The 72089-nt window shown below is 42.3% G+C and overlaps 1 long non-coding RNA gene and 1 other non-coding gene across 13 annotated transcripts; both read right to left on the reverse strand.

Moving 5' to 3' along the window:
* Positions 1-8420: 8420 nt before the first annotated feature.
* LOC119865789 lies at positions 8421-8524 on the reverse strand. Its single transcript, XR_005378148.1, has one exon. It is a non-coding gene; the product is annotated as a U6 spliceosomal RNA (small nuclear RNA).
* A 4745-nt stretch (positions 8525-13269) lies between these two features.
* LOC102152051 lies at positions 13270-59383 on the reverse strand. Of its 12 annotated transcripts, none has more exons than XR_005377486.1 (8): positions 59209-59380; positions 57955-58130; positions 54276-54404; positions 36638-36692; positions 32261-32351; positions 18877-19260; positions 17926-17992; positions 13270-17392 (listed from the first exon to the last, which is right to left on the reverse strand). It is a non-coding gene; the product is annotated as an uncharacterized LOC102152051 (long non-coding RNA). The 12 variants fall into 12 exon arrangements; XR_005377485.1 differs by having other exon boundaries at positions 18956-19260; positions 59209-59379; XR_005377483.1 differs by having other exon boundaries at positions 13270-17992; positions 18877-18928; positions 19207-19260; positions 59209-59376.
* Between the last annotated feature and the right edge of the window lie 12706 nt (positions 59384-72089).

Consider the following 72089-nt stretch of genomic DNA (forward strand, 5'->3'; position numbering starts at 1 on the left):
CTGCCTGGCCCAGCCCAGCTGAGCCCCCCTTGCACCTTGTACCCCACATAGGTCCTCATGGTTCCTAGAGGGCTTCAATTCAACCGGTCTTGGAAGTTTGTATCAGAATGGCAACCACGTAAAATTGGAAGTGCAGGAATTAAAACTCTCTTTTAGTTTAAGTCTCTAGAGGCAGAGTCTGAAGCAGGGATTCTGGTGCCTGTGAATTGTTGAGAGAGGGTTCTCAGTAAGGGAGGGGGCCAAGCAGAATAGGACAAGGGAAGAAGCCCAGCAAGGTTGTGGTCCTCACTGTGGTGTGATCCATGGGATGGGTATGGGGGCTTTAGAGCACTATCTAGGCTACTCTGTATTGTTCCCCTGGAGGCAAGAGGTCTGGCCTTTTGTGCCTCTATGGCAGTCAGTCATATAGGAGCTGCCTGGGGAGGAGGGCAGGGGCTCTAACTTCCCAGGTGAGGCAGATCCATCAGACGGGGGCAGTTCTTGGGAGAAGGTAGGAAGCTGTGAGTGGTCAGCAGCTCACACTCCCAACTGCATTGAGGGTGGGTGTGCTGGCCCAGTACTGGGATCTGGGTGAGACAATGGCACCATCTAGCACTGGAGCCTGTTTTGCTGACAAGCAAATCAAAAGTTTTACAACTGCCCTCTTCACAAAGCTAGTAACTTACAGAGTCAGAGGTAGAATATTCCAGATACGTATCGCCGCTTATGACTTTTCTCATAAGACCTCACTGACAGCACTGGGCTCTGGGCGTGTCAATTGGTTTCATCACTTTGAAATCACAGCCTTCCCCTTTTATAATATACATTGTCAAGCTATTTTGATATTTGTAATGTAAAATGTCACCCTCAATCCATAATTAATTGTAACCTGCATGTCCCTAGACCTCACAGGGCTGTAGGTATACATGAGGTCCTGTGGACATTAGTAGCCAATTAAGCTAGCAATTAGGTCCTCTCTCTTTAACTTTATCACTCTGCCAAGGTCAGTTAGTTCACAGGGTTCCCAGAGGAATGCCTCATATGTGCTTGTTAAAAACTCTGTCCTGCTGCTCTCAGCTGTTCCTGCTCATTCTGTGACTTCGGGTCAATGCCTGATCCTATTGCCATTGGTACCACTACCAATTGATTGCAGTTGATGGGAGAATGTGGAGACTTTCATTTAAAATGAAAGTGAAGCAATGGAGTTGTATATTGGAACTTTACTCATTCGTTAGTGACATGAGTGACTTCTCTCTGAATCAGATACTCGTTTTTGAATGATGAAAGCATACTTCCTCAATTTTTTTTTATTCTATCCAGTGCAATGGCTATAAGCAAAAGTTTAATCTGCATTATTCATTTACTCATCTATTTTTTAGACTTTAGGCCCTGATATGAGCCACAATACTTTTTCCCCTTAGACTTGATTTACTTTGTCATGCAGATGCTTCACATTATATTCATGTCCGTCTTTTCCTTTGTAACTTCTGGCTTCTGAGTCAGCATTAGAAAAGTGTCATCTCCTACAAAGTTATTTTAAAAAATCCTCCTGTGTTTTTTTGTTGTTGTTGTTTGTTTGTTTGTTTGTTTTTAAGTAGGTTCATGGGGCCCAAACTCATGTGGGGCTTGACCTCACGACTCCAAGACCAACACCTGACCTGAGATCAAGAGTTGGATGCTCAAACCACTGAAACACCCAGGTGCCCCTCCTCTTTGTGTTTTTTTTCTTGGTATTTCAAGTAAAAAAAAAAAAAAAAATTAAACATTTAAATATTTGACTCTTTTGAAATTATTTCTGTTCCATGTAAGGTAAGGATGGATCAAGCTTTATTTATTTTCAGATGGCTACTCAGTTGTCCCAACTATTCCCCATTGATTTGAAATGCCTCCCTTATTACATATTACTTTCTTTTATATTTGAGGGTCTATTGCTCGGTCTTCTTTTGTGTTCAATGGGTGTGCCAGTATCACACTATTTTAATTATTGAAGCTTCATAAAATATCACACCCTATGATCTAATCTCTAATATAATACTTTGTAAGATTCTTTCTCACTAGTTAAAATGTCTTTTTTTCCATATAAACTCAGAAATGAACTGGCCATCTAGTTTTTTAAAAAAACTTAATATTTTTATTTGCTTTGTGGTCAATTTCTAAATTAATTTGACCAGAAATGACATCTTTATAATATTGACATTTCTTGTCCAATGGTCTTTCCATTTGTTAAGTTTTCTCTGTATCCTCTAGTGATATTTTAATTTTCTTCATAGAGGCTGTGCACATTTCTTCTGAAAGTGCTTCACCTATACTAATGTTTTTACAAGCAGGGCCTTCTGTTATGTCTTTGATCTGGTCGTTATTTGTATTTATGAAGGTTGTTGGTTTCTATGTATTTATTTTGTATCTTTGCTGGATTTTTGTACTCTTTGTTGTAGTTTTTCATGTGTGTCTTTGAATCTAAAGTGTGTCTATTGTGGATAGCATTATATACTTGAATCATGTTTTTTTTTAATTAATTCAATTAACCTCTGACTTTTAATTGGAGAAACTAATCCATTTTCATTTAATGTAATCATTGATATAGGAGGATTTATATCTGCCAAGTTGCTATTTGTTTTCCATATCTTATGTGGGTTTTTTGTTCCTTAATTACTCTATTACTGCCTTCTTTTGTGTTTAGTAGATATTTTCTAGTGTACCATTTTGATTCCCTTGTTGTTTCTTTTACTTTATATTTCTAACTTATTTTCTTATTAATTCCCTGGAAATTACCATTAACATCTTAATTTATATCTATCTAGTTTGGATTAATAGCCACTTAATTTCAATAGTATATAAAAACTTTGCCCCTATAAAGTTCCTCTTTTTATATTATTGTCACAAATCACATCTTCACACATTGTCCAACAACTTACATTTATCATTATTGTGTTATACAGTTGTCTTTTAAGTCAGATAAGAGAAAAGGAGTTATAAACCAAAAATACATTTATACTGTCTTATATTTACATAATACCCCCCCCTTTTTTTTTTACTTGTAATTACCTTTACTCATGCTCTTTATTTTCTTCATGTGGACTTGTCCTTCCTTTCATTTCCAGTCTGAAGGTCTGCCTTTAGAATTTCTTGTAGGCAGATGTGCTAGCAATGAACTCTTTCAGTTTGTTTATCCAGGAAAATCTTAATTCCTTTTTATTTTTGAAGGATAATTTTCTCAGACATAGAATTCTTGATGGGCAATTTATTTTTTATTTCAGTACTTTGTGGGTTCTTTATGCCAATTTTTAAATTCAAGTATAGTTAACATACAGTGTTAGTTTCAGGTATAAAATAATGATTCAACCCTTCTATATGTTTTTCAGTCCTCGTCAAGATAAATACTCTTAGTTCCCTTTATCTATTTCACTCATTCCCCTCACCCACTTCCCCTTTAGCAAACACTAGTTTGCTCTTTGGTTTTAAGAGTCTGGCATTTTTATTGTTGTTTGTTTGTTTTGTCTTTAAAATTCTATATCTGACTAAAGTCATATGATATTTATCTTTCTTTGACTGACTTATTTCACTTGGCCTTACACCGTCTAGGTCTATCCACGTTATTGCAAATGACAAGATTTCATTATTTTTAATCACTGAGTAATATTCCATTGTGTACCACACCTGCTTTATCCATTCATCTATCAATGGACATTTGGGCTCCTTCCATTTCAGCACTTTGAATATATCTTCCCACAGCCATATGGTCTTCATGTTTTCTGATGAGAAATCAGCTGATCATTTTATTGAATGTCTTTTATACATGATGAGTTCTCTCTTGATAGATTTAGGATTTTTATCTTCATCTTTGGCTTTTGGTACTTTGATTTTGAGGTGTCAAGATGTGAATCGGTGAATTTGTCTTGCTTAGACTTCTTTGAGATCCTTGCATGGATAGATTAAAGTTTTCAAAATCAAATTTGGGTAACTTCCAGATATTGTTTCTTCAAATATCAGCTTATCTAGATTCTTCTCTCTCTTCTCTTTCTGGGACTTTCATTATGTGTATATTGGTATCTTGATGGTATCCTACAGGTCCCTAAGGTGCTCTTCATTTTTCTTTTTTCTTTCTACCCCTCAGACTGGATAATCTTGACTGACCTATCTTTAAGTTCACTAATTCTTTCTACTGTCTCCTGAAATCTGTGGTTGAATCCTTCTAGTTAATATTTCATTTTGGTTATCATACTTTTCAAATCCAGAATTTCTGTTTGGTTGCTTTTATAATTTCTACACCATTTATATTCTCTGTTTGTCGAGACATCATTTTCATACTTTCTTTTAGTTCTTGGACATATTTAAAATATCTGATATGTCTTTGTCTAATAAATCCTATGTCTGTGCTTCCTCTGGGACAGTTTCTATGAATTGCTTCCACCCCTTATGTATGGATCATACTTTGTTTATTTGCATGCCTTATAAAATTTATTGAAAACTGTACATTTCAAGTAATATAATGTCAAAACTCTGGGAACTAGATTCTCCCCTCTCCTCAGGATTTGTTTTGTTGTTCATTGTTGAAATTATTATTTGTTTATTTAATGAATTTTCTGAACAAATTCTATAACATCTCTATGTGTAGCTACTGAAGTCTATACTCAGTAAGCTTATGGTAGACTAACGATTGGACAAAGATTTTCTCAAATGCCTGGAGTCTATAAGTCTCCAAGTTTTCGCCTGGAGTCTCTGTTTGTGTTGCTACATAAATTCATCACTCAACTCTGGTTTAGTCTTAATTTCCTGCTAATGTAGAGCCTCCAGGAGGTCAGAGGTGAGAGCTTAGAGCCTTCTCAGGTCTTGCTGAGCATGCTCACAGCTACACCCAGCCCTAGGCAGACAGGTATCCTAGATTCCTAGAAATTCTTCAAGTGAGGCCAAATAAGAAGCAATTTGCATGAGGTCTTCCAGTGAACCACCATGACAAACAACCACAATTATTTGGAACTGAGCTTCATTCTACTTCCTCTGGAACTAGGAATATGGACTTACTTTTTAAGGCTATCACTGAGCTGAGGAGCAGGGAGTGAGGGGTCAAAGTGCTGCAAGCTTTCTGTTCTTACCTAGATTCACCATATTTCTATATGTTCCCAAGGATGCTGGAAGCCTTTGGTTAATTTCCAGAATTCTGAAAAAGTTGGTTCTGGCAACTTTTGCCATTTGATTTATTGTGTCTATGGAGGGTTGAACTTTTGGAGATCTGTACTCTGCCACTTCCCGCTGACACCATTCTTGTCACTACTTCTCTTTATACATCTGTTGTATGTGCCCTGTTACTTGCAGCAGAGTTAAACAACTTTATAGTTCTTGTGCTAGTCACTCCCTAACTGGAGTCTCTGGGTCTCTTAGTTCAAATTGCTGTGAGAGAAAATCTGATTAAAACATCTCAGGCAATGGAATGACTCACTCTGTACTACTAGTTATCTATCTATATTTGTGATGAGTTGTGTTGAGAGGTAGTGACAAAGAAAAGACAAGCAGTCTTACATTTCTAGTACAGACTTCACAGTTAATTTCTCCCTCTCTCATGCATATTCTGGAAACTTGTTTACAGAAATGCAACCCTCAGGGCACTCCCTCAGGTCTAGGCCAGCACTCTCTTCCCATATTTCTTTTTTTTTTTTTAAGGTATTTATTTATTAAGATTTTATTTATTTATTCATAAGAGACACACACAGAGAGAGGCAGAGACACAGGCAGAGGGAGAAGCAGGCTCCCTGTGGGGAGCCTGATGTGGGACTGAGTTGGAGAGACATCTTGAAGTTTGGGGAGAATTCATAGAACCAAGATTGAGTTCCGACTGCCTCATGAAGCCAAGAAGAGTTTTGATCAGAGCTTGCCAGGTGGTTTTCATAAAGCAGAAGCTACAGGTATGCCCACTTTATACCAGATAGCTGCTGCACAAATAGAACATCTTTACCAACTTTTAGACCAACATAAGGGGTATGATGTGGCCTCGCCAAAAGCCACATTATTATCACATTCAAGTCAACAGCCACTTAAGAGTCCTCATGTTTTTGTAAGAGCTTGTTGCAAAGTGATGATGAGAACAACTTGACTAAATATTGTTTACCACCATGGTGAGTTGTAAGACCAGCTGAAGGTGCCCTCTTGATCATAGTTCATTAGGTAGTGGAAGATAGAAGAGTCTCAAGCAGATCCATCCAGGTGGGGTTATAACAAATACCAGCTGCCTGAGAGGTTAGAGAAGCTTTGAAGAAAATTATCTGAGCCTTCAGATACACTACTGGTGAAGCAAGTTGAAAGTTACTGATTCCATTTTGTGTATCCAGCTCCATGATACTTTTTTCAAAGGAAAAGATATGCAAGCTCACGTTAATATTTCTAGGGGGAAAAAGCATGGGCAGGATTGAAAAGAAAAAAGACATTGCAATACTACTATTTGTGTTCAAGGAGCAGAGAAATACATGAGATTACAAAAGAAACTCATTTACAATCCAGATTTTGAAATCTCAACCATTTGCTGCCTTGTGTCAGGAATGAAAACGCACCTATCAGAAAAGACAGAGGATGATCTGTTATGCAGTTTCACATATGATTTCCTATAATATACTGAGAGTCAATAAGCTATCATCCCTCATTTTATTGGTAAGAGAATTGAGGTTCGGAAAGAAGGCATGACAACCAAGATGTAAGGAAATACCAAGTACTGGTTATTTCTAGCTCTATCCAGTCCTTAAGGTAGGCTACTATTCCCCAGGCTCTAGGATTACCTAATACAGTAAAGTGGCTGACCTCACAGGTGTGATAGTGGGGATGGAGGCCAGCCCTGCTCTGCTCCTCTCCAATGCTCCCTGCTCCTCTCAGCTGGGGACTCAGGTCTCCTTTCCAGCACCTGCCATTTTACATGGTCCTGGTTCTGCTTATGTGTTCTCACAAATGTAGATCATTTATGCTCCATGCCTTGTCTTGCTCCACCTCTTCTGTAAAGTGAAAAATTCTATTATTTTCTAAAAGGCATTTAGAACAAATGGTTTACATTCGTAAATATCAAAATGGAAAACTTGAATTCAACTTGGCTCTTCTTCCACCTCCAAGAGGAGAAAGAACTCCCCAGGGCCAAGATTTGTGACTTACATCTAATTCTATGTCCTACCTCCCACTCTACTGTGGAAGCTGGAAGTCGAAAAACCAAATCCTAGTCTTTCCAGGCTCCCTTGCAGCAAGGGTTCTGATTCAGTTTTTGCCAGTTATATTTGTTCATACAAAATTTGGATGGTGGAAGGGATGTGGAGGCCACCTTTCTGCAGAGATGGTGGCTGGTAGGCAGCTTGTGACCTCCATGTTTGCAGTGACATGTGTGAGGAGGACTGTGCTAGTGGCACTTGTGTGGGCAGGAGCAAACATAGTCTCATGACCTGCTGTGCAGTGGTGTGGTCCAGCAGAGGCCCCTGCTTTCCTTAGCTCCAACTTTTCCACAGATGTTGTGGAAGCACCGAGGTCCCTTATTAAATACTTTTTAGGAATATCTGCTTACCAGTCCTCTAGCTAGGCCTATGTTCTGGTTGCTGCAGCTGTATAGCAAACCATCCCCAAACTTAGTGGCACAAAATAACAATTTTATTTTGTTCACAAAGAAGGCATAATGGGTATGGTTTGACTCTGCTCCACCATGTGGGGGGAATGAAGCTGTAAAGACTTGACAGCTGAGGGTGACTTACCCATTGGGGGGCTGGAGTCATTTAGAGACCTCCTTATAGGTTTGGTAGTCGATGCTAGCTAGGCTGGAACATCAGCTGGGGCTGCCAATCAGAGCACCCACATGTGGCTTCCCCATAGAGCCAGGGCTTCCTCCTAGCACAGTAGCCCCAGGTTGATCAGACTCCTTATATGGCAACTAAAGCTCCCACAGTGAATGAACCAAGAGAAACAGGTGAAGCTTCCCTGGCTTCTCTGGCCTCATAGGTCACACCTTGCCACTCTCACTGCACTCATTAGGTTGAAGCAAATCACAAACTGGCCCAGATACAAAGGGGAGCAGACATGGTCTACATCTCTAGATGGGAGGAGCTTCAAAGAATGTATGGCCTTAATTTAAAAGCCCCTTAGCCCTCTTGGGACACCTGGGCAACTCAATCAGTTAAATGTCTGACTCTTGGCTTTGACTCAGGTCATGATCTCAGGGTCCAGCATGTTGGGCTTCTTGCTCAGTACAGAGTCTGCTTGTCCCTCTCCCTCTGTACACTCCTCTCTCCCTCTCAAATAAATAAATAAAATCTTAAAAAACCCAAACAAAATGCTAGCCCTCTTTCCACAGGGAATCTCAGTAATCACTCTCTTCCCAGTTTCACTGTGTAATTTGAAGGCATAAGGCATGATGGTTTGATTTACACATATTGTGAAATGGTTGCCACAAGAGGTACAGCCAACATCCATCTTCTACATAGACACAAAATATGGGATGCTTCCTGAATTTGGGTGTCATCCTTACACAGGACCATGCTAGTCTTCTCTGTGGCGTTTCAATTTTTTTTTAATTTTTATTTATTTATGATAGTCACAGAGAGAGAGAGAGAGAGAGAGAGGCAGAGACATAGGCAGAGGGAGAAGCAGGCTCCATGCACCGGGAGCCCGACGTGGGATTCGATCCCGGGTCTCCAGGATCGCGCCCTGGGCCAAAGGCAGGCGCTAAACCACTGCACTACCCAGGGATCCCTGGAGTTTCAATTTAAGTATGATATTTTATTAGGATAATGATGTCCTTGGATCTACTTCTGTTTCCCACTCAAACCAGCAGGTTTCAAGTTAGGAAAGAAAAAGAAGCAATTTAACAAATATGGAGGTAAGAAGAAAAATATACCTGCTTAGTATTATATACTTTGAAGGATTTCTCAAAGAAAGAAAGAAAGAAAGAAAGAAAGAAAGAAAGAAAGAAAGAAAGAAAGAAAGAAAGAAAGAAAGAGAGAGAGAAAGAAATATGGCTTTCATAATACATTTCCAAACATAGTACTTCGAGTAGGTAGAATCAATACAGGAAAGTAAACATCCTGTCCTGCAGGGAAATCTTCCTTGGCTTCCCCGTACATCAGGCTCACCTGTTCCAGGTCCTCATGGTAACCTGTCCTTGGTCCTCCTGACAGGTGTCTCAGTTTGTGACAAAATACTTGTGTGATTTTTTTCCACAATAAACTTTTTATTGTGACAAATTTCAGATATACAAAAATAGACAGCTTGGTATCATGAACTCCTAAGCCATCATTACCAACTTCAGTATTGTGTCAACTCCTGGGCAATTCAGTTTTATCCACAGTCCCTGTCCATTTCCTCCCTTTTGAATCCAATCCGAGACATCCTATCATTTCATCTGTAAATATTTCGGTATGTCTCTCTTAACAATAAAGCCTCTTTTTCCTAAACACAACTGCAATAATATCACATCGAAAGTAAGAACAATAATCATTCAATAACAAATACCCAGTCAGTTCCAAATGTTTAGCTATTGTCGTAAGTTTTATAGTTCGTTTGAATCAGCATCAAATAGGAGTCTGGTCGTGGGATTAGTTGATACGTCTTTTAAGTTTCTTTTAGTGTGTAGGTGTTCTTTTCCACCTCTTTATTTTCTCCCATTGTAATTTATTTGTTGAAGTAGATTGTCCTATAAAGTTTCATAGAGGCTGGATTTTGCTGACAGTTCTCCATACCATGCCTAATATATTCTACTGTCCTTATTTTTTCTGTAAATTGAAAGGCAAACAAGAGGCTTTTTCAGATGTGATTTATGTGATTCCTTTGAGTAATGTCTGTCTCCTTCTCTAGACTGTGAACTCCATGGAGACTGTGAACTCATGGATATTTTTCTCTCAACTGAAAATTTAGCACTTAGCATGCTGCCTTGTATACGTTAGGTATTCAGTAAATATTAGTTGAATAAATGAATGAATGGGAACACACACAGGAACTGGGCCTCTAGGAGTGAGCAGCTACACCTCTAGACAATGAACTGTAATGCTCCCCGGCCCCATCAATACAGAAATTCGTTCCTGAATGCATGTCACATGCCACACTCTGTTCTGGGCATCAGGATACCTCAGGAAACAGGTGGAATCATACCTTCTCAGGCCTAATAATCTGTTCAGCTAATTTTTCATAAGGTGACAACTTAGAAGGGTCCCCAGAGGCTTCTGGATGCATAGCAGCCATTTGTGACAGCAAAGGGAAATTCTGGGACTGTTTCAACCCAGGTGAGGATCCTAGCTCCATCATTGGCTAACTCTGTGACCCTGGACAGATAGTCTCATTTCCCCAGTCTGTAAAATGGGGTAGCATTGCTGACTTCATGGCTTGTGTGAGAGTGTAGCTGACTCTTGGTGCTCTGGTCCTGTCATCTTGGTCGGTTCTTGTGTCTTTCTGTCTGAAGGCATTGCCTGGTGCAGCCAAAATGCAGATGCAAAGTGCTGAAGATGTGATTCCCCTCAATTCCTCCAGCAATCCTCAGTCAGGGGAGATGGTGAATAAATACTCCAATTTTTTCAGTCCTCAGTAACACAGCAATGAGTTGTGTCCCTGCTGTGTCTCAGAGGGTCCCCATTGTGATTGCGAGTTCCTGTCACCTGCACAGTAACCTGCTCATTAACACCCACTGTGCTGGCTGCCTTCCCTATTCCCCATCCTTCCACATGCCCTCACCCTGCATTCTGGGATCACCTCCCAGGAACCATGTTCACCCACACCTTTACTCTGGCTCCGCTTTGGGATGGAGCATCAAAGGAAATGAGGCATAGCTAGGAGCTGCCCTAGCCAGAGCAGGATCCAACACGTACATTATATCTAAAGGGGAGTTGAAAGTGAGAGAAGCAGGAGATATTTTCAAATCAGAAAGGAATTCAAAATCACAGGGATTGGTGGAGATTCAAAGGAAGCTTCCCCATTCACTTAGGTCTCTCCCAGATCAGGCGCTGAAATGTCATAGCTCAGGGCTCAATAGTCAGAACTACGCCCCAAATCATCGGGAATTGGTTATATTATGATCGCTGTACTCTCAAGGAGAAGGGAAGGGTTGTGAAATCTATTTAAGAAAGATCTCCATAAAAAATGAGTACATTAGAAAAAGACTGGCACTTTAAACAGATGGGAAGCTGCTATTATTTTGGAAAATTCACCAGCGTAGCTGGGCTCCTTCCTGGGCAACGGCAGATAAATGAGATGTGATTGTTCTAGCACCTGCACCAATGTGTTCGCCTTGCCTCGGACAAGGTGTGGCCGGGCATTGTCAGTGGAGTGGGCTCCTAATTAGATGGACTATTATTCCAGGAATCAAAGCTGTAACCAATGCCCATGCCTTATTCTGCATAACTCAACCACAGTATGCAGAGAAGTGAGAAAATAGGTGAGAGAGTGAATAACATTCTCAGGATCACATTTCATGCAGACCACTGCATTTCCCAGCAGATTCTTTTTATTTTAATTTTTTCACTACCAAAGTAATACGTGATCATTACAAAACCACGAACAATGAGAAATATATAAAGTGAAAGCCCTTCTCCCATCCTCCAGCCCCACTTCTGGGATGCACCATTATGGACGTCATATGAAATAGTCGGAAAGGTGTGTCCAGTCACACATCCACGTTGCTTTGTCTTTCTCACTCTGCCGTCTATCTATCCCTGACATTTTATTCCGTGGGATGTCTTACAGAATTCAACCGCACGGATGTCCCACATTCTATCCAGTCCCCCTTTGGACATTTATTTTATACAAATATTTGAACATGGGACATCTTTGTACATAACTTTGTGTATTTATGAGATGATTCCTGCAAAATGAATTGCTGGAACTAGACTGACCAGGTTTAAGGGCATGCACATTTTTGCCTTTTGCTTAATACTTTCAAACTGCTCTCAAATCAAGAGAAAAAAACCCACCATTTCATTGTTGTTTTAATTTGCATTTCTTTTAAAAACAGTTATAATTAAGCTTTCCATCCCATTTAAAAAAAGATTTTTCATGAGAGACACACAGGGAGAGGCAGAGACATAGGCAGAGGGAGAAGCAGGCTCCCTGAAGGGAGCCCCATGCAGTGTTTTATCCCAGGACCCTGGGATCACAACCTGAGCCAAAGACAGTTGCTTAACCGCTGAGCCACCCAGGTGCTCCTTTTCTCCCCACATGTAGTGGCCTTTCCTATGAATGGTATGAAAATAAACAAGGACTACCCAAATGAGAACAATTAAAGGTGATTTATTCAGGGCTTGCTAGAGCAAAGGAGCTGGCCACCATTTGGGGGGTTTGGCAGAGACTCAAAGGCAGGCAGAGGGGTTAGAAAGATTTGCAGTGGGAAAAAGGGAAGGCTTCAGGTCAAGTGTGCCCTGATTGCAGTTTGTTGGCCTAGGGAGGCTGCGGGGGGGCTAACTAGCAGCCAGCATCCTGCATGACTGGTTAGAGGTACATGTTTGACTTTCTCTAGTCGGTCCCAAGTTGGATGCAGGGGCATAAATTAGGGAAGCTATCAGTTATTGATTGTCCTGGCTCTTTGGGGCCAGTTGCTGCAGAGATGGTGGTTTTGGCTTCCTAAACTGGTTGCTGCACAATGTGAATTACATTTCTATTTTCAGGTAGGGTCTGGCCATGTGTGTCAGTCTATCTGGCCTCCCAACTGTTTTTTTTGTTTCTGCTACCTAGATTTCTATTGGGTTGTTGATCTTTTCTCCTGGTAGTTTGAAGACTTGGCATAGTGGGGAGACTTTTCAAGACTAAGAAACATGTGTGGATGGTCTCTCCTGCAACACAGTTATGTTGCACAGGAGGAAAAAGGGATTTTCAACCCCACAAAATAAAGTTCTCTGCAGAAACAAAGCAAACCTGTCTGGTTCTTGTTCGAGGCATACATAAGGCTGGAGGTGGGGGTGCTATCAGGGGCAGAGTTTAGGGTGCCTCTATAGAGTGGGACAGAATGGGACCCCTGGAGGCCGTGCATCGTGGAAACTCCAGAAGATGCCCAGATGGCAGTTATTGACATTGGTGCCACTCTGCACAAAGCTTACATTTAAAGATCGAAAAACCTTCATCATGCTCCAGACTAAAGTTTAAAATGAATACTACACATCTCTTTAATCTTGGGAGAGTGAGCAATGGGTCATTTACCAAAAAGTCTATATGTGCCTCTTTTGTGTGTGTGTGGTGGGGTGGGGCCACAGCATTGGGTCAAGGAAACTTGGCTGTCACATTAGCTACCTTCCATCTGGCAGGTTTTGGAGTCCCCTCTTATGGTTTCTGAGCTCTGCCCCCACCTGACATCTGCAGTTTTTTTTTTTTTTTTTTTTTTTGGAGGACTGTTACTGGAAGTCCAATTCCTCCTACTTTTTAACCTGTAAAGAGGGTGTACAGGTATGAAAGCTGATCCATTCCTTTGGCACAACTTTTACTCCAGAGCTCCCCATGGGACCCTATCCCTGGCAGGTGTTTGCGTGAGAGGCACCCCTGCCTGACCTGCTCCTTTTCTATGCCCTTGCTGGTATCCCCGGGGAGCACTTCCTTAATAAATCACTTTCCCGCCAATCATTGTTCCAGGGTCTGCTTCTAAGGAAGCCAACTTAAAATAGCATCCAAATTCCTAACTCTGCCACCAATTTGTTGTGTGACTTTCATACCGTCTTCAGATCTCTCCCCATATCTGGAAAGTGAGAGTATGAATAAGCAATTTCTTAGGTTCTTTAACAAGATCATGACTTCCTTTAAATTATGGTTACATCTTATGTTTCCTTTAGAGAAGGCATTTTTAATGTGAGACTCATGCATGGCTTTCAGATGGTCAGCAAACCCCTGGGAATTGTTTGCAAAATTATGGGTCTTTTTTTTTTTTTTTCTGGGGAGAGTGTTCATAGCTTTCATTAGATTTCCAAGGAGCCATAACCCCCCACCAAAGTTAGCAACCACTCTTTATAGCTTGTTGTTTATAGACTTCAGAAAGGTTGTGGAGAGAGCACTGTCACTTTCCTCAAATGTTGATCTTTTCAGATTAATAACGATTTAATTGAAACCACTTAATATTTATTTTTAAATGGTATAAAGTATATGCTAATTGTAGCTACACAACAGAGATAACACATTCCTCCTAGCCCAGCTTTAAATGGCTTTTTTTCTTGTAAATATAACCTTTTGTAGGTTCAGGATGCTTTTGACCTTGCAATTGGAGTTTAATATAAATGGCAACTTTTTCTTTTTCAGACAAGTGTTGGATATGCCAGCCTGACTTTGCTAAATGAGAAAATATGTTTGCCTGTGATTAATAAGAATCCACTTACCTGAGTTCCTCTCCAGGTACGTCTCTATCCCTCTTTCCGTACCCAGACAGACAGACAGGTATAAAGACACAGACACACACAATCATGAGTACCAGAAAAATAACTTAGAAGCTTTCAAGTGCAGGATTCAAAATCTGGTTTTGACAAAAAATAGCCCCAGCTGGTTATAGTTAAGACCCATTTGTCATGCACACAGTAGGTCAGTAAATTATGGCCCATGCAGCTGCTTCAATTTTTAGAACCATTAGGTCCCATGGGTAAATTCATGGAGCAGGGAGGCGGCAGGGTGCACAGAAGGTTCTTCTTGAGAAATGAAACATATCCTCTTGTGCATCTGGGTCAGTCACATATAGTTCCTCTTATAAAGGATATTTTATGAACCTGAATAATAAGAGTTTGTATAAATATACATGCACAAACTCACATGATGCATATGGAGGTAATAAAGAACAAGTAAGTAATGGTGAATTAAATGCATTGAAGTGTTCAGCTAGCCTTATAATAAATGAAGAGAGGAAAGCTTGAGTATGTGTGATGTCACCTTGTTATAGAAGGGTATTTATATCTTCAAACAAGGCTTCTGTGCGTTCGAGGCTTTGGGAAGAGAGGACTGGACTCCCAAACTTGGGTATAGGCCAATTACATTCATGCATTTATGACTTTGCTCAGTCTCTTTGTGGCTTTCTTTGTTAATTTATTGAATATGCAGTCACTGAATGTCACGTCCCACATTCGTTGTTCAAATATGGATTCCTGTCCTGGGACTTAAAGTTTTGGGGAAAAATGACAGAAACTAGCAAACAAATACTTGAATATCTAATTACTGACTGTGAAAAGATTTATTAGGGTGGTCCCAGGAAAAATCAGCAAGATATGAGAAGCAGGACAAAAAGGCAATGGGGAGCCCCACAGCAGGCTATCTAGGACAAAGTCTTGAAGAGGGTGCTTTTGGACTGATCCTACAGGGGACTCTGGGATGTAAGGTCTGGCCGAGAGTTTGTGTCACTCATGAAAAGGGACTGAGCTGTCATACACATCTGTTGGCTACTGCCTGTGGCCTGTGAACTCCTTGGCACTCTGGTTCTCTGGGAACAAAGTGGCTTCAGTTACCTGATAGCCACTCTCTGAAGAAGAGCCATTGGCATGAGCCAATGTGGAAGGGCTGGAGAGAAGCACTATGCTGGGAGTGCGGTGGGTAAGAGCATTCAAGATGGAGAATAAAGCCTGCACAATTCCTGGAGGAGGAGCCCAGAGTAACCAAGGAACTGGCTAAGAACAGGTGATGGAGGCAAAATAAAGTTGATAGCGCAAGTGAGTTTTCTGGTCAAGATGAGCACTGAGTTCCAACTTCAAAAAACCCTGCTTTTCCAAACACAGGGCAGTGATGCATGAGATATGAAGAGACAAGCAGTGATTCTTCATCTTTGCAAACAAGAAATATAACAAAAACACAAAACAGTACATATAATACTGGGGCCTCCAGCTTGCTGGGCTGCTGTCCTGTAGAAGGCAACAGCAACTGGGACTTCAGCTTCTGAGAGACCTAGAAGCAACCCCTTGAACAACACAGAACTGATGCAGGATCGCTGCTTGAAGCAGAGAATTCTATATCCTGAGAAACAAAGGTAAAGATAAACAAGACCAAAACCTGAGTAGTCAGGTTGTATGTCAGGCAAAAATTAACAATAGTAATAAATATCTGGCCTCCTCCTGGCAAATGTTTTCAATTACAAGGACAAGTAAAGCATTGTATTCTTGAGCATATGCTATATGCCAGGCACTAGTCTAAAACATTTGTATTTCATTTGATTCTCATGGTGACTGCATGAAATGGGTGCTGTACTCCACATTTTCAGATGAGATAAGTAAAGCTCATAGCAATGAAGTAATTTGTCTGAGGTCATAAATAGAAACTGGAGTCCAAACTGCCTATTTCCAGAACCCATGAACATTAACCATTTTGCTATATTTTTCAAACATCCAGACAGGGATCAAAAGAGGAAAGCATATCAGCTGACCTCACTTCACTACCATACTAAATGCCAGAAGACAATGAATGGTATCTACGATATGCTGAACAAACAAGGTATGTTCAGTTTCATTTTCTTTTGTATGTGAAGTCAAAGAAAGATACTGTCAGTCAAACATGCAAAAATAAGAACAAGTCCAGTGTACTCTCTTCAAAAGACTACTTGAAAATGGACTCTGGGCAATCAACAGAGAAGAGGGAGAAAGGGAGGGAGGGGAGGGAGGGATGGAGGGAGGGAAGTGGAGGAGGGAGGTTACTGGGTTTTCATTTTATCTTTGCTTTTCATTAAATTCTCAGGTTGAAGTTTTCCTAACCAGGCCAATATATTTTTTCTCAATCACTTTGTAAGATACACATTATCCCTTTACAGCCACCTATCCCATAAGCATGTAAACCATGACTCAGAAAACCAAATCCTGAGACTTGGTGTCATCTGAGACCATAACATTGCCATATTATCTCTGCCAAAATCATCTATTTATTTAACAAATATTTGTTAAGTGAATAATATTTCTTTTTTAAAAAGATTTATTTATTTATTTTAGAGAGAAAGAGACAGAAAGAGAAGAGAGCCCATGAATGAAGGTGGGGGCAGCATGGAGAAACACAGGGAGAGAAAAAAACTCAGAGTCTCCCCACTGAGCTGGGAGCCTGAAACAGGCCTCAATCTCAAGACCTTGAGATCATGACCTGAGCTAAAACCAAGAGTCGGCTCAACAAACTAGACCACACAGGCACCCCTGAATAATAATTCATTTAACAAATATTACTGAGCATGTGCTCCAGCCCAGGTATTATAGGAGATGCTGGGAATTCTATAGTGGAGAAGACAGATGAGGTCTCTGTCAAGTGCCCATGGAGATAAACCAACAATGAACAAGTAAGCAAATGTACTACAAGATCATTGCTGATCTTGGCAATTTGGTAGCTGGCAGGACCATTTACTAAAATGAATATTTGTTTGAATTAGGAAAGCCAGGGATCAAGGTTCTATGTGGATATATGAAATGTGAAATAACTGACATCCAGATGGAAATGCAGAACAGATAGGAATAGATGCATCTAGAGCTCAGGGCAGAGGAGTCTGTTTGAGCTGGAAATAAAATGAGGAGTCATCAACATGTAGTTGGGTAGGATCCATGAACTGATATTGCCTTAAAGCTGTACAAGATATCACCATTGGAGGAAATAGGTTAAGGGGTACATGGGTCTATTTTTGCAATTACCTGTGACTTTATAATTATTTCAAGACAAAAAGTTAAAAATAAAATCCCATGGGTCCAGATAAGATAACCTGGGAATGAATTTTTAAAAAGGATCATATGACAAAATAATTAAAATTTAAGCCATCTCAGAAAATCCAGAAATGTGGGTTCATGATAACTATGGGCTCTGTTCAAGTCCTCCAAGAAGTGGGAAAGATGGTCATCTGCTGAGGACTAGGGGCTAACTTTTCTGCATGCTGATAGGAACTCAGAGGAGTCCAAGAGTCCTGATTACAAACCTGGTCTTCTAGGTCATTTTACAAAGGAATATTTTTCAAGGTGGGAGGATAAACCCTTATTAAAAGTTTGATGCATAAGTTTCAGATATCTAGACATATGTTATGGCAGCTTCCATCTGTACCTTGTGCTGGGCTTTGCCAATAGTAGAACCACTTGAAATTTTGCTAGAAGCCGTGGTTATGTGTTTCCTGAAAAATCCATATATAGACAGATGATAACATTCAGAAAATTTAACAATTTTGAGAATTGCTAAGTAATATAAATTAATACACAAATCAACATATAAATCTTTAAAATTTATAAATAAGCTAGATTTATGTATATATTTATCTTCTATATCCCATAATTTGTTATACTCATATATCTTATAATAAAATTTCTTATCAAGTAATATAATTACAGCTAATCAAGTCATTCTAATATATATATATATATATATATTTTTTTTTTCTGAGTTTAGACTTGTTAGTGTGACATTTGGTTTAACTTACTGTCACTAGCTGAATACTACTGAGCACCTGCTCCAGCTCAGGTATTGTGGTAGGTGCTAGGAATTCTACAGCGAGAATGACAGACAAGGTCCATACATAGACAACCTTTGTCTGCATGATATAACACAGGAAAACTCATCAAGCTCTTTCTTATTAAATTGGTAGTCATTAGGTCCCCAGTTCTGGGTCATTTTTTGCAGCTGGAAGGAGCATCGTACCTTAGCCTGCATATCTGACATGGCACACACCCTGGAGCTTCACCTCCTGACAACAAGATTACCACCCTGCTTGCCCTGCAGTTCCCACCATGCAGGTCTTCCCCAGGGCAATGGATAGGCATTGCCCAGGCCTTGCTGCCCTGCTGCCATCCCCACCTTGGTCTACTGAGGGTTGCCAAGGGCCACCCACTTCCACAGGAGCCCTGTTCCCAGGTTCTTTATGTATGGCCAAGTCTAGTCATTTTTATACCAATCAGACTGGAAGCATTTCAATGACCATCAGTACAGGCAGTACGACGCTTATTGGAAACCATCATCCTGCACTCACATGCAAACTTGATGCAATTCCACATGGTTACTGACCTGTATCTCCCAGGATACACACTCCAGCAGGAGTCAATGATATGCCAGAAAGCTGCATGGGAGCATGAATAGACATTACCTGTCATAGCTGCCCTGGTGTCCACAGCCTGGAATGTAGCTGGTGTTCTTCAGACATCAACTGATTGACACAACTATCACCCCATCAATTCAGTGGAATCCAAAGGATGATTTAGCTACAGGTCTTCAAGTCACTCAGCTCTCTTATAAACAAAAGGCTTTTATATAGGAGAGGATTCCAATACCTAATGACTTGGATTAGACCTCTTTTGTCCTTTTGGATCTCCACCCCACTCTTTTAAAAATACATACCAATCTCATTCTTAACATCTGATGGATTAAAACTTTCAAGTTCCACTGAAGACTCTGAAAGTACAGAATGAAAGGAATTAGTACGGTTGAGTTTACAATTTCAGAAGGGATTGGACATATGATGAGGACTAGGTACAGATCAGAAAGTACTATTTTGTAAAAAGCCTCAGGTGGGAGAGTCCTAAAGCTAGCTTCTCTCACATGGGGCCGAAAGAGCCATGAGCTGAATGTCTGAGGTAATTGATCCTACTCACAAATTACAGATGCACTAATTTTAAGGTTGGTCAATCAACTAATCAAGCGTGAGAAATTGTTCCTAAACAGGCAAAAAGAGGAGAGTTCGTGAGGATGTTTAAAAAGCAAGAAGAGGAACAATGAATTCTCAGCTGCATTCCTTCAAGGTGTTGCAAGTGTATCAGACATCAGGGCTCAGTAAGGCCAAACCCGGGACGTGGGGGAGAGCAAAGGCATCGACAATAGCAAAGCTGGGGGGGGGGGGGGGGGGGGGGGGGCGGTGCATTCCAAATCAAGGCAGGCAGATCAGATAAGACATAAAGGAGGGAAGCAGAAGACCCCATCTATTGTCCACATGCTCAGGCTGCATTATTCAAAGACAGATTTTTAAATATGTATCAGCATTCCAGTAAACAGGGCAAGCTTGCTAATATCAGTGCAATTCAGCAATCACTACTCTAAATAAATACATTAGAAATGTCATTACCGTAATCAGATTAAACCCGTTCCTTCATGTTATGCTTTGAATAATCATTAAAATTATTCTTAGTGAATTTGGCAAGTATGTTGTCTAGAAATACACAGAAGAAACAGCGGTGCATTAGTATTTTTCCTCTTTAAATAAGTTCCCTAAGTACTTTTAGATGCATTGATTTTTCCCCCATATGGGCGACTTCATATGGCAAAACCAACTGTGTTCAGTTTCATGATTTCTACCATCAGGATGTAATTTTAATGCTGGATTTTATTATTCATTACAGAAGTTCATTGCTTTCTATGAAAACAATTGCTCTAATAAGTTAAATGTCATTATTTTCAAAACTACCCTCAGAGATTAGCTGCTACATCACCTTCTGGACACTTGCACTTGAATATCTGAACCATAGCTCATGATTGTATTATTCACTAGGCTGATTCTTCTTGCTAAGAATGCCTATAAATGCTTTTTCAATAGCCAGAGATCCAGTCCTGTGAACCAAACAGTCTCTACCCATTTTGGCATTGAACAACAGCTGGGATCTTTTGTAAGTAAATTGAAATCTAGTGATGAGTTTATTTTCTATTGTAGTGGTATTCATAACGTGAAGGCCATTAAATTTCGGACTTGTGTTGTTGGATGTTCAACATTTTTTTTAACTCATGGAATTTAAGTGGGAGAAACATGATTGTGATCATTCATTAAAAGAATTTTCCTATCGAAAAGAAAATACTCTTTTATGCTACAGCATAGTTAGGAGATTAATATTTAATAAACAGATATATTGAACTAAGCTTCAACAAACATCTAATAACACCTACTTTCTTTCAGACAAAAGCAGGGACTTGCACACACTAATAATCAGCCTGAGATGGAAACCAGAAGTTCTTTTTCTTGGGGGGCGGGGAGGGGACCGGAAGTTCTAACATGACTTTTATTTTGCTTTGTTTCTGTTTTGTCAACCAATACTTGACCCTTTCCACCACACTTTTAAATCTTGAAAACATCAAAAGTCGTCATGTGCTGTTCTTACATAGGAAAAACAGAAGGAAATAGTTGAAAATTCAGCCAATGGCAGTTGCCCAAAAGTAGCAATAGAAACAAATCACATAGGCCTGCTCAAATTGTCTATTTCCCTCTGCAAAATTCACCCCTCTCCCCCATGTGCTTTCTATTCCTCAGCTTCAACAATGGCTTTCTTTGTAACTGGCTTTCTTAGGTACTTTGTGTCTCGGTTGGTCACACAGGAATCCCTGCCATCCTATAATGTCTTGAAATGCAATAGCACAGTCTTCTTTTTCAAGGGAAATTAATGAGGATCTGGAGCCAAGGCCATTCCCAAATAGGCAAAGAAAAATGAGGGAGTACAACTTGGTCCTAGGAGTGAATTTTTGACTATGGAATATGCACAAGTTTCTTTTACAAGAAGACTAGGTCGCTATCTTACATTTCAACCTATAGTACTATAACAAAGAACCTTTGACTCTGGCCTTTGGAACAGTGAAGATTTCTTTGGGCTGACTAACCATTCCTCCAGATTCACTAGGATAAGTGGAAAGGAAACCTTCAGCTCATTACATTCCTTAATTTTGCACGTGGGGAAATGACACATGGTTCAGTAGAAATAGAACTCAACCGAAAGCATGAAGTGTCCTTGAACACAGTTCTATGCTCCTTCCTTCATCCCAATATCGTTTGTGATTTTGTACTACCTTGCCTCCCCCATTCTTTCTACTGAAGCCTGTAAAATATACCCTCATCAAAAAATAATTAATCCAATAACCCATCCACCTTGGGTTTCCTAAGTAGCTGCGCACACCACCCCAAGGACTCAAGTTCTCAGCTGGCACAACCATGAGGCCACACTAGTGCTGGTGTGGCAATTTCCCAAAGGAAGAGTGGCATCTCTCCTTCCTTCTTCTTTCCCTGCCAAGCCAATTGAGCCTGTTGCATCTTCTCTTAAAAGGAGGCAAGCAGCAATGATCTCAGGTTCCCTAGGCTTATTCCTGGAATTAATTCTTTGCTTTCACAGGATTGTCCAGTCAAGTGAATTCTCATAGCTGCCAACAGCAAATTTTCAGAAAAATTGGCCTCAGGCAAATATTTGTAATTCCCCTTACTTTTCAAGGCAAGTATTTCTTACTCCTAAGGAGAACCTTCCCATTTTCTCCAAAGCTTCCTCTCCTCCCTGTGGGTAGTTTATTGATTCTTCCAGACTCTTAAGCCAAGGTCTATCCATCCAATCCTCATTCCATGACCTTAGACAGAAGATGAATCATTGAACTGGAATCTCAACCTTATCAAACCAGGATTCTTGACTGAATCTATCCTTCTTCCAATACACATCAAGCTTGAAGTCATCTTCAGCATGTGGGTGAAACTAGCATATATGTGTCCATAAAAGTCAAAGGCCTTTGATTGAAGAATTCTTATATTCAGTGGGAATTTATTGACCATAAATTACATGAGCCTCTGAGCCATAAGTTAGGGCTAAAGAAAGAAAGGCCATGATCCCTGACCTCCCAGAGCTCAAAGTCCAGCAGAAAAATGCATATAAATTTCCAGAATCCCATGGAGTGCAAACTATCCACTCAATAAGTAACTAGTATTAAAAGTATTTCATTGATCAAAAGGCCAAGTCCTTTGAATTCAGTGGGAGCCACTTGTAGATTGGCTTTCCTGAAGAGTGTATATTCCTATGGGGAAAAAAAAAATAACAGAATTGCAGGGAATTCTTTTGATGGCCTTGTGTTGAATTCAAATATTGCTTCTGGGAAATCAAATAATAAGGTGAAAAACAAGAGGATAAGTTGAAAAACTAAGAGAACAAGGTGGATTCAACATGTCCAGGAAAACAAAGACCTAGCATTTGTGTGCAACTAATTATTGGGAGATCATGAGGTTAGTCAGAACCACCACAAATACCACTGTGTGTATTTGACCCCTAGAACTCAGTGCATAAGGTTTGCCGAACATCCACTTTGAGCATGACCCTGAAAGTGCTGACAGCTGCACAACCAATGGGCCCCTGAAGTCAGTTTGTAAGAAATGGCATCCCATCACCTCTATAAGGCCACCCTGCAATTTAAAAACATCCCAGTGTGATTTAGGTTAAAAACAAAGGTTAAAAACAAAGAACCCTTTTTGAAAGCAAATTTTCAGCCCTCTATCAGCTGGGAGAGGATCTCTGAAATTTGAACCCCCTAATTTCAGGAGCTTAACACAATGGAAGTTTCTTTCTCGTTCACATAATGCTTCAGGAGAGGCAGCCTTCCTCGTGGTGATTCTGAGACCAGTCTCCTTTCAGCCTGTGGTTTCACCATCCTTTAGAACCTGACGTTCTCTCCTGATGCTTCTGCTTCCAGCTGGCCAGTGGGAGGAAGGAGAGAGTGTGGCAGATCCAATGGGAGGTTTCTGTGGACCAGACCCAAAAAAGCATATATCACTTCCACCATTTTTCACTGACCAGAAGTCACAACCAAACTGAACCCAAGTGACTGAGACACGAGGTCTAGCTACTTGCCAGAGGAAAGGGAAACTGAGTCAGTGAAAAACTCACTAGTGTCTGCGAGACGTCCCTAATGTCTTTGGTGTGGCTTTCCTAAGAGAAGAAAATGCATCTGCATATTAAAATCATAGCAGGATAAATTCATTTATTAAGTACGTGCCATTAGAAATTACCTTAATCTTTAAGGATCTTCATGAATTTGACCTTCAAGCCAATAAGCCAACCAATAAAAACAGATCAGGAATTATCTTGGCCAAATTATTTTAGCATTGCCTGGTTGACAGCCTAAGACTATTATCAAGTGCTGCTGCTACTAAGCTTTGATTCATGAAACATAACCTTCTTTAAGAAAGATCTTAACTAATCAGACATCAGACAAACAGCTGTTTAGAAGCAGCTAAAGAAAGTACTGATTGGAATCATTTCCAAGATGGATTGTTAGGGTTTTTTGTTTCTGTTTTTGTTTTTGTTTTTTTGGCCCCTCTGCTTCCACCACCTGCCAGCCCAGCGGGAGTGGGAGCCGGAGCCCACCTGAGACTTAGGCTCCTCTTCCAAGCTGGTTGTTGGCAGAATCTGATTCTTGCTGACCCTCGGCTCCCATGGACCACCCTCAATCCCAGCAACATGGTTCCCCCGCACATGACAGCCCTTGCTTCAAGGCCAGCAGGAACACCTCCCTTTGGTCCACTATGGTGGAGTCCGAGGTAAGGGGAATTACCTAATGATGGGAAGGACATCCCATCATCTTCGCCATCGACCACGCGTAAGGAGAGGATTACTTGGGACCTCCCACACTACTGGTTGCTTTTAACAACATATGCAAAATACACATAAAATATATCTGCATGAATACAGGAGGAACTACAACCCGGCTTGTCTCAGGAAAGCAAAACTTAAAGCCTGGGAATAGAGGAGAATGTCTCTGTTGTCTTTTATTATTCCTGTTTGAATAATTGTATCATATTCAGACTTCCCTGTTCACATGAAGTAACCATGTAGGCTAAGAATAGCTGGTTCGGTGCTTCTCTAGAGAAGGAGAACCATCCTCTCAGGAACCCACAGCATGGCATCCATCTGTCCCATGGCAGATGTTGCAGGAGTGGAGGCACATGGCCAGAGCCTCTCCCAGCAGCCTCCTGCCTGAGCCTGTTAGCACCAGTCCTGAATGACAACAAAGGAAGCCCTAAAACTGTCAAGGGCTCCTCTCCGGGAAGGTCCTAAGTGCTCCTGGCTGGAGCCTTAAATACAAACCAAAGTAGCAAAATTAGCGACAACGTCTTATGTGCCCATATGCCTTAGCTCACTAAAGCTGGCCGAAAGATGCCATAGTGATCAGGTGCCTTGTTTTAAAGAGACTGTCTTCCTAGATGCAAATCTTCCAAATTTTTTTTAGCATTGTTTTTTCAAATTTTAAGTCCTTCCCGTGTGGAGTATTCAATCCAACTAAGTTTGCACCTAGGACATGTATCTTGTTGACTACTTAGCTAATTTATTTGGTTTTCACATCTGGCTTTATAGTGATCGTGCCAGCGGTAAAGTTAGCAAGAACACTCCCAGGTAGCATAGTGCTACACAGTAGTTTCTTCCTGTGATTCCAAGATAGCCTGTGAAGTAGGAGTGCAGTTTTTCCTACTTTGTAAACCTAATCACGCATGAGAAAGAGAAATTTTTAATAACTTCAACCTAAAATACCTATATACTTGTTCAATTCAGTAAATTAGCATCCCATAGAAGGACTCCAACGTCAGCATCTCTCATGGGGATGTGTCTGAGACAGCCATGTGTCTGAGATAGTCAGGAAGCACCTGCAGGAATGCTGTTGGCCTCCAACAAAGATTATCCATCCAGCAGAAATCCACACTGTGTTTGCTTTTCTCCTAGACACTAATGTGAGCGAGAGCTAGTAACTGGCTGTGAATTAAGGCAACATCAAGAAAGCATGAGGAAATAAACCAAGGAGAGGAAGGGAGTCGATAAAAGGCATTTATTCACAAGCAGGTTTCTACAGCGAGCAATGGAGGCTCCATCCCTCTGGGGTCCCCCGGGGACAGTGTAGAAAACATCGGAGCACTCTGCCCATGGGTGTGGGAGCTGGCATTTCTCTACCAACATCTCTGAGTCATTATTTGAAGATTTCCTCCTAGTATATCTGACCTGCCCCACACTACGGGCCAGAAAATGCCCCAGCAAAGAGGAACGGGTGCCTGCAGATTGAAGGGATGTGCTGGATGTGTGAGTGGTGGGGAGCACTGAGGGGATACAGGGGATCCATAGCCTTGTGTGCAGCACCCTGTGGCTACAGATTAAAAACTAAAATTCAAAAAATAAATAAATAAAAAAATAAAAATAAAAACTAAAATTCTCCACTCTGGCTAAAACTCAACCCCATGCTTTTTTGTTTGTTTGCTTTTAAATTAATAGACTACTTTTTAAGGGAAGTTTTGCAGAAGGGTTTACAGAATCTTTATGGCAAGTTTATAGAAAAACTGATGAGAAAGCACAGAGTTCCTGATAGTCCCTGCCCACAGAATCTCCTAGTATTAGTATTATTATCAATGTGGTTTATTTGATATCATTGATCCAATATTGATACATTATTAACTAAAGTCTGAGGTTTATATTAAGGTTCATTCTTTGTGTTCTACATTCTGTATGTATGATGGTATATGTTCTTCATGGTATATGTTCATCATCACTGTATCATACAGAATTCCCAAAGCTTTTTAAAAACTGCTATTTTTAGCTATTCTCCCAGGAAGACCCTCTTCCCATGTAAAATTGAGAACCTTGTACAAATCCAATTTTGATTGGCTAAAGAAGCAGCAATTCTCCTGAAGCAGTTATTTTGGCTGAAGAAGATGAAACTACCCTTAATTCTTTCAGAATTCCCAGGATGTACCCGCTTCACACCTTTCTAGAAAAGGGTCTGTTACTGACTGAATTATGTCCCTGTCCCAAATTCATATGTTGAAACTCTGACTCTAAATGAGATTTGAAATGGGGCATTTGAGGAGATAATTAATGCTGAATAAGGTCATAAGGGTGGGGCCCGGACCTAATAGGACTGATGTCCTTAGAAGAAGAGGAGGGGACACCAAAAATCTCCATCTTTCTCCTCGCACTGACAGAGGAAAGGCTGTGTGAGGACACAGTGAAGAGGTGGCTGCCTACAGGCCAAGGAGAAAGACCTCACCAGAAACCAACCCTTGTGACATCCTGATCTTGGACCATCCAGCCTCCAAAACTGTGAGAAAATTGATTTTTTGTTGTTTAAGCCACCTCAGTGGGTAGTACCGTGTTATGGCACAGCAGCCCTGGCTGGCTGAAGGAGGATCTCCTTGGGGAAAAAAACAACAACGACAACAACAACAACAAAAACAAGAGTCCTAGCAAAAACATTTTGTTCTTCTCTTTGAATCAGGAAGAGACTCTAAGGGGCCCCATGTGAAGCCTGTAGCAGGGGTTTCCGAGGCTGACACAGTGACTCCGAGGAGCAGAATGTACACCAGCTCCGGCCTGCACCAGAGGTGAGGGGGGTTGGTGGTCCCCAGGCTCTTTTTTCTGCAGCCTGCCAGTCCTGCAGAGGGACACATCAAGCATGCTGTCAAGACAAATCCCTAGCTCCTCAGTAAATCACAGAATAAGGCTGTCAGTCATCCTGACTGCATGCCATGTGGCCCTAAAAATATAGCATCCATGAAATGTCACTGTGTCACTACCCGATGACACCCACCGTGCCCCCCTGCCAAGTCCTTATCCCCTCTCTGGCACCTCCACCACCAACATTACTCTGGTCTCAGTCCTGGCTGCACTATGCCATTCTTTTCAAGGAAGATTATCTCTTAACCTTGATCATGAGAAACAATGTTGAGTTACCAGTGGTCATCTGTGTGGATACCTCCCCACTGAAGCACCTCGCATGTTGGATATTGCCCCACAGAGAGCACATCCTTTTTCCTTTCTCCAATCGTCACTCCAGACAGGTTCTTTATGAAACTAAGAACCCATTTTGCCAACTCCCATCATGAATCCCATGGGCAAGCCCAATGTGCCAACTGGCGCACCATTTTTAAAGCCATAAAGACATTTCCCAGGGGAACCGCAGTGTGCTGTTTGGGTTGGCAGCAGCATTGCTGACTATTCCAGCGGTAAAATACATTTAGCCCGAGGTGAACTTCTTGGAAGAAGGTGTCGGGTTTGTTTACTCCAAGCAGTAGATGGGAGATAAATCAGTGCTACCCAAGCTGAATGCTGGACTCCTCCAGCAGGTTCAGAGATGGCACTTACAAGAAGCTGAAAACGCATCCCGCCCAGACAATTCTTGATTTATTGTGTCCTTTCCCTGGGTCTTAATAAGTCATTAAGTTTCTTCGAATCAAACCAGTCTCCTCATTATGAGGCTCCTAGAAAACCAGGTTCCTATTGCTCTGAGACCTGTGGATAATGGCCTCGATACATGGAAGTTTGAATACACATTGATAAAAATCAGATCTTCCGCATGAGATGGATATTAAAAAGACCAAACTTTTATGATTTTTGAATGCTAAGCTGCGTCCACAGGGCTGAGGTGACCTTGTGTTTGGGGTCCAGAGGAGAAGGAAGGCAGGGTGGACACCCTCCCATTGCACAGTTAATAACTTGCCCGCTGCGGAGGCCTGGGGCTGCTGTGGTGTTTGGTGCACACCTCTGAGAGCGGCCTGGTCCGTCCCAGGCAGCCGGCCTTCCTGAGCTTCACGGGAGGCCCAACCAGACCAACGTTCCTTTCACTTTCCCTCCTGACACCAAGTTAATCTAAATTCAAGAACAAAAGTATTCATATTTGTCCTTGGATGTCAGGGATTACCAGCATTGAAGGGGGTTTCTATGATCTGCTTGTCACTTTGTTTCCTCCTTAATCTCTTTCTCTTGCTCAATAGCCTCTCTTACTTTCTCTCCTACTGAAGATACAAGAGAGTTTAAAAAAAAAAAAAAAAAAAAAAGAGTCTCTTGCTCTCGCTCTCCCTCCCCCGCCCCCCGCTGTTTCCCTTTCTAAAAAATTTGAGAAGTTAAAAGGCCAGCTCAGTCTGACCACCTGGGCAGACGAGAGGCCCTGTCGCCGGGCGCCCTGCCAGCAGCCAGCTGTGACATTGTGCCCTGCCAGCTGTGCGAGGGCCCTGCTCCAGGGATTTTCCTGGCTCTACTGGTAGCCACCTCCTGCCCAGCCAGTGGCCCATTCCTATTGTCCTCTACTTCCGTTATTTAATGCTGTTTTGCAAATTACTAAAGCACTAGAAGTCTGTTAATCACAGTTCACGTCCCTTGTGAGGCCACACAGGAGAGGCAGAGCTGGGTGGGGAGACCCACTGGCAAGAGCGGATGTCTTGGTGGTGGCCCCTTCATACCCCTAACGAGATCATTACCACTAACTAAATACAAGCCCGGCCTTGTGACCCTCTAGGGAGTTGGGGGGCCTGCACGGGGCATCAGTATTGTCCCAAACCCCCACTCTGCTGCCTTCCTGTTCTGGAAGCTAACCATGTGATCAAAAGGTCTCTAAGCCCTGCTCTGGTTCCCAGAGCGCCTGAGTCTCAGGCACCTGAGTGACACCCCCCATGGGCGCTGCCCTCAGCCCTGCCCCAGGGTGGTCAGGAACTGATTGGCCTGGCACCGCTCTTACTGGACCACCCAGGAAGCCTTTCACAGTGCCCATAGAGTCTGGAGACGTGTCCAGGTGACCTTCAGTCCCAAGTCTGGGCCCAATGTGGCCTAGATGGTAAAGTCCAGGAGGTGAGCCAGGAGTGAGGACTTTGCTGTTCATAAACAATGGGCATCTTTGAGAAGATTGTCATGAGTCTCCTTGGCATAATTTGTTTTTTTATCCAGATCTCCATGTGCCTAAACCGAGAGTGAATGTTTTCCTTCCCTGGAGATGTGAAGATGGCCACTTGTACCCACTCTCGTAAGTAAAGGTAGAGTGTGCACGAGCACACATGTGTGAGTGTGTGCAAGTGTGGATGTGTATAAGCACATGAGTGTGAATGTAAGTCTATGTATATGTATGATTGTGTATAAGCATGGGAGCAGGTGTGAGTGCATATATGAATGTGCGTGTATGTGAGTGTAAGTGTGTGAGCATGTGTGGCTGTGTATGAGTGTGGGAGGGTGTACATGTGTGTATGAGCATGCGTGTGTGAGTGTACATGTATGAGCATGTGAGCGTGCCTGAGTATGAACATACACCTGTGTGTATGAGTGTATGAGAACATGTAGGCATGTGTACAGGTGTGAGTGTGTGTGAGCATATAAGAGAGCGTATGTATGACATGCATCTGAGTGTGTGTGTGTGTGTGTGTGTGTGTGTGTGAAATAGGGAAAGGTTCGCCAGGGTTGTTTGCTGCCTACCTGCTTGGTGAGAATAGCCCTGGTGTGATGAGTAGAAGATTTCTTATAGAAGGAAAGAGCTGGTGATCAATTATTTCTCTTTCCCTCTCTCCTTCCTTCTCAAAAGCAGAGGTGAAATGCTGCATCTAAACGCCATTGAGCTGGAACAGTAATAACTTGAGAAAACTGTATAACCAAGAGAAAAAAACAAAAGGCAGGCCCATAGATCTAAAAAAAGCACAAAAATGCTGATGGAGCTTAGTGGCCCTTCTCATGAATGACTCCACAACAGATGTGGTATTTAGACCCAGACTGGTCACAAGATTCTGGGATTAGGTTTTATTTATAGCAAATTATTGAAAATACTCTTGAAAAAGTTAACGATATACAGGTATCTGTTTTATGTTTTTCTTTTCTTTTTCCTATTTCAAAGAGGTGTCACCAAACTCACAGGTGTCCGTGGACATTGCTTGCACGTGGACAGGCTTCTTCCTTCACTAAAGCACAACGCTGTTTGGGGTCCTGTTCGTTCATCCCTCCACAGACCCTATCCCTAGCAGCTAACTTCCCCAGAAGCAGGACTGGGAACTCTTTGTAGGGATCGGAATTCAGAACCTTTCACACAAACAGTTCGCATGGTTGCAGAGAGCAAACCGTTTTCGGTTATCTTGTTATCCTGGGTATGTCCATGCTCCCTACCGATGAAAAAACCTCCCAAACAAATCTAACTTATTTCATGATGCAAGATGGGTCAGAAGTCTACAAACAGGAAAGTGCTGAATATCTGTCTCCTAGGGACTGCACAGAGCCCCACGCTGGCATCCTTGGCTCCAGGAGGGGGAATCTGAAGCATCCCTCTCAGGGCTCATCTGAGATGGTCTTGTGTGTGTCTCTCTTTCCCCATCTCTCCAGGAACAGGACTCAGCAGGACTCACGATGCCCCCAGGGGGCTAGGGGCTGGGGCTGGTTAAGCGATGGCTGCCTGAGCTTTGCTGCCCTCCTTGTACAAGTGAGCATCTAATTGGACCTAAGTGATGCGCAGATGGTGGCATGGTCTCCCGACCTCTCCTCAGCCCTCTTGTGAATTTGTAGTCCCACATAGGATGTGTTGATTCCGCCCCTTCTGAGCATCTCCTTGCTGACACTGGCTTTGATCAGAGGAGGGAGAAGGTGAGCTCCTGCAGAAAATTACTCTGTAGTTTGATTGTCCTGGACCAGACTGTGCCAAGAGGACAGTAAAGGTCTGGGCCTTCCCACTCAAAGCATGGGTTGGTGGTTAGCAAAACTCCTGTGCCCGTGACCAAAAGGAAGATTACCCAGAGCTGCTCATATATTAACCTTCACAGTGCGCCAGCCAAGCAGCACCATTTTCGTTTGGATGATGGAACTGGACAGAACCTAAACCCTTCCTTGTGGGAAGTGAAATAAGAGAGTTTTGCTCTCATAGGTTTCGACAGAGCGTTGATGGCATCGTGAACCAATGAACTGGGTCTTGTGGCCTGTGCCTCCCCACTTTGCTGTGTGAGGTTGCAGGAAGCATCTTTGGGTAGAATGCCACATATGCTTTAAGTAACTATTTAATATATAAATATTAGAGTTCATCAATCAAAAGCAGCTTATCCCACCTATGACTTAGCAAAGCAGCATGCTCTTCACAGAGCGATGGCATTTTTAAAACATTAAGCGTGCTTCCTCTCCTTGCCTGACAACCTCCAAGGAAATAGCTAAACCAGATAAGGAAAAGAGTAAAGGTTTTTCATTAAATCCTTTTCAAGTTTTATCTTGGGCATAGGAATTTTCATGAAGTAGAAACACAATTTTCAGGTTCAGGGAACTGGAATATAATTTTGGTCAGTCTTTTAAGGAATATAGCTTTATCTGAGTGGGTTTATTATTTTATAATGTACACCTACTTAATCTCATGCCAGGCTCCTCTTTGTTCATTTCGCTGTGACCACTCCAAGGCTGATCCCACCCCAGGGCCTTTGCATTTGCTGTTCCCTCTACCTGCTTCTCTTTTCCACAGATCACTACTCAGGTCTCAGCTCACATGCCTTCTACTTGAAAAAGACTTTTGACTCTCATAGCACAAGTAGCTCCTAGCCCCATTCTATTGTCTTGGAGGCATTTCCTTCTTAAAATTTGTCTCATCTGAATGTTTTCCTGTACATTGTCCATCTCTATTAAGGCCTCATCCCTTATTCTCTTGAAACAAAAATGCCTGGCACATAGTAGATACTCGATAAATATTTGTTGGGAGAATTCTACTTGGAAGATAAGGAAAAGCCACTTGACATTTTTGTTTGCAACTCACTTGGTTCTCTTTTGAAATTATATTTTATGGTGACATCAAGCAAACTAGACCACTGGATTTGTTCCATGGAGTCTGCGCACACACACACACACACACACACACACACATATAACATATATGTAATATATATGTGTGTATATAAAATCTTAATATCACTTACCTTTAGTAACCAAATGTCTGCTGTGATCTTTACTCTCATGCTTATTATCTATAAAACTGAATCCACTTCAAATTGCTCCTACATTAAGAACCTGTAAAAACATGGGCTGTAAGAGCTTTGAAGGATCATTTCAAAAATCCATTCTACCAAGTTTTTCCTCCCCTCCTCCAGAGCTCTTTTTGCACCAAAGTACCATCTCCCGTGCTAAAGTAGGCTTGTAGGGAAATAAAGCACTTGAGGCCATCACAGATCGGACCAACCGATTCCCCCTTCACTATGGCTGGGTTATCCACTTGAAAGACAGTCACATTTATTCGTTCCTGTTTATATTTCATTTTAGAGTTTTTTCCACATTGTTCTTTATTTACTTCTTTTTCCTGAGTATGAAAAAATTAACATAGCTTAAAAGTCAGACTCATACTGCAAGGTATCCTAAGACAAGTGGCATTTCTGGCTCCTGCTCTATCCCATTCCCACCCCCTCCACCTCATTCTTACCCCACCGTCTCCTTCACCCTGTTCCAACCCATTCCCTGTAGATGTAATTAGTCCTGTCAGTTTCTGGTTTATCCTCCCTGTATTTCTTTCTGCAAAAGAATTGAAAATAAGTGCATATTTTTTTCCCACTCTTCCTTACGTGAAAGGAGGCCGACTATAGATACTCTTTGGTCCTTTACTTCCTTCACTAACTGGCATATCTTGGAAATCACTGCATAGCAGTTCACAGTAAGCTTTCTCACTATTTTTTACAGCTGCCTAGCATTGTGTTCTGTAGATGGACCACAGTTCATGCAAATACTCTCCTATGATTAGGCTAGTAGGCAGTTCTCAGTATTTTGCGATTATGAACAATGCTGCAAAGGATAGCCTTATGTCTGTGTGTTTTTGCATTGTTAAAGGTGTGTGATTTCATAGAGCTGGTACTGCTAGGTCGCTGGCAAGTGCCTGCACAATGTGTCAGCTATTGCTAAGTTCCCCTGCTCCAGAGCGGTAGCAATTTGGGTTCTCACCAGCACATATGAGAGTATCTACTTGCCCCACAACCTCATTAACAGTGTGTTGTGGAGCTTTGGGATGTTTTCCAATCTCACAGGTAAGAAATGCTGTCAGTGTAATTTTAACTAGTGTTTTTCTCAATATGAATAAAGTTGAACATCTTATATTTAAGGATCATCTTACATCCTCTTGTGAAATTGTCTGTTCATGTCTTTTACCTATGTTTCTATTCAATGCTGGTCTTTTTCCTTCAAGTATTAAGAAGTGTCTCTATATTAGAGATACCAATCCTGAGTCTGTAATACATGTTGCAATCACTTTCCTGGGGTTGGCACTTATCTTTTGGCTTTTATTACAATGTATTCTGTGAGGCAAACTAAACTTCAAAAGTCTTTTACATAGTCACCGTCATCAATGTGTTCCTCTATTGCCTCTGGATTTGGGGACACAATGAGAGGGTCTTTCCTTGACTGCAGGTCGTATGGGAACTCATGCATTTGCTCCAAATGCTGGCATAGCTTTATTTTTACATTCAGCTCTCAAATCCTTTGGGATAATTATTCCTGCATCTGGCATGAGATATGGATCTCATTTTATTTTTGTCCAAAACTATTCAGTTAATCCCAGCACCCCTGATTAAAAGTCTCATGCTTAAGAAGGGCCTTTGAGAGCAAGGAAAGGAAGAAAAGAAAGGGAAGGAGAGAGTCAGGAAGACAAACCTTAACTCTTTCCTTTGCATGTCCCTCACCCCAAACACATCGCAAATGAGGCATATATCCAGCAAGGGGGTACCTGATTCCCAAGAAGCACCACAGAGCAGCTGTTCCTGCTTAAGCCTGAGCTTATGTCCCAGACCTTGTGGCTAACAGCCAAGTTCATGTGTCCAGGGGAAGGAAGGCTTGGGGTCAGTGGCTCTGAAGTGACAAACCGTTCCCTGAAGACCCCATAGCATATAGCTGGTCACAGCCAGCATTTCTACTTTGTGGGTTCCAGCTTATCACTACAGTTTTAATAAACAATTGGAAGAGTCATAAAACGCACAAGGGCCCTCAGGCTCTGGGCTGGAAGGCCATATGCCAAGAGGCATTGTCTATGAAGAACTCTGTAGCGAGGACCTTTGTTTCTGCAGGCACTGGGTTTCTCTGTCTTTTTGGTGACTCATCTCCATATCTGTCTCTCAACTATTGTGGTTGGGCAAGTCCCCAGAAGTTTTGACAATAGAAGCTTCCTGAGGTATTATGATTTTTGCTTTATTTTGTTACCTAGATTTCCCTACTAGGTCAGAATCCTATTCCAAACTAAACTGTCATCCAGAACTATGACAGTGCTGCAAGTAGCTAACCTTTTCTGAGGACTCACCCTGGCCAGACACTTTGCAGACAGTGCCTCTATTACTTTCCCTCAACCCTGTAAGGATTGCTTAATTATTATACCCATTTTATAGATGGGAAAACTGAGGCTCAGGCATGTTGCATTACTTACTGAGGTCATCCAGGGGATGGTAGAGTATAATTTGAACCCAGCACCCATCTTCATAACTATCATGCTCCAGTGAGCATGATATGGGGCAGAATCAAGACATTTAGAAGTCACTGGTCTCCAATGAGACCAGTTTCTTATAGTCACTGTGTTTAATAAGTGAAACAAACAGAAAAAATCTGATAGCCTTAAGATTCTGAATTTTCCCTTGCTCAGTTCACTACTGGCAAGAAATCAGTGGTGTCCCCTCCAACGTGCACCCCAGCTCTGGGTTTTATGAACAAACCCAGGCCCACCCAGCAGGAGAGTCTGAGAGAAATTGTCAGGTTGAACTGTCCACATGACATCTTCAAAAATTCCTACTATGTTTTCCAAAGGTAATATTATATTAAGTAGAAAAAATTATTTTCTAGTTAGGCCAGGTGCCAGTTATAAATTTAAAATGCAAATGGTGTGAACTAACTACACTTAAAAAATCCTAGGGTATGGCAGACTAATGTTAAATACAAAATGTCCTTCCATCTCTGGCATTCATTTGCCAGTCACATTGTTGGTTAAAAGTAGTCATTTTGAAAGCAGTAATTCATTCTCTACAGTCCTTCCTTAACACAATTTCAGCCTGCAATTTAGATGATAGGAAAATTACAACCTCAGTGCACTATATTATGTGATATAAATGTTATTGCAATTAAGCCTGGTGGGAACACACACACACACACACACACACAAAGACCCAAAAGGCCCATGGTTTAGTCTAAGTAACTATTTCCTGTAAACCAGGAGGCTGTTGGGCAAAACCTGGAGTGGAATGGAAGCAGGTAAGAGATGACCTGAGAAGCTCTGAGTTTTACCTTTACTGTCCAGGATAAAAGTGTATTAGACTGACCTGAACACCAAAAAGGTTACCAGCCAGCCAGTCATCAAAGCTAGAACCACAGAGTGATCCAAGATGCCTTTCCCTCATTTTCAAGGCCAACCAGGAACTGTGACTTGAACTTCTAAATGTCTTGATTCTGCCCCCATTCTTTGCACCCCTACAGCCACCTTCTTAGATCAGCCCACCCCATTTTGTTCTAGATTATCGAAGTTGCTCCCTACCAGTCTTCTGTGTCAATGATCTATTTGCTCCTAGTTTATCCTTAACACTGTTATTCAAAAGATGGCTCTCAATCGCAAATCTGTGGAGATTCTCTTCTGGCTCAAAACCCTTGGAAGGCTCCCTGACACTGGTCCATGCCAGAGTATCACTCTTTGTCAGCAGTCTACTCTGTAACTCACCTCCCACCTAAATGTCCACTTGGACATTCCTTGTCATCCGTTATCAGCTGGAGTAAATCTCTCTATCTCTCTCTATCTGTATGCCTTCTGTATCTGCTGCATTGGTTTCTTGCAGTACTTAGTATAATTGTATGTGTTCATGGCTAGACAACTCTTGGGAGCAGGATTATGAGACAATCAGCCCTGTTCCATTTCCGAGTACTCCTGGTCTGTTGAAAAATGAGGGGGGATCCCTGGGTGGCTCAGCGGTTTAGCACCTGCCTTAGGCCCAGGGCATGATCCTGGAGTCCCGGGATCAAGTCCCACATTGGGCTTCCTGCATGGAGCCTGCTTCTCCCTCTACCTGTGTCTCTGCCTCTCTCTCTCTCTCTGTGTCTCTCACGAATAAATAAATAAAATCTTTTTAAAAAAATGAAGGAGGAAAAATCAGGAACTACCAATAAAAGTTCTCAAAATATTTTGGGTGTTGTATGATGAATGTCTTCTATTTAATCTTCTTGGAAGAATTCTGTGATTATGCATACAGCCTTATTTGGACATAACACCAAGAGACTAAATTTAAAGCCTTGTAAATGGCAAGTTTGGCCCAAATGGCTCTCCTGTTGCCTACCCTGATCTCCCATACCTCCCTTGAAGATGGGTCCTATTCTTCATCCTCTGTGTAGGTCCCCTTGCCTGGTCTGGAACATCATAAACAATCAATAAATCAAAAGATGTTTGTTAAATTAAATTTGAAAGAGCACAGATTTCAAACTTTAGGTAAATAAAAAAGAAATAGTTCGATTTATTTTATATGTGCATATTATAATATATAAAATATATAATATAGAATTATATTCTGTAACTTAATATATTTATATATTATGTATCAATACAATAATATATGATAATATATAATTACAGATAATAATATATAATATTGTTGTAATATAGTGTATGTGTTAATCATAGATTTTCTCTCCAAATTAGACAAAGCTAGCTACTATGATAAATTAGTTGAGAGGTGTAAAATAACTTAACGGGTATACAGTTCTTCCCCTATGCACAAAGTCCAAAAAGAATGATCTGATCATCAGGCCTCTGTCCTTCAAGCAGTAATTCTGTGTCCCAGGATCCTTCCATCCCTAAACTCTACTGTCTTCCACATGTGGCTTCTGAAGTTGTCTGCCAACTTTCCCTATAAAAGGGAGATGGCTGTTTACCAGCAGGAGGTTTCCATTCATGTCCCTTTGGCAGAATGCAGTCACATGTGCACACGTCAGTGCAAGAGGTTCTGGGAAATGTAGGAAAGCTGTGTCCAGTGAGATGAGAAGATTGGCTCACTGAGTCAGCCTAAAGGATGTTTTTTTACATAAAGTTTGTGCTGTTATGGCAAAAGGCAATTGCAAATCTTAGCAAAGAAAATAATAAGAGTAAAAAAGATGATGTCCTGAGTGTTTACTATAGACTAGGCATTGGTCTCAGATGACATTACCCCCCCCCCCTTTTTTTTTTCTGAATAACCTGCAAGGTGGATAGTATGGTCCCTTTATAGTAGATGAGAAAAACTGAAGCTCAAATTCCTGAGGTCAAGCAGCGGAGCAGGAATTCAAACTTGTGTCTGAGTTCAGAGTCCAGGGTTTTTCTTTGTTATTATGCAGTATTTCCTTTCAAAATTGACCTTCAAAATGCATGATAAGGTTCTACATATAATGAAGTGAATTTCAGAGAGCATTATTAACAAGGAAAGGAACTTTGGGAGATACTCACTTAACCTCTTTACAGCGAGAAAATGGCAGTTCAGAGAAGATCTGATCCGTGGTACAGTCACAACTGGCATCCATGGTCCTGACTCCCAAGCTTTCAAACCACTGACTTGTCTCAAAAAGTCATGAAATCAATACAACAATAATTGAATTGTTTGAAACAGCAGGTACATATGTCTCTGCTAGACACTAAACAGGTTGCCTTTTGTTCTTTGGTGGATCTTAATATAAACAACCTTCAAGAAACCTCTGGCATGGCCAAGAGAATATGATGTGGAATGATCTCAAATTCTTGGGCTCCCTTATTACATGTTTATTTAACAAGCGGAGACTCAGAACCTCTGCTTTCCAACATGGCAATGACCTTGGATTTCCTTGCTTCGGCTGGGACGAGATTGCTCTTAACCTACCAAGGGAACAGAGTGGCTTGATTCACTGGGACTCCCCCAATTTTCTGTTCTTGGGGAGCAGGGACCAGGAATTTTCCATACTTTCTACTTCTTACCACTCACCATCCACGCTCCATCACAACACCGGATATGAGATGTTTATGCACGTAAGTGAATTTGAGAGGAGGAGATAGAAATGCCAGGGGCATACTCCAAGGAAATCAGAGCTTCCTGCATAAATAAGAAAGTCTCTAAATTTGCTCAGTGTCTCCATACTCAAATATATACATTTCTTATTCTTCTCATACAGATAGAATGGTTTCTTCTTACCTTAGTTTGCCTGTAATGTAGTCATATCTGGTTTATAGCATTTCCAAAACTAATAGCTAATTTTATTTATCTTTTTCTACCTCCAACCTGTCTTTGAGCTTTTTTACTTTTTCAGCCTGATTTATAAAGGAACAAATCTTTATTGTGGCCATATGTGAAAGTTCAATACATTTCACTCCATATCCCATATGTTATATAAATATAACATATTTGAATGGTAAAGTAGCAAAAAGAAAAAAAATATTGGCATTGGACAGGATTTTATTCCATCTTTGTTTCCAGGCTTATTCTCTTCCTCTAACCCAAGAGCCATTTTTTTGAAAGACTTTATTTATTTATTTATGAGACAGAGAGAGAGAGAGAGAGAGAGCGGCAGAGACACAGGCAGAGGGAGAAGCAGGCTCCATGCAGGGAGCCCGACGTGGGACTTGATCCCAGGTCTCCAGGATCATGCCCTGGGCTGAAGGCGGCGCTAAGCCACTGAGCCACCCGGGCTGCCCCCAAGAGCCATTTTTGACGTGACTCAGAGTTAAGATTTCTAAAGCTGTAAGCAATGTTATTAATTCGGAAAATGAGTCCTGACTTAACCAGTTTTCAATTAGTCCACAGGAGCTGAGCTATTTTGGAATCTGTTCCGACTTACAAACCTTTCATTGCAAACAGGCACAGCACACTGCTAAAATGACAACCAGCTGAGGTGTTTTAGTTCACTAGGAAATGTTTTGAGTGAATGTGTGGTGTAAAAAGTCTCAATTTTTGATAAATGGATGTGCCTTCCTGAGATTTTAATTCCATGTTTAATTGGGCACAAAATTCAGGCTCTCAGATTTAGCATGGGTGCTGGCCAGAATAATCAAAACAGCAGTAGAATAAAAGGAGTGGCATGGGACTGCCAACTTTGATCCCACAGCACCAAGAAAGCCCTCAAGTGAAGTCTATGGTTTTATTTTTTATTTATTTATTTATTTATTTATTTATTTATTTATTTATTTATTTAGAAGTCTATGGTTTTAAAGTGTATTTCTAATGACTGGAGAATGGTGAGAAATTGCCTTGTTTGGGCAAAGTGCCTTGCTGAAATGGAAGAATGTTAAATAGCAAACAAGGAATTTTGTGACTCCAGTTGTTGAGAAAGTGGCTATATTCCAGGCCACCAAAGCCAGTTAGTCGTGCACTCCCCGCCTGACCCAAGTAGCAAAAGTGCCCATGGCAGCCTCTCCTCCCTCCTTTTTCTGAGAGATACCACGACAGGGAGACGAACACCAGCTAAAACTCTCATGCACCATACTACTTCTTTTTGATTAAATAAATGGAAATGCTATTTTGAAAATATTCCCCATCGTGGTTTGAATACATGATCTTTAAAAAACGATTTATCATAAACCAATACTCAGTAACAATTTCCATAGAGAAACCTAAAATGACTCATTTTCCATTTTATTAATTCCTGTTTTGATCATAATTTTATCCTCCTTGCTATTCTTCCCCTGAAAGGTAAGTCATACTTATTTCCTCCATTTCCTAATAACTGCATCGAAGATTAAAGATTTTCTTTTCAGTATAACTTTGGCTCTGTTCCATCTATTGTGACCTACACTGTTTTTATTACTTGGGTCTAATGAATCTCTCTCTATTCTTATAATAGTGATTACTATTACGTGAATCTTTCCTTTTTAAGCTGTGATTTTTTCAGATGGATGTTTTTTAGTTTTTCAAAAAGTTGAAGGGGTTTTGGCTGTGTTTTTTATTAATTTCGAATTGAGGTTTATTTTAGAGAATGGGCTTCTAATCTATCGATTCTTTGAGGTTTGTTGAGAATTTCTTCATTTAAATATTCTATGTTTCAAAAAAGGAAACATATTCTCTACCTGCTTGAGACATCTGTGTCCATCACTCAGAGCTTATTTGTGTGGTTTATTTGTGTTCTGAGCAATTTTCAGGTTGTTTTACTCTTTCTGCTTCTAGGAGTCAGGTTACAATTCCTCGTTGTGTAGATTTATCTTCATGCTTCTTGGCCACCCTTTGCTTTTTATATTTCAAGGTGAAATTATTAGGTTCATGAATGTGTGGATGTTTCCTTTTTAAAAACCTGCCATGTGTGTCTTTTCCCATATTAACACTTTTTAACCTAAATCCTACTTTTGTCTGCTATGAATGCAGCTACCAGATTTCTTTGGTTTATTGCCTACCTGGGGTATCTTTCCCAGCCCTTTATTTGCAACCCTTCGGTGTAATTATGGAGTAATATGTAAGTCCTCTTTAGCTTATTTTGTTTTTCAAAAAACACAAAGAGCTTTAAGACCCTTCAGGAATAAATCTAGCCCAAGGCTCAGAGATAGAGGAAACTGTCCTCAGAATGAGGTTCTTCAAATACTTTCAACAACTTGAAAATCTATAGGAATTAGAGAAACAAAATTAGTCCCTTCTTTATTTGCCCATCTGGACTTGGGAGTTTTTGAAAGCTGGAGATGCTGCCTTATTTTCCTTCTTATCTGTCAACGAAGCTTGGAAAACAGCTCTGGGATGCTCAGTCCTAAGGATCATTTCCCCAATACGGAAGGCAATAATGGTGTAACAGCTCTCCACGCCCTTCAGGGAGTGTTATGTTTAGAAGAGAAAACATCCCTAAAAGCATTTGTGAGAGATGACTGAGTGTTTTTATCATCAGTGATAGGGACTTCCCCCCATAAATATGTGGCATTCAATAACACAATCTCCCTTCCCAGCTACATGCACGCGTCCTTCAAAGCCACTCTCCCTCCAACCATGTGACCATTCAGCAGAGAAAAATCAGCCCGTTTACATAACAGCTGTTAGTGCGAGCGTTGACATATTACTTCAGGGCCTTCCGCCTATAATGGGTTTTTCAAATGTGTTGCCATGTTCAGTTGATTAGTTGTGGGTGATCTGAAATGTCAAACTATTAGCCTTGACAACTACTGCCAAGGTTACTATCTTCGGAAAATATCTTTTTAATAATATAACTGTTTGTAAGTGGAAAAGGTGATGCTCAAAATACAAAGTAACAATAAGTGTGGATTACCGAACCACCGATGGCTTCAGTTTTTCATTCTCCTGGGTGATGCATGGTCTGGGGGCTTCTTTTTAATGAGCGAGTGCCACCAGCGCACCCCTGGGTTTCCAGGAGCTGCACAGAGGTGGATTGCAAGATAGGAAACAGAAGGCGGGGAAGAGAGGGAGACGGACACAGACAGAAATGAGAACTTGGCGTTGAAGAGTCCTTCCGGCTCCTGAGAGTCAGGTGTTGGGAAGCTGGGTCTCTAAATCCAGGATTGGTATGGAGGAAGCCTGAAGGTCCGAATTTGCTCATTTCAATCATCAAGACGGCCCCGGCATCAAGAAGCCCGAGGGGACATCGTATCACTCACTGGCACCTAATCCGTTTTGGTCCTCTGTGCTCCCCCATATGCCGTCACCCAAGGGCACCCGGTGTCTCTACCAGTTTCCTCTAATTAGTGACATTCCTACTGATAGTCAACTCTGCCCTGCACCTTCCCTCACACATAAACTGCACTTCATCGCCTTCCATTTCTTCTGTCCTGTTCTTATCTACTTGCCTGCATGACAATTATTCTCAGGAAGCAGGCCATGATATGACGTCTTCCACTGCATAGACACTTTCGGGAATGAAAGGGGGGCTGCAACATTACACTGGGATGTCGAGGTGGGCTGGGGCGCCACCAGACATACAGGGATGTATGTATGGTCTCCCAATGAAAGGTCAGCAATGGTACTTTGTATTTGCCCCCTTGGGAAAGATGTTTCCATCATGATCCAGGGCTTCCTGGGAGTTACACGTCAGTCCAGGGATGTCTGTGAGGCTGGGAAATGTTGGTCGAACAAACCAACAAACACCTACTTCCTATTATCGGAGCGATATTGATACTGACTCAGCTCAAGTACCAATGCCGAGTACACTTACTCACTGCAAACTGAAGCCCACAACCAGCCCCCACCAGGATGACAGAGGCCAGTGCTGGGACTGACCCACATGATCGAGGTTTCAGCCAAAGGGAAAAAACACGTATCATGCTGTTTTCATGTTAACAAGCACTGAGAAACTGTGATGTTTTCTTTTTCTTGCTTTTCACAACAAAACCAGTTGAACTCTTCCACAGGAATCTAGATTATTCAGGGCGTAAAGTGGGAAGAGAGTTCATGCAGAAAGAGAGGATAAAAGAGGCATTTATAATGCATAAAAATATGAGAAACGGTGCATCTTTTCTGCATTATTTTTTTAGAGCAGTGGCTCTACAACTATAATGCCTTAATCCAAAATCAAATTAATAGTGGAGATTTCAGGCACTGTGTCAGGCTTGTGGGGAAGATACTTGAGCAGGGGCTCATTTTCTGTTGTACCTTAAAGGACCCTGAAGAAGGCTGCCAGCTCTTCAAGGAAGGCTGGAACTGCAAGAAACACTCAAAGACAAGTGGTCTTTCAAACCTGTCCCCCACCTCACCTTCCCTCCCCAGAATACCTGCAGGTATAGAAAAGTGACTTTGATACAATTTTTTTTTCCTGTAAGATATATGCAAATTTCAAAATGTGGTTTCTTTAATCATTGCAAAACAAGATGGTGACCAGTTAAAAAATATGAATACAGATTCTGAAACTTGTTACAGATTTCAGTAAAAACAGGTACATGGGTACAATTTGAAGAATATTGACTTACATTGAATGAAATCCAAAGATCACCAAACAAATCACGAGAGTGATAATTTTAAACATGTACTTTTGTTATTCGTTCCTAAAGCAGGGATCTTAACTTAATTTTGTTGAAAATAGTCTCAAAATAATGCTTTAAATGCATGAAATACAGAGAATTATGGAGAGAACCAATATCTTACAATACAGTTACCCAAGTATTAAAATAATAAATGTATGATATGGCATATGCATACTTCTTTATTAGTGCATTAAATTACAGGATCTAGTTATAAATTCCATTACATCCATAATTTTGTGGTAGTGGTGAGCATAAATGCTGGTTTGATATCTCTGCAACAACCACAATGTGATGTGAAAATGTCTGATATCTACTGGTGACAAAGTCACAGGCCCTGTTGAAACTATGCTGTTTGTTTTCCACATTCATGATTAAAGAGAATGCTGAATTTCAGTCACAGGATTTTGAAAATAGTGATTTTTTTTTTTTTCTCATTCAAGTTCACAGGTTCTCTGAATTCCAGCCATGGACCTCTTCAAGGACTGATAGACTCCAGATTAAAATCTAATATAGTTCTTATAAGGCAACATTTACTGTGCTAATGGACTGCCTTTATTTTTATTTTTTTAAAGATTTTATCTATTTATTTTTGAGAGGGAGAGTGAGAAAGAGAGGGAGAAGCAAACTCCACATTGAGCAAGAGCCCCACACGGGGCTTGATCCCAGGATCCCCAGATCATGACCTGAGTCGAAGGCAGACACTTAACCGACTATGCCACCCAGGTGCCCCCTGTGTTTATTTTTAAGGAGGGTTGTTGCACAGCCAAGTGTAAGCTTCCCACTAAGGCCCATGGAGGCCATCCTGGAAACCTGCCCTGCCCAGTCTTCATCCCATGATGGGGCAACATGTCCAGTCACAGATGTTGACAACACTTCTCCACAGCATACCAGTCACACCAATTGGAAATCTTTGGAAAGTTTAATGACTGCATCATAGCAGTGAAGTAAAACTACATTGGTCACATATATAGTTCCTTCTGGAATGACTCTTGAGTCTGGAAATTGCAAAATTTCCCAACTCTTGATCAAAAGGTCTGATAGAATAGTCTTTTAGCTGCTGAGTTTCTGAAAGAGAAAAAAAATATAGGTATTTTCAAAAAATTCCTTTTACAAAAAAAAAAAAAATTAAGAGGAAGAGGGGTAGAGGGAGAAGGAAAGAGAAAATATCCAAGCAGGCTCCACATCCAGCATGGACACTGGGCTCCATCCCACAATGCTGAGATCATGACCTGAGCCGAAACCAAGAGTTGGATGCCCAACTGACTGGGCCACCCAAGCAGCCCTCAAAAAATTTGTTTTTAATTAATATCGTTAAGGAAACAAATAGAAAGTGGACTATCTTGAAAGTCAATGTCACATGGTGCCAAGTATTTTCAAGGTCAAACAGGTCTGGGTTCAAATTCCAGTCAAATATTTACTTAAAAAGGACCCTGAGTAAGTATGTAATCTCACTGAGCTTCATGCCACAGAAGTAAAAAGTAGAGAGCACATTTCCCTGAGCAGCACTGGTGGATAAAATGAAGCTATAAAACGATGCACACACTCAGAAGGATGCCTTGAACATAGTGGTCAGTAAAGCAAGTACTGTTCTTCCTCTCTCCTAAATCCTAACATCCCTGCCACCTCCCTTTTTGGTAGGTGGCTTCTTCTTTTTTTTTTTTTTTTTTTTTTTTGGTAGGTGGCTTCTTCTAGAAACAGTACCATTGTCAATCTTCTCATTTGAACAATGTTGTGCTCTGCTCTTGAGATTTTGTATGAAAACGTTAATTTGAAAACATACTTTTATAGTGCATGCCAACTCCCCAGCAAAGAATAAAGGCTAAGTTTTGGGCACAGAGAAACAATCCCAAATATACAGGAGAGGGGGAATCAGAGCAAGTAACTGTTAAAAAGCAAAAGAAGATTCTATTGGTAGTCCAGTAACAAAATAGCAAGGAGATAAATCAGAGTTCTTAACACCAAACTAATAGGCTATTATTCTGCTTTTCATAGGAACAGTGCTATTGATTCAAATATCAAAGAATACTGTGTAAATTGCTGTGTTTTCCTTCTTCTTTGTTTTAGTCTGGCAAAATCGATTCTTTGAAACATTGTGAACCTGAAACTAGTATAACACCGTATGTTAATTGTATTGGAACTTAAAAAAGAAGTAACTAAAAAATTGTTTTAATCTATTATATCGTGAGTGGTGAAAGCATTGTAACAGAAAGAACTTCTTGAAGAGATGAAAACTGATAAGCATTGTCATCAGAGAGTTAATTTTGACAATGAGGATCCACACCTTCCAGAGAAGCTTAGAGTATCTTGAGCTATCTATTCTCCTTTCCCCAAAATGTGATCGTATACATAATATTCCCCATGGAAATGATAACATCAGGTGAAAATCTAGCTTTGGGATCCTGGAATTCCCACCAAGAGCCAGGGTGTTTGCCCTACAACGCTCCCAAGGAAAGGATTCCCTTCTAGATTTTCAGAGTGAGAGTTTTATTTTAAACATTGTCTGTATTTGCTGAGATGAAGTATTCGGGACACTGCTATTGTTTTTTCCTATCGGTTAATTTAGTCTCACTTATGTAAAATAGGTCAGTGAAATTGAAGCATTTTAAATCAACATACAGTTGCCTTTAGTTTGGCTTTTTGTTATGTTAACAGCTGTTTCTAGGAGAGGAACGTTTAATATTTAATTTACCCAGAATCTTCTCAACCCACTAAAGAAAAATGACATATGTTTTCATTATATGCTGAATTTCCACCATCTTACTTTTAATAATAAGTATACATCCTGCCCACATACAGAAATGGATCAAAGATAATGAAAGAAAGATCAAGATCATTAATACCAGGTAAGGACCATTCTACTCCAGTTGGTAGATGGTTACTTGTTGCCTTTCAACTTCTTAACCTTTCTACAAGGCACTGAGGGATGAGTGAGAAAGAAAACTCGAGAATATAATCCTAGTTGCCATTTATTGAGTATTTATTACATGCCAAGCACTACTGCTCACATTGTACAGCCAATTTCTTGGCTGGGAGAAAGTATTTCTTATTTCTCCTCTGAGAGCTAAGTATTTCCCTTTTAGACACAAGGACACTTAGATTCATAGAGGTGAGGGAATTTCCAAGCCCCCACAGCTGGTAAATGGCAGAGCTAGGTTTTGAACCCATGCCCTTGACCACAGAGCCTCATGTAACCTCTGCTCTGAAGAAATTTATACACAGCCTGGGGAATACAACTCATGTGCACACAGGCTGACTGTGCAACCCACCTGGAAAACACTCAGAGGGCAGTCTGGAGGTGTAGAAAATAGGGTGGCTATGAAATAAGCAGATGTGTTTATGGCTTGGCTTCCAGAATCGTATCAGCAGGATTTTAAAGCCCAAGCTTCTCACATCCTCCTGAGTCCCAGTCAGAGGTAACCCAATGTCCATATTTGACTTGTACTAATTTACTGGAGGCAGCTTTTCCCATTTAGACCATAACAAATAGGCTTGAAAAACTTCCAAAGTTATGAAGTTCCCTTTTATATGCAGATTGATTTCTAAGGCTATTCTAGGGAATCACTCAATAACTGTTACAGCATCTTGATGAAAAGATAATGGTATATCCATTGGGTATCTTTTTGTGTGCCATGAGTGAAAACTGAAGGCATAGAAAGGCTAATAACATTATCTAGGGTTTAACAGTAAATCAAATGAAATTACAGGTGTGAAAGAGTTTTGCAGGAGTGAAGAGTACGACCCAAATGCAGGGCATTATTACGAAGAATGCTGCTACTTCATGATGTCTTCACCACCACCACCACGCTCCAAGTACATTTTGCTGACTCTGACCTAGGACATCCTACTCTAAGCCTGATTTTTAAACTGCATTCACTTATTTAACAAATACTCCTATGCTAGATACTGTGCTCTTGAACTGGGAACTAGAGGGTACGGTGGAAAACGAAGAGGAAGCAGCAGAGACCGACTTTTCTAAGTGCTAGCAAAAAATTAGAATTTAGGGCACCAGAAATTATATACTAAGGAACATGCTGAGCTGAGAAACACTGGCTCCGGTTTGCATATACCATGCATTCAATAACCATGTATTGATTCAATGATGGTTTGAACCAGAGTCCCTGGGGCAAGTTGAGAGAGCCATCTAATTTAAAAAGGTGCAAGATGAAGTTGTGGCCATAAATCGGCTCTGATTTTCTATAGCAAGATACCGAGGGGCAGAAATCATTTATAAAAAAATATTTTTGCCAAATGGTTTCTTTGTAACTCTTCCCTGGCAAGCAATGTCTATGTGGTCACCAACACACAGGTTTGGAATCCAGTTTTTCCTTTTTAAGAATTTGAAGGAGTTTTGTTTTAAAGTGTGCCCCACCCCTGTGTCATCAGCCAGCCAGCAACCTAGGATCAACTGTCTTTATTTAGAGATTGAACTCACTGTGGAAAGGCTGAGCCTCTCCTCACGGCCACGAAGCCCATCCAAGCTCCAACATCTCCACCTTCAGGAAATCATGCAAAACTCGCCTCGTGTGCCTAGCCCTTTTTGGATATCGGACCAAACAGTACACCCTACAGCAACCTCATCTGCAAGTCCTTTTTCATTTTTCTATCTCCAATCCCTCAGATCTCTCCCCATAAAAACAGCCTGAATGTTAAGGCCAGTCTCAAGGCACACACTTCCCCTATACATCAGAAGATGAAGGGAAGAAACAAGTTTCCACCCTCCTCCTCTGCTGAAGAGCTGGCCTCTTTTAAGGGTCTTTCCAACCATGAAACTGACACTCAAAACCTGATTCAGAGCTTGATCTCTAATTGAAATTTTGGAGGGAAAAAATAGAGCAAAAATAAAGATTTGAGGATTCCACACATTTCTCTGACCACATGAGAAGTATTGGCTAGAGATTCAGAGAGTCGTGAAGCTAATAGTTGAACAATCTCCGATGAGCACAGGCCGGCACTCAGGTATTCCAACAATGCACCATTCTTTTTGTCCTTTAACCAAGGTCTGCCGGCTTCAGCTTAAACCAGTGAGGGTTTGTACCCTGAGACTCTCCACCAACGTCAGAGAACAAGGATCACTTCAGTCATGGTCACACTGCTTGGGGGGCCCTATATCTACCCCCAGCGGTTATTCTAGACCAGAGCTGTCCAACGGAAGAGTCTATGATGATGGAAATGTTCCTTACCAGCGCTATCCACTGCAGTAACTCCTGACAATGTGGCCCTTGGAGCATTTGAAAGGCGGCTAGCAGGACTGAGTAACTGAATTTCTAGTTTTCTTTCATTTTAATTAATTTAAATACCAGGAGCCACTTGAGAGTAGTGGCTACTGACCTGGCCAACATGTCAATGCAAAGTCACAGGCAGAATCAGGAGTTTGGAGATGTCTGGGTGGCTCAGCAATTGAGTGTCTGCCTGCAGCCCAGGGCGTGATCCTGGAGTCCCGGGATCGAGTCCCACATCCGGCTCCCTGCATGGAGCCTGCTTCTCTCTCTGCCTGTGTCTCTGCGTCTCTCTCTCTCTGGGTCTCTCATGAATAAATGAATAAAATCTTTAAGAAAAAAAGAAACGGGAGTTTCCCACGGGAAAGACTGGGATGATTTCCACCAGCTGTATCTGACACAAACTTCGTCTTCCCTGCCTTCTGTTTCCACATGCTAATCCATTCCTGATTTTCGTTTTCCCACACGGACATACTTTATAAATGCACCTCCGCCCCACTAAAAACCAGTCTTGGCAGAGGTAAGCAAACATCACAGAGAGAATCTTGGGGTTCACAGTCTTTTCAGGAGTTACATTTTGTTTCCACATCTTCTTTATTATCTAACTAGACTCAAGCTACCTCACACTTTATGACATAATTTGTCATTTGGCTTCAGTTATCCAGATAGGATGATTCCCAGTAACTCTGCAGTCCAGAGCCCTTCTAGGGGACATAGGTATAGCACTTATCTATGGTTTCCTCCTTCAGTGATGTTTCCAGGTCTCCTCCTAGATGTGATGAATCATAATGTGCAGAGGTAGATAGCCCAGATTTTTACATTTGATGAGCTCTCCAATGCTACAGTCACCACGTGCTTGTACTTGGGTCAACCTTTGGCAAGTCCTGGCCTTTACAATGCTGGGCGTGCAATTATCAGGAGAGATGGCCTCCCCACTCCATACCCAGAGGGTTTGAGCAGAAGGGAATTTCACTGGTGTCATATAGAAACTGTTGTGGTACCAGGGAAGAAAACTATCTTCAAGTCTTCTCAGGAAGAAGTTCTTTCTCCCTAAGGAATTTGGAATGTCCACCCTTCCATTGAGGCATGGCTGGAAATGCTGCCTAGGCAGCCAGGGAACACAGACAAATTCTCAGTGCCCCAGTTAGAAGGTGTGAGAAAGCAAGCTGCCATCCTGAGCCACCATTCCCAGGGTCTTAAGTAGAGTGGAAAGCTAACTATACCTACAAAAGAGGGAGCATAGACAGGAGGACGAGCGAAAATGGCACTGGCCCTCAAAAGACATCAGGAGAAGAGGAAATCCACCACCACCCCCTCTGGCCTCTGTAATTTCACCAATTCTTTTATAAGAAGTACCTAATAGTTCACATCAAAATCTTTTTGTTGGTTTTATTTCCAGTTTGGTTTCTGTACAGTAAAACGCATGCTGTTCTTTTCTTTTTTAAAAGATTTTATTTATTTATTCATGAGAGACACAGAGAGGGGCAGAGACACAGGTAGAGGGAGAAGCAGGCTCCCTGTGGGGAACCAAATGTGGGACTCAATTCCGGGACCCTGCAATCACTACCCAAGGCAGACGCTCAACCACTGAGCCACCCAGGTGCTCCGTAAAACATACATTGTTCTAATTCTCTGGGTGTGGATCCAATCATTGACACATCCATTTGTCCATCTTCATAAAAACTACAAGTTAATGAACCTTGCAAAAGGGTGTCATGTGTGGCCACCAGGGTAAATGAGCCATGCTGGATTGTGCAGCCAGGACCCTGGAGCATAGAGCCAACCGGGCAAGCGACTGCCCATACAGAACTGTGCTCGATTCTATCAGGTCACTTGAAAGCACATTAAAATGTTGACAAGTGGGCAGCCCCGGTGGCCCAGCAGTTTAGTGCCGCCTTCAGCCCAGGGTATGATCTTGGAGACCCGGGATTGAGTCCCATGTCAGGCTCCCTGCACAGAGCCTGCTTCTCCCTCTGCCTGTCTCTCTCTCTCTCTCTCTCTCTCTGTCATGAATAAATAAAATCTTAAAAATAAAATAAATAAAATAAAATAAAATAAAATAAAATGTTGAGAAGTAAATACAAAAAGATTTTTTGAATGAGTCTTTTCCCCCCTTTCCATTATATTTCTATGCCAAAGACTGAAACATTTGCCCAAACTGTGCTAGCTCCATGTTTTCTCTCCTCTTCAAGAGATCTCTTGAGTCGTGGCAGCTTCCCAGTGGCGTAAGGAGAAAATGCATAACATCGACCACACTGAGGGGTGTGATGGGGGCAAACAAACTGATCAGTTAGGAGTAATGCTGAAAGCCATGTCTATTTGTTTTAGATATTCCTTGGTGTGTAAGAATTGTTGCTGAAATCCACACATGTGTCATTGCCCTTGAATGTGGGGGGATATTAGAGACTCATTCTCCCAATCCCATCAAGTGCTCTGTATAATTCAAGGATTTTCTCTTTATTCCTCCACTAGAAATTTCTTGGGGTTTTTCTGGAAGTGGGTACCTGAAACCCAAAAGGGCTTCCCTTTCACTGTGACTCTGCCCTTTCAAAGAAGGTGGCTACACGAGACAGCAACATGGGCAAGACTGATGAGACACACACACCGTTCACCCACTGGCTGCACACTAATGCGCTCATAGTGATTCCATGTGTTCTTGTTTTCTACCGTTGAACATTTCTGTATTTTGCTGCTACGCCTTTGTTATTAGATGCGTCTGCTCAGACAAGTTTGCTATCATTTATCTCACTTACGGTAACATCGAGAACACCATTAGTGTTGCTGAGAATTACCCCGGCTCCATGAAGATACCTTAATAGTTTTGAAGGAAAGTCACCCAAATTACAGTGTATGGGGGAGAGAGTTCACACCAGTCTATAAATGTGAAGATCCTCGAGCATTGTGCTGCATTCTTTTTTATTCGTTTTCCCTGGAGTAGGTTAAACCTCTTGAATTAAGATCCATGCTCAGATGCCAATGGGAATGGAGTGTGTACAGAAACCGATACGTTTACTTGAATGTGTTTATTGCTTAAGTATCATTTCTGCCTTCATCTCTTTCATTGCCTTTTCGAGCTTTAAGAAAAGAATGTGGTATTTACGATTATTTTATCATTTCCCCCAAATGTGTGCTATGAGTCTGCTGAGAGCCATGACAAGTTTTTTCTTTCTTTCGTTCTTTAAGTTATTGCTCTGATCAATTTGTAAAATAATGGTTCTGAAAGCTTTAGTTGATTTCTGATTTTTTTAAACAATTAAGAGATAATACATAATTGCCTTTAGTTCCAACAGCAAAAAGAGCTTGCATTACTTTTTAGGATTCTAAATCCAAGTACAGCCAAACACCAAAACCATCCCCACCCCCAAGGGTGGTGCGGGAGAGAATCGCCGCCGGCGGTAGAATTACAGCAGGGCTTCCACCTCGGCCATGACTGCGTTTGCGCGCCCCCTGCTGGCTCAGATTACAGTAACAGCTGCTGAAGAATTTGGTTTTATTTTAAAGTTTATTCTAACAGAGGCTCCAAGCGGGTCATGGAGGAGGTAGCAGTGTGTGCGTGTGGGCGTGTGCGTGTGTGCGTGTGCGTGTGCGTGTGAGAGAGAGAGAGAGAGAGAGAGGAAGAAAGAAAGATTTTAGTCCAGCTTGCCATTTCCATCAACTCTTCCATTTCTTTTAAAAAATATATGCAACTCCCATTTCCTCAAACTTCTATAGGGTGTTATACAAATGCACATCCAAGACCCCCATGTCCACCGCTGCCGCTTCCAGCCAGATGACTGCTTCTAGATGGAAACTGTGGACCACCACCCCACTTAGGATGTACTGAAATGTATCTGTTTAACTGTCTAGTTATATGTAATGGAAATGTTACCAAATAGTGACTCTGAAATCTCCATGTGCCGACAAGACACAGCTCATTTTCCAAAGCAGTTATGCAGTTAGGCAGTTCCCTAAATATGAACACCCAACCTCCAGATAGTTGGCTGAAGCCCAAATGGTGTTCATCTCTCGATTCCAATACTCCTGGGCACATCAAGGGGATGGAGGGGCTGACCTGACAGGCACACACTGGAACCAGACATTGGTAGTGTAAGTCAATGCTCCTATGGAGCTGAGACCTCAGGCTGTCACAGCAGGAAAATCGAATCTCCTTGGATGGGTGCAGAACAAATATGGCATCCGGTGCTTGGCCAGGGTGGGCTCTGGTGAAGCAGCAGTGGCCAGTGCAGTGGCAGGAAGGGCCTGGGCTCTGGTGGCCTTCTATGTCTCCCCCATGGCCATGCCCCATTTGCTACCACTATCTCTCACATCCTAATAGCTTCACAACTGCTCTCTCCATTTCCATTTGTCCTCCCACAACCTATAAGTCCCCTCTGAGGCAGCATGTTCCTCAAAACACCCAAACTGATCTTCTCATTCTTTGGATTAAAACTTTTCAAAGGTTTTAGAATAAAGACTAAAATCCCCAACCTTGTAGCTTACAAGGCTCATATCATAGTGGAACCTCATATTTATCTTTGCAGCCAACCTCAAATCTAAAAAGTCTCCTCTGTTTTCATTGCTTATCTTGTGAGTGCATCTAACATCAGATTCTAAGCTCCATAAGGGCAGGGTCAGAACTAGTCACTGTATCTACAGTGCCTTCCTCAAAGCCTAGCATCAAGTAGGTTATCAATAATCACAACTATTTCCTTCATAAATAAATGAATAACCCAGGTGGTGGCGTGCATAGTTTCAGAAGCATGGAGGTAGTGCCAAGAATAAGTAGCACCAGCCCCTCTGGAACTCACATATAGGAAAGAGCTGCCTTGGCAGGAACCTCGGTGATGGAAGCCAGCCTTCCTACTCTGTGGCTTTATTGGCAGCAAAATAATCAGCTACAGACATCCAAATGGGGTCAGAGCAGGGATGAAGGAAGATGATGGGTATCATGATTTAACTGGGAGAACTTGGTGGTAGGCAAAGCTGAAACACCTCCTGGCCATGTGTTGAGAAATGTTGAGAGGAATGGAGTTCCAGAAATTTCCCTGGCAAGAGCTAGAGCTCCAAGAAATATGCTTTTTCTTCTTGTTATCACTTGCCAAGATTTTAGGAGTAGGCATATCAAGTTACCAAGCAACAGGTATCTTTCTGGTACTAGAACATAAAGAGGGAATATAGCGGTTCAGAGAAGGAACAACAAAGACTCAATGAGCTTCAAGGGTTTCAGCCAATGTTGATCCATGAGATCTTACCACAACAGCCTGCTTCAAGTTGCTGAGATGTCTCATCTGATTGCACTTCCTCTGGTCACATATCAGAGGCATAAAAATGCTTACAACTTCAAAATGTGGTTGAACTGTACCTCAATCCTCTTTATACACCTATATTTCTGAGATATTATAGTCTTTTAAATGTTTTTTTCTTAGAGACCCTTGGTCATTTATGTGTCACATCACCTTGAAGGGGAGGGGTATCTTTGGTTCCTCTCACGTATTTCATGGCAGCCGCAATAAGTCATTTGAGCCCTTAGCAACCTTATAAGAGTCAGGCGTACATCACTGTGTCACATTAAACTTGTTCAGATTTCCTAGAGAGGTTAGTAAGATTCTCTATGACATACTCAGAGATGACAGAAAGAGATATATTTGGGGTTCCTCCAACTGGTTTGCTCCAAACATCACCACTATAGGTGCTAGAAAATATCATCTCACTGCCCCCGCCAGCACTTTCCTATGTGATCCTCAGTGAATGACACCTACTGGAGCTTTTCTTTCCTCTTTTTGGCAAGAATGACAGCCTCTGTGGCATCTCCTGTATTACCCAGAGCCTATTCAGAAGAGAAGCCACCCTTCTTACCTTGCTTCCAACTCCAGTGATGTTCGAAATAGCATGAGTTTTTAAGTGTGTTCTGGGCACCAAAGGTTCAGTTAACTGCACGCAGAGAAAACTCCAGATGACCATGAGGCTCTAATCCCTTGCACCAATCTAATCAAATTATTTAAGAGAAAAACAGAAAGTGAATCAAAAGATGGGCAATATGAAAGTCTTTCTAAGCATAGGAAGGAAGGTTCAGTATATCCTAATGTGTCATATTCTATTATTTCTTTTAACAGGTGCCCCCTGTAAAGCATAGCTAATAACAATAATGTATAAACATTATAAATGTTTTATATGTAAATTTATACTTATACATTTATATATAGATATTTTATACATATAGAAAGTGATTTATAAACATTATAAATATTCCCTTAGAACTTCAAGCTCTACATGTCAAAACACTTTGATTACCTTCCCCCCTTCCAACCTCAACTGACTGATTGTCATCAATGGAGTGACCCATCTCTCAACGAGAAGACTGGAAATTATATGTGATTTGCTTCTTGTCTCCTTCATCCCCTTGGCCCTGCAGATAACCCTTCCACATCTCACTCACATCCACCTCCTCTTTTTCATTCCCACTACCACCTCCTGGGAATGCATTAAAAACACATTCCAACAGATCTTTCAGAATTCAGTTCTTCCTTCTCGCAATGTATCTGCATAAAACTACCAGATTAGTTTAGCATAGCTCCTCTGTGGTTTGGTCAGGTCCCCTCCTCAAAAACTTTCAATAGCACCTCATTGTAGACTTAATAAACTTTTCAATCCCTTTGTAGATTGAGATTGCAAGACTCTTTGCCCACTGGTCACAACTGTCTTTCTAAACCCTATACTATAAACAAATTCCATTACTTCCCATTTATAAGAATTTCCCCTTGCTGTCCTATCTCCCCCAGATGGTAGACACCTTGTTGTAACTGAGCAAATATGGGTGAGCAGCTCTAGATACCTCCTGGACAGCGGGTTCTTTAAGTTTTACTAAAGTGACTGTTCCTCCAAGCAACTCCCCTATTTTCCCAGCATGAATTTCTTGCTTTCTCTGGTTTTCTCTAAACTCCTCGGTGGTACCCTCTGATGGTTTATGGTGTACCTGCTTCCCTTCTTAGAAGGGAGTCACCTTCATGATTAGAAGCCACATTTTTATGTTTCTGCCACTACCACCCATAGCATCTTACTCAGGCAGCACTCACTGTCTTAATAGTTGTTTGCAGAAGGGAAGAATAGTCAGTCAGTGATGTTCACTGATTTGAGTGTCTTCCTTTCTCACAAGAGCAAACAAAAGGACACACCTACAAATGGCAATGCCATCCACACAACGGCAGGTAAACATCTCAATCCACACGTGCCTTTATGCGCTGAACTAAAATGACCTTATTGGGAAATTGAAAAAGACATGTTTCTTTTTCATTTTTCCCCAACTAAGAAGCTAAGTGGTAAAAGCCAAAGATAAGAACAAGTAGTTTTCTAAGCTCACGACGAAGAAGAGTTATAGATTGCCATACTCAAAGCCAACAGGAAAGTCAGGTGGGGAAAACACTGATTACCTTCACGTAAGAATTATTCCCCTTACCTCAGAGAGTTCTTATTCAAAATGGCTCTTGTGGACATTACCCTACTTTTATTTCAAACAAATACATGGCTTTTATTCCCTTTGGCTAAAAACAAAAACAAAAACAAACAAACAAACAAAAACCCTAATAATAGTGAGCCAGACACAATAATTCCAAGCAGATATTTTTCCAGCAGGAAATCTTTTTTCCTAACATAAGTCCATTGGGAAAAAAATTCAGTATATATAGCAGCCTCTACCTTGACTGGTAGTTCCCACTTCTGCAGCTGCTAACATTGATTTTCAGGAATTTTTTTCACCAACCAGAGGATAGTTAGCTAGGATTTGACAGAACCTTATTTTAAAAATGGTATTTGAGTCTGCAGCTACTTTTTCTTCATAAAGGTGTTGATTCCACCATCCTGTCCTGTAACATCTAGGCTGCAAACCTGGAAGAAGCCACCTGCTCCTGGGATGTCAAGAACCCACTTGGAAGTCAGCAGTGATGTAGCAGCTGTTCTTGTGGATGAATCATCCCTGCCTGCCTCCCAGCCTCTCCTGATCTGAAGGTTGATGGACATTTAGCTCAAACCCAAGGAAATGAGTTTTTGCTCTCTCCCCATCTTTCAATTCCTCCCTGGGGTTTCCTGCAATAGAAATCTCAACGAGGATTTCTACTAATTTAAAAACTCTCAAGACAAGATGAAAACTCAGAGATTTCTTAGCTCATTTCTTGCCCCTTGGTCCAGTTGGACCATCTGACAGGTGGTTCTATGGACAACTATGAATGATCTCCATAGACACCAACTGTAAGTTTCTTCTATGGTCTTTTCTTTTTTTGGGGGGGTGGTCTTATTTCTATAGTCTGTTTTGTCTTATTTCTGATCTGAAGGCTTATTAAACATTGTTATTTGCTTGTTTGACTGTCTTCACCTTCTGGCACTTCAGTTACATGAAAAGCAGGCCTTTGTCTCAGCCACTGCTGTGTCCTCAGCACTTAGAACAGTGTCTGGCACACAGCAAGTGTTCAATCAATATTTGCTGATCGACTGTGGTCAAAGAATGAAGCATCAGTTTATCCTGATATTTCCACACAAGATAAAGAACTATGTAAAATGATTGAACTAAGTTCAAAATGCGATCTATCTATGCATCCATCTACCTACTTACATGAGGAAAGTTGAAACAAGTCTGTACCAGCACTAATAAAGTCAATCTGCAAGAAAGACCCCTCCTCCGCATCCAGACACAGTCTTTAGACCAGTGTTTTTCAAACTTTTATATGCACTTGGAGGGTACCTGGGTGGTTCAGTTGGTTAAGTGTCTGCCTTCAGCTCAGGTCATGATCTCAGGGTCCTGAGATCAAGTCTCACATCAGGCTCCCTGTGCAGGGGAGAGGTGGGGGTCCTGCTTCTCCCTCTGCCCTCTCCCAGCTCGTGCATTCACTTGCACTCTCACTCTGTTTCTTGAATTAATAAATTAAAATAATAAATAAATAAATAAATAAATAAATAAATAAATAAATAAAAATTTTAAAAACTTTATATGCACTGTAATGCCCTGGGGATCTTGTTAGAATGCAGATTCTGGTTTAGGATGTATTTCAGAGAGTGTCCCAGATTCTGCATTTCTATGAAGGTCACAAGGATGCCAACACTACTGGACCGTGAACCACATTTTGTGTAGTGAGGCTGTAGATAACCAAACAGTGTTTAAAATCGTTGAATCTCTTATTTTGTTTTGAGAACAGAATGTTGACCAGAAACAATTTTTTTCCCTTTCTTTTCCTTTCCTTTTTTTTCTTGCCGATATCCTAACTCCAGAAAATACATTAACATAAAATCACAACTGAAATTATTCCAAATATGGAAATAAGCAGCTTGGTAGTTGTCAGGCTGCTTAATACACTGGGGAAAAAAACAGGGTCTGAAAAATTATATGAAAGCAATTTCATGCCCATTAGACATTTTAACCTATTTCTTTATGACCATTGATGTAAAACAAATATACTCAGATTGATCCGGAAGGGAATCTTGAGTCTTCATACAGATTATTTCATTGCTTCACAGATATTTGGAAGAAGAAGAGGAAAGTGTTTCATACCCGAAGAGTGACTGTCCTTCAAATCCACTCCACACAAAGATTTTCCAGTTCCTTTGCTGGTGCAGCCTGCGTACAATTTTGCCTCTTTGTGGGGAAATGTAAGATGTATTCTTCCATTAGCTATTTACTATGGCTAAAATGATACTCAGCCCTCCAGATGTTTATGTAACAGAGACCTAAAGAGAGAGAGACAAAAGGAGAACAGTTCTGCACCAGAGACACTGAGAGCTCCATTCATTGGAAAGGACCCACTGACTTCCACGTTCAGCCCTGCTATTTATTCTAAAGTCACCCGCACCGTTGAAGGCTGCTGCCCCACTGCTGGGTGATCCTGGCCCAGGAAATCAGAGCAGAAGGGCGCGATCACCGCTGGTACCCTCCTGGGTGCTCACCTCTGTGAGGCCACAGAAGGGACACCTGAGTGTGAGGTCACTTTGAAGTCTGACCCCTCTGATGACCAGGACCTTATTTCCTTCCCCTTCCCCACCCCCTTTATCTGAAGCACAGGGACCTCCAATCTCCTAGTGTCTCGAATACTCAGAAGACCCAGAAAGACAAAAACAAACATAAAATGTGTTGCGGCTTCCCTCTCTGGAGCCCTCTGTTCAGGGCAAAGGAAGTTATTTTGTCAAAGTTCACCTATCAGTTTGCCCATCTGGCAGGTGGAAATTAAACATGGGTGAACGTCTTCTGAGAAAATGAAAGGAGCCTCCAGTCCCTCTCTTGATAAACACAGCCCACCGTTGGACGTGGGGTTATTGGCCACCAATATCCAGGCTGCTATACACGAACACTCACACCCCTGCACATACACACCCCGGCATATGTACATCTCTGCCCACACTCATACACTCCCCACTCATACACCCCTGCATACACACACGCATACAGTTCTCTGCACACTCACATCCCTGCACACATCTGTATACACCCACACATACCTGTACCCCCACATTACCCTACATACACTCTCACTTTCATACAGGTCCTGTGCACACACACAGACTTTCAAATTCACGCTTGTAAATCCAATAATATCCAACCAAGTGCGCCAGCACAAATATGCCCCATTTGGTTCCCCACTTCCGTCTGTTGTTTTCATAGTTTGGACCACACCATGGGCCTTCCCAGGATGGAAACTTAGAAGTCCTAAGAAAATATTTAAACAGCTTCATAGTTCTGCAACCCTTAAGCTACCTTGGGTTTTGTGTGCCCTCAAGAATCTTGTCCCACCTCACACTCAAGTTCACCTACTTGCACCCACATCTTCTCCTCCTGTGTCCACCTCCTTTTTGGTAACTTTCACACTAAAGGAACATTGTCTCTCTCTTGCTCTTCCTATGGACTGGTGTCCTGTCTCTGCAGCTGGCAGATGTCCCCATTGCTGACCCCCTGCCTGGGTGTCTGAATAGTGCCTGCCTGCATGGCCTGCCTCTGTGAGCACATCAGTCCCCATCACAGGGCCCGCAGTCACCCCTTGACGGACTTCCCTCAACCCCACTGGTTGCCTGGGTGACCACTAGTTGCCTAGCACCGTATTTTACCAGCCAGATGGGCTTCCTATCATTGGCCACCCTGGGACTGTCACTATCCTTCAACACCTGAACCACTAGGTTTCATCTCACAGGCCACCCCAACCCCCCCTTCTGGCATCCATCTATGTCAGGAGATAAAATTCTTAGATAAATAACATTAAGAAAACCCAATTCTAACAACCTGCTCAGTATAACACTGCTGTATTATTTGAACCAAGGGACAGTGCTACTAAGAAATGGACCACAAAAAGTATCTCTTTTTATAATCTGTAATTCTTTTCCTGGTGTTCCACTGCAACAGAGCTCAGAGGTTTCACGTGACCAAGTGGATGTTATAAAAGGCGCACAAGGCATTTCTAAGGAAATAAAGAGCTCCTCTGAGCAAATTAAGACAATGTTTTGTCAATGCAAAAATGTTCAAAGTAGCAACACCCAATACTAAAATTATGTCATATCACCAAATAGAAACTAGCCAGGAAAAATAGACTTTTAACTGAAGAAAAGTATATACATATATATTTATAAACTAGGAAAACAAACCTAACGATAGTTCCTACTAGAAGACATTGGATTTGTTGATCTGTTTCTGTGAATCTGAGCTGCTTTCTGAAGGAGGATTGTCTGAAGGTTCCAAATAATCCTTCTGAATCCACACTTTGGCTTTTTACCATGAAAATGACAAGTTCAGGTTCCCAGCAAGGCGGGCATGTGTTTAGATCAGTTACATGAGAAAGGAAGTAGCATATCTGGAGAGAAGGACGAAAGGCAGGTGACTACCCATGGCCGGAAGACAGAGGAGAGAAGAGAAGCCAGAGGGAGGCCAGGGGAAAGGGACAGAGAGAGTCTCACCATTTAATGGCAAAGGAGGCTTTCCACCCCAACGTTCCTCCCTTCAAGGCTGGGAGGTCGTTGACTATATCTGCTGCATATCAGAGAATAGCTCCCCTGCGGGAGCAGGGTACTCACACTGTCAAGGCATTTTACATTTTAAAAAATCATAAATGTACATTCTCTGATGTGAAATGCTATAATATTTCTAGAGCTGTTGAGAGACTAATACACTGAAATTGTTTGAGTACTTAAGCAAGAAATTCTAAACTTGGGACTCCTGAGTGTCTCAGTGGTTGAGCATCTGTCTTCGGCTCAGGGCGTGGTCCTGGGGTCCTGGGACTGAGTCCTGCATCAGGCTCCCTGCAGGGAATCTGCTTCTCCTTCTGCCTGTGTCTCAGCCTCTCTCTCTGTGTGTCTCTCATGAATAAATGAATAAAATCTAAAAAGAAAAAAATATATAAACTTAAAAAAAAAGACAAAAGAAACCAAACTCCCAGGTCCTGGCTTAGCAGTGCTCATGGGCAAACAAGCCAAACGGAGCTGCTGTGCCACCTCCCCTGGGATGTCTGAGCAGCATCCCCTGCCCTGTTCCTGAACCAGTTTACCAAGCTGCTCAGAGCTTGCAATGTCCACCATGACTAAACTGAGTGTCTGTTTTTCCTTGGCTTTCTTCAACGGAGACACAAAATGAATGCCTTTTCTGTTCTCTTTTGAGCTTAATAGGGCATATGACCTTGAACTTGCACAAAGCATCTGAAGACTGAAGCACCGAGTCATTGAACAGAAACTCCATACCTCAATCTCCCACTCAAGAAGCTATCAGAAACACTCTACTTGTTTCTGGGGGAGCCTACCTGCTGGTACAGGCTGCCAGTAGGAATAGAGGATGTCTGAAGTTGTGTGTGTGTGTTTTTAACAAACCTACATAATATGCCAGGTTGGGACAGGATGTTTTCTTGCATGTGTAAGAATGATTCTTTCTCCTCCTCCTCTTCCTTCTAGCTGTGATTCCTAATTTTTTTGTCTGACACTGACTCATTTTGATAACCTCATAAGTATGGAGCTCTCTCTCCTTAGAGATTGTGCCTGGAATACACATGCCGAGCATGTTGTAGGCTCCATGATGCCCAAACTTGGATCCCAGAAGCCCCTGGTGAAGGGCCCCTATTCTTTGTCATACCTGTTGGGAGATAGGGTACTTCCATCAACCTGGTCTAGGGAAGCTGCCTAGGGACACCACATAGGCCACATTACCCTTCAAAGGTCACCCTGCTGGCTGTGATGTGGACCTTCTCAGTACTTCTGGATGAAAGGGGGTATGCAAACATGATTACAGAGTGGCTATCTGGAGCCAGAAGGAATTTCAGACAGGAAGGAAAGCTCTTAGAACCCTTCACAATTTCCTTGTCTAGTACACTGCTTTTTCTTTTTCATTTTTTATGGACATACATGAAACTATTTGTCTGGATGCTGCCTGCATTATACAACCTCTCTGCATGCCTGGGTTCATAGCCATCTATTCTCAGCCTATATAATTGTTTTGCCGGTACGTTTGGTTAAAGGGTCATGATTTCCAGCACAGCAAATGAGCAACTCCAGTTGTGAAACAAATAAAGAAATACACAAATGAATAATGTTACAAACACAACTTGAAAATCAAATTAGACAATAGTACAGAGAAATACCTTCAAGAGGTGCTTTTTGGGGGATGAAAGTTCTTGTAATCTTTCTGTAAAATAGACAGCAGTTATGGCTTTCTGCAGGCTCTCCCTTGGCCCTCTTAGAAGTTCACTTGTGGAGCACTCTCCCAGTCTGGAGAGTGAAGAGCTTTCTGAGCTGGGCAGGGGCCCCCACAGGGGAAGTAAGGGCTGCCAGGCGGCAGGGAGCAGGGGTCAAGATGGGGTGTGGAGGCGTTGGCAGGGGAAAATATTAATGACTGTAATGTCTGCCACTTACTTAGTGTCCTCTGTAGGCAGGTCTGCCACTCCCTCTAGAAGATCTTTGTAGGAAAAGGAAGGGCATGGGGTGGGGTGAAGGATGATGAGAAGCAGGACAGTCACCCAGGAGTGCTGTCCTGCAGCTCCCCCTCCTGACCTCTCCTGGGGGAAAAGAGGATTTTCAGGAGTCTTCTTCAAACTGGGGAATCTGAAGCTGGCCACAGGCCTCCAGAACCCAGCAGGCACCGTCACAAGGCCAGAGGATACAAGAACATTTTTGCAGTTTGGGAAAGTAAATTATTCCCAGTTCCATGATTTCTTTGAGAAACATCTAAAATCAGAAGTTGAAAACCTTGTTAAATTTCAAATTTCATGCTGGTGAAATATTATTTTAACACTCTAGTTGTATTGTCAAATCTTGTGAGGTCTGGGAGTGTAATGATGAAGTGACAGCCAAGCATGGGAGTGCTAAGGCCAGACTTGCTTTGGAGAAGCCACTTAGTGAACCAGGAAGAAGAGGACATGCACTGTCCCCACACAACAGAGCATCACTGAGAATGTGCCTGGACCTTTCCATCCAAAGTCCAGGGCCCCAGTATTCCTCACACTCCAGGCATTGCTCCGAACAGCCGTGTGGCCTAGAAACCTTGGTAAAATGAACCAAATATTGACAGATGATGTTTTCTTCTGGTCAGGAAGGTAGCTCAAGAAATACTATGGTTAAATATGTAGTTAAATGCACAACAAATATTCCATTTAATCAAGATAAAGCACTTGAAAGCAAAGCTGAGAAAATGGCATAGAAAGGATGCACATTTCTGTCCATTGTAAGCCAGAAATGAGATATGATTTTTTAAAACATTTCTTTAGTGTGCAAAATGTTGATGAAATGTAAGCTGTAACACACACATCCTCATAGTCTTCGAAGGCTCCGCTCCATCAGAAAACATCTTGGGGAGCCCAACCATTCCTTCCCTCGCGTAATACAGGACACTGAGTGCAGTGTAGTGCGCATGCTCCTTACCTGGTTACTTGGCTGTTTCCAAGGCATGCATTTTCCTCCCCAGCTCCAGGGTAAGCTTCACAGACACAGAGGATTTCTTGTCTTTTCTTATAGCTTTGGCAGCAACAGACATTGTCTTTCATCTGTTGTAATATACTTTCCTCTATAGTAATATATTTTTGTAAGACTTGTCTTATTCAAAGACCACAGCACTCTGTGCATCATCTCTCATGCCATCCTATCCCTGCCAGTGAGGTCGGGTCTGGAATCAGGAAAGCAGAGCTCAGTTCTCAGGTCTAGCCTTTAGGCATCGTGTGATCTCAAGCCTTAGCTTCCTCACCTGTGAGATGGAAATATTGGCAACTGTCCTATGTACCTACACACACAAATAATCTCACATGAAGAGTGCTCTGTGTATCACAACAATTCTCCGGTGGAAATACTGGAGAGAAGTGAGTAATTCTATGGAGATAGTTCACCAGGGGAATGTGCCCACCCACCATGCAATGTTTATTCACCAAGAGGAACAGAATGCCCTGAGCTTTCACAGCCTTATAGATTTGAATGAGGTGTTATCCACCTTATACATCATGGCCTCTCCATGTGGCAATGTGATTTTCTGTCCTGGAACTGAATTCCTGAAAGCCAGAGAAAGGACAGCAGGGTGCCACCTGGAAGGTGGGGGTCAGAGAGGAAGTAGACAGAATTGGACTTTAACCTCAAAAGGATTTGGACATGAAGCTGGAATTTAGATCTATTCCCAAGGCTGGATTGACAGCAAGAAAAGAGACCTGGCAAGGGACAGTGCAGGTGCCCCTGAATATATCACTTAGAGGTTTTTATCTCTGAGTCTAACCAGAACTGAGGTGGTTTTGAAGGCCAAGGTCTGAAAAGGGGAAGGTGACTCAAAGACAGAACTCAGGTTACAAAGGCAGATAGGATACTGCCCCCCCATAGGGTTTGGTCTGGGACCTAAGGCAGGGCTGGGGTGGGTTGAGAAGTAGATTTATATAAGAAGCTTCTTATATGAGACAGGCCTCTGACAAGTGATGTTAACAAGGAATGGTCTACTAGAAATTTCCAAACAAGGGTAAATTCCCAAGAGGATGCAGTGATTTAAAGATCGCTATACCACAGAAACTGAATTGTAGCCTTATATTGTAGAATCTCTGATTTTGAGCTCCCAGAAAGTTAAAGATGTTATGACTGGCAAAGAAAACATATTTATTTATTTCATTTGCATATGAATGTGCTTGTGCCAATTAAAGTTTGTTTTATACTAGTGGTATGGAGCAGGAGCTAGTACAGCCATGTACAGGAGCTAGTCCTCGTAGCAAGATTCTGGGTAAAGAAATTTCTCATCAGAATGGGTCAGCCACTTCATTCTGCTGCTGCTTAACAAATCGCCCCTCACTTAGTGGTGACTAGAATAACTGGGGGCACCTGAGCCAAACATCTGATGTTGTCCAGCAGGTTACCCCAGGCTTGCTCATGTGAGGTAAGGTAGGATTCTAAGAAGGACAAAGGAGGAATGCAAGACTTCTTGAGACCTAGGCTCAGAACCAATATGCCATTGCTCTGCCACATTCTATTGGCCAAGGCAAGTCACCAGAGCAGTCAGAGTCAAGGGGTGGGAAAACAGACTCTGCAGCAGAGTCACATTGAAAAGGCATAGACACAGGGAGGGGGATCGTGCAGCCATTTTTGGAAGCCATTTACCAGAGCCTCAGCCCCCAACATATCCCAAGTTCTAGTTCAGACTTTGGGCCCTACTCATACCTTGTAAGGAAGAGCTTGACTTTAATCCCCATAAGGCATCTTTCCCATATCCCTGGGTCCTCCCAGAGTTGGGTCGGAACCTTCTGGCTCAATTGACCATTTTGTGGCATTCACTGGGTCACAGGTCTCTGCAGGAGGACTTTCGCTTTTCTGGAGATTTAATTCTCCTGGAGAAGGAACTTACAGACTGGAGGGGCCTTATACTTCCCCACTGCCACAGGAGTTGTCAGTCCTGATGGGACCAGCCTCACAGCCCAGCACTCATTCTCTACTCCCTGTCGTGTTGTCTTGTACAAAAACTTCATGCCTGAATGTAAGATAATACAGGAAGTCAGTACCCATCTCAAGATCTATCTGTGCCTTCAAGGAAGTCATTTCAGGAGGAAAAAAACCCAAAGGTTACGATGGTTATTTTTATGTATCAACATGGCTGGGCCATGGTACCCAGACATTTGGCCAAACATCATTCTGGATGTTTCTCAGAAGGTATTTTTTTGAATGAGATTAACATTTAAATCAGTGGACTCTGAGTCAAGTACATTCCCCTCCATAACGTGGGTGGGCCTCATCCAATCAGTTGAAGGTCTTAAAAGAAGAAAGCTCACCTCCCCAGAAAAAGAGAGAATCTGCCAGCAAGACCACCTTTGGACTAAAATTTCAATTCTTCCCTGGGTCTCCATTCTGGCCTACCATGCAGATTCTACATAGACTTTCCAGCATCCATAAGTATATGAGCCTATTTCTTAAAATCTCTCTCTCTATATATATATATATGTCTCTGTCTCTCCCCTACACACACCCCATTGGTTCTGTTTCTCTGGAGAACCCGAAGACAGGGATGAAAACACTCAGTGAAAGAACAAGGCCCATCCTAACCCCAGATTCTGAATTAAATAAGAAGTTTAACAACTGGATCTAAAAACTGTTATATTTATCATATCCTGGGTTAAATAGTACTTTTTTTAGTAGGTTAATGGGGGAAGAAACAAAATGTGTGCACAAGGAAGGAAGAAGAGCAGGAAAAAAAAACCATTTGTAAAGTCTATTCTCATATATTATTTCAGTTAAAGAACTGAAGTGAATTGAAGTCAAGGGGTCATATTTGACACTGATAGTCATGCTGACATGACCTATTTATACTTTTTATTTTTATTTTACTTTTATGTTTGTTCCCTTCTTGCCAGAATGATTGTTTAAATAGGTTTTCTTATGCCATTTTCCCCAGATTCAGTTCTTTTACTTACATCCAAGTCAGGTGTTTTGCCAAGAACAGGGAGTCAAAGATGAGTATTTTAAAAAATGACATGGCTTTATTTTTATTTAAACCATCCCGGGAATCAAGATTTAGAAACAAAGGTTTTAAAAACAATAATGTAAACTGCCTTTAAATTGAAGATTTTCCCCCCATCACAGTCACAGTACGGTTGCCATAAATCTTTGGGTTGGAACAGAGAACAGCAAGGTTACCAACAAGGGAGGGAGAAGGGAAGAAGCCAGAATTAGCCAGAAGCAGAACCCACAGGGTTGAACCCGATGAGTTACCCAAGTCCAGTGAAAGTGAAGGAATTCGGGGACACCAGCCTGGTGACCTCACACCTTCTGAGCTGTGCGTGTCTGCAAGCTAGCCCTTTCCAGACCCGAGCGCCTGCGTCTAACGTGAGACTCTCGAGCCCCTTATCAGAAGGCCTTCTGCATGGATGACTAAAAGGCCTTTTAATTCAAAAGCTCTTCAGAAGTAGTAAATAAACCTGGAGTGTCTTACCTCAAAAGCCTGATGGCTGAAAAGAAGACATTTTTATTTTCTGGTCCACACTGCCACCTGCTGGTCCTGCCATCTCTCTACATTAGACACCTGCTGTTTTCTTCCTGGGGATCCGGTCCTTTAGATCTTACTCAAGAATTCACATATTAGAAGTGTTACCTCACCATATTGCCAACAACATGAAGGGAGGCACTTGATAAACCAATTCACGGACCACATGTTACTCATGTTAACTGTGGACGTGAAGTGAAATAAGAGTCAAGAAGCTAAAAATATAAATAGGTGACTCTGCACATCCCAAGTCTCATTTGGATAATTAATATCTACACTTGTTGGTTGTGTGATTGCCCAGTAATTATAGTTTAAGTTAAACAGGTAAATCTGATGGGTATGTATTTGTTTGCGGATGAGGTTAACAACACCTGCTGTTGAAGCATCTCCTCGTCATTCCTTTGGCGCTCCATGGTAATTAGTGGGCTGTTAGGGGGTTTTTATATATGCAAATAAATCTTTAACACAGAAATGTCTCTGGATGACAGACAACAGGTTCATGAGAAGCAGCAGTTTATCATTAGCGTGGACTACTTGAGGGACATTGGTGAATGCAGGTAGTCAGGAAACTGTCAACACGTGTTTGGAAACCCATTACAGACGGTTTTTTAATAATTCGCTTATTTAGCTGTCAAATGCAAAATGAATTGGCAGAGTCCTTCAGAGGTTAATAATTCTTGTCTTCCCTTTTAGCCTTAATATTCCTTTCTCTTCTCATCACCTCTCACCACTAAATAAACAAAGGAAAAGAAACTAAGGAGGGGTAAGGGGATGGGAAATGAGTGAAAAAGACAAGAGAAAAACAGACACCTGAGGTGCCCAGGGGTAACTGTCGTGCAGTGGCAGACATGTGGGTGAAATCCCTAGCCCCCCAGTAATATTTCTGATGGGGTCAGGGCTTGGAAACCCATGTGTTTACTCTTTCAAGAAACTGTACACACACACACACACACACACACACACACACACACACACAAAGGAAATGTTTTCAGTGAACACAGAGCCTCCTATTCTCTAGTGAATAAATAGCATGTGTAAAACTAAGTGCGTTTCGGGACAGGGGCGCAAGGGGTTGGGGGGTTGACCAAGTCACAGGCTCTCAAATGATCAGACACCAGATCTTCAGAGATGCAAAGGGTTCTTCATCGGCTGCCCCCAATTTTTCGTGCCCCAGTGATACAATCGCTAACAGAGATGAAACCTACCCTATGCAGCTAAAGGGACCAGGATCCTTCCCCACTTAGGCTAAGACGATCCACAGGCCACTGGCAGGTTCTGAAAGAAGCATGGCTTTAGCAGAGGCTACTATCTGCTGATCCCAAACTCACAGCTCCTTTGGGCAGCAGGATGCAGCGTGCAGGCGTGAGGCTCCAGGACACTGGATTCTGCCTGGCTCTGACATGAGTAGTGTGAGATTTTGCACCAGCGCCGTATGCCAATCAGCTGGAATTATGACTGTGTCTCCTGCTCTTAAACAAAGTATGCGAAGTAGCTCCACTACTTTTTAAATGCTGGAGCTTACCAAGAGGACCCTTTAAAAATTTTTCTTCTCCTCAGGATAACAGAAATGCATAACCATGGAAAAAGTAAGGAGAGCGGTGAGGAGTAAGAAAGCAGAGAAAAGAAGTGGAAGCACAATGATTTCTCCTCCAGCAACCCTTCCAATGACGGCACATCAGCCCTCTTCTCCCATCACCACCTTGCTTTTGAAAAAAGCTGCCTCTTGCTCTGCTCTCAGTTTGTTTATTTTCTTGTCTCACCTTAGTCCTCTGGTTCTCCCAGACTCTGCACTTCATGCGGCTCAATCTGATGGACATTCTGCAAGCCTTGCCCTTGACTTTCCAGCAGCACCTGCCCTTGGCTGCTGAGCCGTCACCTGCCCCTAGTCTCCTCTTGCTTCTCCGGCCACCTCTTCATCCTTATGTGGAAGACCTGTCCTTGTCCAACTGGCTGTAGTCTGGTGGACCCTCTTCTTCCCACTGGGCCATCTCCCCCTAGGTCTGAAGCTCTAACCCTATCTGCAATTTGAATTGCCTGGGAGCTTTTAAAATCTACTTATCCCCGGTAAATCAGAATTTCTGAAGAGGAGTTCTAGAGAAGTCAATATTTTTTAAGACTTCCCAGGTGATTCTTACGCTCAGCCAGGATGAACAATTGGACCCTTCCCCACTTACACTAGGATTATCAGCAGGTCACTGTCAGTTTCTGAAATTAGCACAGCTTCAGCAATGAAGTTGTGAGTTTTCCCTGGGGTGCACAGCTCACAGTTACTTTGGGCAGGGACACTGTTCTTAAAGCTGGCTGCGCAGGTGGAGTCACCTGGGGAGCAGTTAAAGCTTCTGATGGCTGGCTCTGAAGTGTCAGAATTGGAGGGGTTTCCTGGGATGCATGACTTTCACAGGAAATCTGGGGAAAGTCCCAGACAGCCCTGGGCAAGCTGGAACAACGTTGGTCATCTTACCTGGATCCTGGCCCCAGAGATTCTGTAATGGTACATGACGGGCATCGGGAATTTCAAAAGCTCCCAAGGCAAGTTTAGTGTGAAATGGTTTGAGCTTTCCTGTGCATCTGAGTCCCCTTGGAGGCCATGTTATAATACGAATGGCTGGTCTCACCCAGCAGTTTCTGACTCACTGGGTCTGGGATGGGGCCAGAGATTCTGCATTTCCAACACATTTCCAGCTGCTGCTGCTGACCAGAGATCACACCCGGGGACTCCCATCCCTGGCTTCAGCTCAGATTACTATCCTCGCAGTAACAGTAACGAAGGCAACGCGCATCTCTGGCCCAGCCCCTCCTTCCAGCTCCATGCTCCTGTGCCCAGCTCTGCATGTATTTAACCTCTCTCCTGGGTGTTTTCAAGTCACCTCAAACTCAAAATGACCACAGTGGAATTCATAGTTGCCTCCCCCAAACCTGTCTTTTTAAAGGTTTATTTATCAGGGCGTGTGGGGGGCAGAGGGAGAAAGAGAGAGAATCCTCAAGCAGACTCCCCACTGAGCTCGGAGCCCAATGCAGGGCTCCATCCCAGGACCCTGACTGAGGTCGTGACCTGAGTCAAAATCAAGAGTCAGACGCTCAACTGACTGAGCCATCCAGAAGCCCCTCCCAAGCCTGTTTTCTTCTGATGCCCCCCCCCCCCCCCCCCCCCGCCATAACTCAGAAAACTGGCCGGCAGTTTTCTGGAACCAAAATCTCCCTCTGTGCATCCCCAGACCCAAGTCACCGCCAACTTTTGTTGGCTTTACTACTTCTGGGCATCTTGGGGTCTATCTACTTCTCTCCCTCCATTACACCAGCCACTGGCCTAAGCCCCACCATGGCCTTCTTCCTCGCAGAGAGCACTGCCTCTCTGACTCACCATCCCCACGGTGGCCCTGCCACTCTGCTGTCCATGGTGTCTTCCCTGCACTCAAATCTGATGGCAGCTTTCCCTGCTCGGTTCCTTCAGCGGTTGTGCTGCCTGGGCCAGCTCCTCCCAGTCTCTCCCCTCCCGGGCACGCTGTCACCTCTCAGACCCTTTCCTGTACACTGCTGCACCCCCCCATGCTGACTGCTCTTCATGCCCACATACACACTCCTCCACTCTACTAGGTCATTACTGGGTCTCACCCTTGTCACCCCTCTGTGCTCTTCTTCCCTGTACAGCTGCCCAGGTGTGGTCATGGTGCCCCCCCCAGGGGAGACCTGCTAGGACCATGACGCCCACTGGCTCTCTCATGAACCATGGCCTCCTCATGGCCTCCTCCCCAGGACCTCCACAGCCTCCCTACTGCCTCCCGATGACCTTTCACAACCTTCCCTGATCCTCCCCACCAGCTCCCTGCACCAGCCCACCTCAGTCACCGACATGCTTGTTCCTGGACTCCCCAGTGCTGATGTACTTGCCCGCCCCAGGGCTTCACATGAACCTGTGGATGCCTCCTCTGTCCTCCACACTGCCTTCCTGACCCTACATCCTGGGTGCCCCCATTTGTGAAGGTATAATCCCCCCATCAGCCCCTTGTTCCCCTGCTGCTTGCAGGGCTCTAGTCTCCCGCGAAAGCCAGACTAATGGCAGCGCTCAACATGAGCCAGGCTGATGGCAATGCTCAGCTCAGTTCTAGGCACACACTAGTCTCCAGTGCGTTGGGGTCGTCATTTACTATTGCTGTCACCATGGTTTAGTTTCAATTATTGGATTCAATTATTGGTCTCTCTCTAGACCCACAGTTTCTCAGCCTTGACGCTATTGGCGTTTGGGCCAGATAACTCTTTTCTAAAACACGGACTGTCCTGTGCATTAGCATCATCCTTAACTCTGCCCACTAGATGCCAGTAGCATCTCCCCTCCCCAGTTGTCTCTGGACACTGTCAAATGTCTCCGGGGGGTGTGGGGGGCTGGTGGGGACAAACCACTGTTCTAAACTGTAAGAGGGCAGGGATCAAATGCATGTCCTGAATGACCCTGATGATGACCCAGAAAGATGTGAGAGCTTCATGTCTTCATCTCTGATCTAATGAGCATCAGCTTGTAGGGTGAGAGAGCACGATGGAGCAAACGGGTCCTGGACTTTGGGTCCTTGGGTGTCAGACAAAGTGATTGCCTATGGGACCTTGGCTGATTATCTTTCAAAGCCTCAATTTCCCCACCTGTAAAATGCAGATAAGATTTTTCACTAAGACACTGGGGGTGGGAGCTAATAAAATATAGGGGAGTTTAAAAAATATTGACCCAGAAAACACATCACTTAGTGACTAAGTCAGATGTGACAAAAGAACTATTTAATCTAACACATTATTTTTATTTCATAAATACCATTTTTTTAAAGATTTTATTTATTTATTCATGAGAGACACACACACCAGAGAGAGAGAGGGTGGGGGGGCAGGGACACAGATAGAGGGAGAAGCAGGCTCCATGCAGGAAGCCCGACATGGGACTCCATCCCGGGTCTCCAGGATCATGCCCTGGACTGAAGTCTGCGCTAAACCGCTGAGCTACCCAGGCTGCCCTCATAAATACTATTTATATAATCCAACAAAGAGTCCATCTGCACTCAGTGCAAGGAACAAGTTGTGGTCAGCTGGCTTGAGACCCTTTGTGCCGTATCGCCTTTGGTGGGTAGGATGGCCAACCAGGGCCATCCTTCATTTATGCAAGTCTGCAGGGATGAGACAGTACAAACAGAAGGGGTTAACCTTGTATGTGTGTATAACTCAGCTCCTCAGTTTAATGTTTTGACTTTTTGAAAGTA

The sequence above is a fragment of the Canis lupus genome, chromosome 24 (assembly GCF_011100685.1).
Source record: "Canis lupus familiaris isolate Mischka breed German Shepherd chromosome 24, alternate assembly UU_Cfam_GSD_1.0, whole genome shotgun sequence".
Classification (NCBI taxonomy): domain Eukaryota; kingdom Metazoa; phylum Chordata; class Mammalia; order Carnivora; family Canidae; genus Canis; species Canis lupus.